We start from the raw sequence: 62334 nt of genomic DNA, 5'->3' as shown, positions 1-62334 counted from the left end.
CTTTAGTACGGGTAGGTACATTTAAAGGGTAATAACTGAGACTTAGGTCTCTTGTCTCCAGATGAGTGGTGGTATTGACTTAGTAACATATATGGGTTCTAGTAATCACTTAATACCAAGTGGGCTGTGACCACGTGCTCCCGAAATAAATATTTCCTAACCGACGTTGCCAGAAGGAAAAGGTATTATTCGAGAATATGTATTTTTTTTATGTACGTTTACTGATTTCTTCGTCATTTGTGGATAGATTAAGAAAATCTTTTGTTTTTTGCTTGAAAAAGTTACACTGCCAGGGTGGCTCTGTTAAGTTTAATTTAGATTTTCCACTCTTAAAGTTGTTTTTCAATGAAAATAATAATTAAGTTTTATGTAAAATGAATTTATTAATAATAGTTAAAATACAATTAACTATTGACCGGTGTCTAATTATAATGTAGAAACAATTACGTGCAATAACTTGGGAATCTAATAAAATTATTCGGCAAATTTCATATGATAATACTAAAGATAAGCATTTTAATTGTTCAAAGTGAATATAATTAAGCTATATTGCAGGAAATGAGAAAAACCCATTTAATGAAGATGCGCAACTTTTCATATTTATACACTCAAGCAAAAATGTTTTTTTTTTGTTTGTGTATTGCATTAGATCGTCGGAGGGTAATGTGAGGAGGGGGCGTCCTAAAAAGACTTGGATGGCTTGTGTGAAAGAGAATTTTGTTTTTTTTATTGCTTAGATGGGTGGACGAGTTGACAGCCCACCTAGTGTTAAGTGGTTATTGGAGCCCGTAGATATATACAACGTAAATGCGCCACCCACCTTGTGATATAAATCCTAAGGTCTCAGTATGGTCACAACGGCTGTTCCACCCTTCAAACCGAAACGCATTACTGCTTCACGGCAGAAATAGGCAGGGTGGTAGTACCTACCCGTGCGGACTCAAAAGAAGCCCTACCACGAGTAATTACGCAAATTTTAATTTAGCGGGTTTGATTTTTATTACACGATGTTATTCCTTCATCGTGGAAGTCAATCATGAACATTTGTTAAGTACGTATTTCATTAGAAAAATTGGTACCCGCCTGCGGTATTCGAGCACTGTTGCATCGCTAGATACGAATGCATCGGACGTCTTATCCTTTAGGCCACGATAACGTTTATTGCATTAGAGTGTTGGAGGGTAATGTGAAGAGGAGGCGTCCTAAAAAGACTCGGATGGATTGTGTGAAAGAGAATATGCGAGGGAAAGTTTGTTAGTACAGATTCTTTTTTTTTTCTCCTTCCCTTTTATTCGTTGACCGCCTAAGGGGCTATTCCAGCTACGCGCTGACAGGTCCGTGACAGATCTCACGGGCTCAATCTGAGAGAATTTGCTCATACTAGCAAGAGCAGTGCTTCGCAGAATCTACCATCAGATGGTACCTGATCTGATCAGATCAGAATCGCGACCCACTGAGAAGATCCGGCGAGAAACCCAGTGGACTATGTATATGAGTTAGTTCGGTCTTAGAACATCGAGTTCAACGAGGACGGTGACAGGTCCTTGAAGAGAGTGCAGAGATGACGTATGCTCTCACATAGTGGGATAGGGGCGAGAAGAAGAAGATTAGATAGTTGGAGGATCTTCCGACGCAACTGACGTCTAAACGAGTGTTAACTAGTTATTGAAGCTGCCACCTTCAAGACATGAGGTCTCAATTGTAGTAATAGAATATATATAATAGAAATATATACCGTATCCACCGGTGTGGGCTCAAAATAAGCTACCAGTAATTGTAAAAGTTTTTAGATTTTACGTGTTCGATAAAATACCTGCCTGCTAATTATTTTTTGAAAATGTAACCAGTGTGAATGTCGAAATTAATTTAAATGACACTATTAGGTATAAATGCATTAACATAACCGTTATATAGGAGATCTTTGAACCACTATTTTTCTTCTTATTAAGAAAACTACAAAAATAATTATGTGTTTTTTTTTTCATTATGATACGTTTTGGACAGCAGCGTGTAGAAGAAATAAATTTTTAATAAATTTAAACTAAAAATAGTGTAAAAAAAGTAATTTCATTGTAAAAAAGCGTAGGGTGCTTTTCAGGATATTATAAAAATAACCTTTCTACTCATATCTGTTCATAAAATATGTATAACTACTGATACCGTGCACCCCAAACTTTTTTTACAATAAAATATTTTTTTCTTACACTTTCTTTATTTTTATATCAAATTTATTAAAATTTATTTTCTATTTTTTAGTTGGATTTTCTATAAAAGCGTATTTTGTTAGTTCTTTTATTTATAATTATTTAGTTGAATTTCAATTTTTTATTTTCGTTTTTTTTTTTCTTTTTTTTTTCTTTTTTTTTTCTTTTTTTTTTTAATATTGAACTATCATCGGTCCTTAATAAGTATACCAAATTTCGAGTTAATCCGACGTTTTGAAGGGGTCAAAATCATATTCAAAGATTCCGTTACAAACATACATACGTCTGAAGCTAATAAAAGCGTATTAAAAAAACTCTTATCTTAAGATTATTTGAGCTTCTAACTATTCCTTTAAATTGCCCTCAAACTCAAAGTGATTGAGGCTATTAATTATAAGTACTACTACTACTTCTCTTCATCTCTCCGTAGAAATGGCATCCTCTTCCGGAATGAACAACCCTCCGCGGTATTTCCCGAATTCTATAACATGTCCTTCTTTAAAGAAAATTGGAAAAAAGTTCGCTCTGGAAATCAGCGCTGTGGCTATATCAGCGATATTGCTGATGCTTGTTTTAGCTGAAGTCTGAATTTCCTACAGTGATTACCCCAGTTCCAGTCTTAAATAAGGATAGCAGAAGAACATTGCAAGCTCGCATAGCTTGAACAACTATCGCGGCATTTCAACGGTTAATAATACGTTTGAAGCTAATAAAAGCGTATAAAAAGAAACAACTTTTAAGACATGGTTTTAATAATTAAAATCGGGGTTTTAATTATAAATACGTCATGATTGCAGTAATTACTAAATTAAAAAAAAGCCAAGACGCAAAAATTATATTAATTATATTTTGAATTAATTATATTAAAATTAAATGATACGGTCACTAAAAAAAAACTGCATCTAAATTAGCCACAAAGACTATTACCAAAGTTGGTTGGATAGGGTCTCAGTGTTATAGCAAGAGTCAGAGGCTGCGCTCGCCTGTCAGACATTTAAACAGAATTACGAAACAACTTGTTCCAAACTGGATTGTGACATATTGCAAAGTGAGTGACCTGCTTCAATACATTTACTTGCTTAAAGTAACTATGAAATAATACGCAGCTTAGTTATAGACAGATGATGATATACTGAGCTAGTTTATTACTTTAGTGCTTTTAGATAATTTATGTATAAACTTAAGTTTCGTTTTGATATAATTATGTTATATAACAGTTTTTTTGGTGGAATCAATTCAAATAATTTTCTAAGCTATTTAAATTTGTGGCCACATTTTTTATCAATCATATATGCATTGAATTTATTGTCTTTCCTGAGTTACATAGCAACAGTGAATCGTGTGTCTTAGACACCTAGTCTCTATATATAAAAATGAATTGCTGTTCGTTAGTCTCCCTAAAACTCGAGAATGGCTGGACTGATTTGGCTAATTTTGGTCTTGAATTATTTGTGAAAGTCCAGAGAAGGTTTAAAAGGTAGATAAATATGAAAATGCTCGGAATTAAATAAAAATAATTATTTTGCTTTTCCTTTGATGTATCCCCCGTCGGACGGATTTCTTTTGTTTGTTTTAAGTTTATTTTGTACAAAAGTTTAGGTCTTTTATTTATCGATTGAGGCACTACGAAGTCTGCCTGGTCAGCTAGTGTCTAATACAAAAAAAGATTTGCACCATATTACATTTAAAAACCAAAATTGTAATGGAAATCTCGCAAAGGCAATGTATTCTATTGATAAAATATTTAACCTGAACAACTTTATTGAAGCCATGTCTCGTGTTATTTCGACCTCACTGTTCCTAAAGTAATGTTTATCATCGATAGATTTGATCATCTTAAAAAGTCTTTGTCTGGGTTAAGGGTTTGATACAGACATCGGGCAATAACAAAAAATAAAAAAATTGTGTGGTTATTCTTGACACGGCTTGCAACATGCAGCTTCTCACATTGAAGCCATAACAACTAATGGCATTTATACAATGAATTTGTAAGATATTATTAGAAAAAAAAAGAAAAAAGTATTTATTATAAAACAAAATAAAACTAGCTTATGAAATTAAACTATAGAGTGAGACTGAGTGTTTAGCGATTATTCTAATATTTCAATCTTGCCAGGAATTAGGATCAGCAGAATAAATTAACTCAAAAATATTTAGCGAAATAAACCATGGATCTAAAGTATAAAGTGCGGATTGTTGGATCACTGACGAGTGTAGGAGTGTTTTTTTACGGCAAAATGTTTTAACAAAAAGAAAAAAAAACTTTCAAATGTCTTTTAAGAACTGTACAACTGCTGAAAACAATTAAGCATTGTGAAATTCGAACAATAGTAATTATATTATCAATTTACTGGTGCTAGTGCTTCTTGTGAGCCCGCACGGGTAGGTACCTCAACCCTGCTTAATTCTGCCACAAAGCAGTTATGCGTGCTGTTTCGAACGGTGTATAAACGCTGAATGACTTTTGTACTGTAAAAGTGAGACTTAGAACTTGTCTCTAGATGGGTGGCCATTTTTACGTTGGTGATGTCCATGGGCTCCGGTAGCAACTTAACGCCAGGTGATCGGTGACATCGAATACGCATCTAAGCAAAAAAAAAACAAAAACAACTTATTCGTCAATAAATTTTATCAATTTCAAATTAATAGTAGAATAGGTAAGCTGGTTAGAATTTTTTTTATGTATTCCGTAGAGAAATCTTTTTAAATTGATCCTGGGCTTATCTGACTGGTTACAATAACTAATAAAAAGGCCGCTTCCAATTGCTCGTGAGACAAACGGTGAGTCAGAGCTGCTGATTGTTACTAATAATATATTATATAATAGAAATAATAGAAGCGAGCGAGCTCAAAGTGATGAATCTATCCACTTAGATGCTTTAGAACAGAAATGCGACTTCAATACTTAAATTAATAGACTTGCACATTGTATGCTTTGTTAATAAAAGGTGGGATGTAGGCCGCCTACGCGAACTAAAGTTCAGTGTTTCATAAAAGTTATTATTTTTTTTTATTTCACAAAACACAATGTTATGTTCCGTGTTAATTTAAAATGGTTCTGCAGATTTTTTCTATGAATTGCCGCCGTGACGAAAGAACTTCAGTCGAACAGCAATCGTCTCCCTTACAATTTGAATAGAAATTACAATTTCAACTCTATATTAATATACTGATCGATCACATTGCCATAACGCGAATTTCTTGGTCCAGACTTTGTTACGCAATCGGTAAAAGTTTACCAACCGCTTAGATTTACATTGCAAATTGTCTCTAATTGCGTAATAAATAAATAAATAAAAAGTATGTTACGAGGTTAATTTCAATTTTGAATAATAGGAAATTCCGAAAATAATATCTAGTGCAATACTTTGATATTAAAGAATAGTTGAAATGATCAAATAAGCACTCGAATACAGCGGATTTGTGGCTGTCTAACGTATTTATTTAAAAGTGTCACAATACTGGTGGTAGGACCTCTTGTGAGTCCGCGCGGGTGGGTACCACCACCCTGCCTATTTCTGCCGTGAAGCAGTAATGCGTTTCGGTTTGAAGGGTGGGGCAGCCGTTGTAACTATACTTGAGACCTTAGAACTTGTATCTCAAGGTGGGTGGCGCATTTACGTTGTGGATGTTTATGGGCTCCAGTAACCACTTAACACCAGGTGGGCTGTGAGCTTGTCCACCCATCTAAGCAATAAAAAAAAATACAAATATGAACGGGTAATAATAAAACAAATTTTGGAAAATATCACTGTATAAATGGTACGGTTGAGACTGATATTTAGAAGAATTGTTTCATGGTGGGTAATGGCTTTAATGTTATTGATATCTAAGGGCTCCGGTAACTACTTAGCCCCAGGCGGACCGCTATTTTTCTCATTAACGTAAGAAAACTGATCTCGTCCGTGTTCGAACAAATCTGTTGATAGTATCATCGTATGCATCATGAAATCAAAGGACACGGGCCATTTTCGGCCCAGCTACTCGTGCTCTCAAGGACACGAATGAAATATCTATACAAAAAACCATTTCATTTTTACATACTTATTATAAAATTTAAGGGTATTTTAATGGTGGAATAATTAAAATAATAAATAAAAAGAAATTAGCATGACTAAGCTACATTAATAGTATTGAAGGAGTTGCCATAGGTAAAATATATTTATATTTTAAGCAATTCACATTAAATCTTCTTAAAAAAGACATTATATTGCAAAAAATTAGCAAAATATATTAACATATTTAATTAATGGATTTTAAAACTAATACAAAACATTATATCTAAACAAAAATCTATTTTGATACTTTTAAATCTGTAGAATAAATCATCATTATCAGTCGTTTTCGCACTCGGGCGCATTGTGGATATTATTAAGTGTTTCGTTGCGATATCCCTGCTTATTATATTTTGTTGTGCATAAAATTAAGTCTTGGCGTTCATTGAATTAGGTCTGTGTTATAAAGTATAGTAATATAAATAATATTTAAGCTGATGATTATGTTAAAGTGTAAGTGTATTGACAGCAAATCATATGATTATAGGTAACCTAAAAATCCTATCTTATTTTTTAAATATCTTTGTATCCCCATGAACAATATTGATTTTAATTTGTTTATAATAAGAGGGATATATAGTCTGTTATTTAAACTTAATTTCATTACTGTCCTTGAACTTCGTTTAGTGGGCCGTGCAATGTATATTGTATGGAGAGTGGCCCATGTCCTTTGACTACTTTTACCGCAACGTTGTTATTATACTTTCATCTGATATATTAACAGTCTCAAGTCGATAATCTACTAAATTGTAAGTAGGAAGTTTCAAGGGAAGTCAATAATAGTGGATGGAAAAATGAGGGTATGTAAACAAACATGACGTCACTACATCGCGATAGATTGTCCGACGTGTTTTTTTTTTATTTATTGCTTAGATGGGTGGACAAGCTCACAGCCCACCTGGTGTTAAGTGGTTAGCCCATAGACATCTACAACGTAAGTGCGCCACCCACCTTGAGATATATGTTCTAAGGTCTCAAGTATAGTTACAACGGCTGCCCCATCCTTCAAACCGAAACGCATAACTGCTTCACGGCAGAAATAGGCAGGGTGGTGGTACCTACCCGCGCGGACTCACAAGAGGTCCTACCACCAGTAAAAAATTATGCTGCATGCTTGTAATTATGAAAACAAATCTAAATTTAATTGCCGAAATTTTAGAAGAATAAATCCAAATATGACTATAGCGACATATCATCTCTACCCAGCAACAGTCAGATGAAAAAAAAAAAGACACGTTGTTATTATATGATAATTTCAAATACTCAGTTGATTGAAATAAATAGCAAAATATTGATTAAATTGCAGCACTTCCGAACAAATTACAAGTGTATTAGTTTTTTTATATATTACAGTTTTTACTTCCTCAAAAACTTAATTTGTTTTAAATTTTAAGTCTTTTTAATTTAACAACATATTTCAGAGTGAGATGGCATCAACGGCGACCCTGATTCAGCCTTCCGGGGAACTGTGGAAGAAAATCCGCGAGGAATTGAATGAGGATGTCAACACCAGGGCGCAGGACTTAGCTGCCATCAAGGAGTGGCTGAGAAAGCAACCCCATCTACCAGATGAGTGGGGTGAGCTGATCGCTACAATAATAATAATAATAATACAATCATTTATTGCCTTTCACATTAAATAAAATAAAAAACAATTAAAAGAAAGGAAAAATTAAAAGAAAAAGGCAAAGGCTCAGCTTATGCTGTTCTGAGTCGATAAATTTAACAGCGCTGATTTTAAGTCACCCCCATTTCCCTTTGGTTCATCGCGGGAATGAAGGCTAGTGTACAAACTTACAACATGGTATAAACTAGTATAAAAATAAGAAAAAAACAAAAAAAAATCAAATTAAATGGTGAACCCCAATACAAAACATACATAACAAGCACACACAGTAATAACAACATGTGGGCAGCCTACAACGATACAACAAAAAAATAAAATCAAATAAAGCACGATAATACTATTACTATTACTGGCAAGCAGCCCAACATTTACACTTGTACATTATTAAAAACAATTTTATTAAAAGAGAATCTTGACAAGCAAGGATTAAACTAGTTACTATAAATACTATAAATTAAATTATTGACTAATTTACAAATTGTAATGACGTCACTAATGACGACACACGAAAAATGTTTTTTGTTTTTTTTTATGATCCAAATAAGCGCCCACTGAGTTTCTCGCCGAATTTTCTCAGTGGGTCGTTTTTGCGATCCGGTGGTTTTAGTTTTTTTATTATTTTAAACTATTACATATTTATTTTCATTTTTTAGTTTAAGTAGCATTATGTATTATAAATTATTCATTAATGTACATACATTCAGACAAATACAAGTTTCCAATTTGGTAAGTGAAAAAAAGAAGGAAGAAGAAAAACAGGCGAAATGAGTTTGTTGTTTTGACTGCCGAAAGTAAATAACGGGTTTAACTGTTAAAATTATTGACTTGTCATCGGTCCTTGATAAGTATGCCAAATTTCGAGTTAATCCGACGTTTTGAAGGGAGTCAAAATCGTGTTCAAAATTCCGTCGCATACTAACATAGACTAGAGGTCCCGCAGTAGTCGAAATTCGACTTTAATTAATTGTAATTGTAAGTTTGTACAATATTATGATTTTATTTTATACTTCTAAAGTCGCGAATTTCACCAAGGCTACACTATAAAAATATATTAATAAAGACAAACAATATTTAATCTATTCTCAATTTGACCACAAACGTCAAGAACAAAAGTTTGACAATAAATATGTAGTACTACTCGTATGCATGCGTGTGTTCGTCAAATACATGGTATGTAGTGTGTGTAATGTTTTCTTTATTGATTTAATGTATCTTTTACGCATTATTTTAAAAAAATATTAACATTGCGCACTTCTTCTCTATATTCTCTATAAGTGTGGAAAATTTCATACTCCTCCGTCCGCGCAATTTACGTAAAAAGGGATACAAAGTTTACTTTTTTTTTACTGGTGGTAGGATCTCTTGTGAATCCGCGCGGGTAGGTACCACCACCCTGCCTATTTCTGCCGTGAAGCAGTAATGCGTTTCGGTTTGAAGGGTGGGGCAGCCGTTGTAACTATACTGAGATCTTAGAACTTATATCTCAAGGTGGGTGGCGCATTTACGTTGTAGATGTCCATGGGCTCCAGTAACAACTTTACACCAGGTGGGCTGTGAGCTCGTCCACCCATCCAAGCAATAAATAAAAAAAAGTTTTTGCTTCACGTATTAATATATAGATACTAACATACATATGAAGCTAACAAAAGCATATTAATAAAAATCATTGGCCATGAAATAACAAGCACGAGTTTTCTATTAAATTTATGCAATTAAGAAACAAAACAAGGAAATGCATTTGATGCACAAAATCACAAGCTTGTGACGTCAACGTCTAATTGGAATCGTAGTTGTGATTTCGCTTTAAAAACATTAGCTATTTAACAGTTTATTGATCAAATGATGTTACTTAAAAATGTACCCTACTCTGAAGCAAATAAAACTTAAATAAGAAAACCCTTTTATTGTCACCCGTGAAATGCCTAAGAATGTTTACGTATTAAATTGTATACTTTTTTAAAACGTATTCATATGAAAATTCAAAGTTTTAAGTAATAGTGACTTCATTAAATACAACGAGACGACGGTATATGTGGGAAACATTCTTCATATTAACATAGAATGAAAAAAAAAAAAATTTTTTTTTTCTTGAGTTTTCAACTATATTCTAACTTCAACTATATATTTTCAATATTGTCGCGCTCATTACGCCAGGTGGGGGAGGAAAGTCCTCGAATGGAGGCCACGGATGGATACAAAGAGCGTGGGGCGTCCTCCAACCAGGTGGACTGACGACTTACGGGAAGTCGTTGGATGCGGAAGGCGGAGGACCGCATTATGTGGAAGGCATTGGGGAAGGCCTATGTCCAGCAGTGGGCAGATAAAGGCTGATGATGATGATGATGATGTATTCATATGAGAATTCAAAATTTTAAGTAATATTGAATTCATTAAATACAAACGACGGTATACGGGAAAACATTCTTTATACTAACATTAAAAGAAAATAAATGAATACATTTTTATTGTCTGAGTTTTCAACTAAAAAAATTGTCACATATTGATGGTTTGTTAAATCTACGAATTACAGAAGACGCGTGCCTGATGACTTTTCTCCGAGGCTGTAGCTTCTCCCTTGAGAAATGTAAAAAGAAACTTGATATGTACTTCACGATGAGGGCTGCTTGCCCAGAGTTCTTCGCGAACAGAGACGTAACCAGACCAGAGCTAATGGACCTGCTGAATAGAGCGTAAGATTATTATTTTTTCACACTTTTTTTATTTTACCTATGGTAGGACCTCTTGTGAGTCCGCACGAGTAGGTACCACCGCCCCACCTATTTCTGCCTTGAAGCAGTAATACGCTTCGGTTTGAAGGGTGGGGCAGCCGTTGTAACTATGCTCAGACCTTAAAACTTATATCTCAAGGTGGGTGGCGCATTTACGTTGTAGATGTTTATGAGCTCCAGTAACTACTTAATACCAGGTGGGTTATGAGCTCGTCCACCCATCTAAGCAATAAAAATAAATAAAATATACTCTCAAATCTTTGTGTATCATTCATTTAAAAAAAGAAAGTCGGTCATATAGAAGAACAGTATTCAATGATAGCTCTTTTTTTGTAAGCAGTAAACAATACAATTAAATAATAATAAAAAAATCGGAAAAAAATTGCTGGTAATCAAATTAGTTACGGAGGTCCCTAATCTCTAGACGAAAGGGGAATTAATAAAGTAAATTATTTGTCTAATTTCAGCCAAGGACCTACACTCCCTGGCTTGACGCCTCAAGGTCGACGAGTAACCATCGCCAGAGGTCAGTAGCCTAGATATTAACATTGTCAGCCACTATGAAATATGAGTTCTGAGTCTCAGTTCTATATCAAAACGACTGCCTCACCCTTCAAACTAGAAAGTGTTACTGGTTCGCAGCAAAAATAGGCTATGACGCTACCTACTCGAGCGGTCTTACAAAATACACTATCACCACTGAATCTTATATAACTCCTCAATCTAAACTACACAACGACATTACTTTATTTTCATAATTTTCTTCTATTGTTTCCATATTACTACCTATATACTAGCTGTACTGGTCATTCGTGCTAACTGAAAATTAATTTTAATCACTCACGAACTCGATACAATGTAGCTGTAATTTACTATATAGTTTCTAGTCTTTTACGTACATTGAGATGCTATTAATCGAATGAGGATTAATCGATTATTAATCACACATCATGTTTTAAAATGGCCATCACTTAATTGTGGTGGTGCCTGTGGATTCTGTTAACTGCTCAACAAACAAGAATAGTACATTGTGCACCAAGGGATATTTCCTCCCGCGTGTAAAATGGAATACCGAGCTGGGGTCCAGGGTGAAGCCCTGGCCGGGGGTAGAGGGGGGCGGAGGCCCCCTTACTCATAAAAAAACAATTTAACTATTTCTTAATTTTTAAATAAACTCATCTTTGTTTAATACTTCACTATTAAATTTTATTGTCTTTTGTTTATTCTACTTTTACACTAAACACAATATTGCAAATTACCCGAGCACAGTAATGGCGGAGAATTTTAGGTGCGTGAGAGCAGACGTAGACACTAACGCGCATGCGCACTTGTCAGTACCCAAAGAGGAAAAGTTACACTTTCTTTCCTGTACAGCGAGAGGAAAAGTTACACTTTCTTCCCTGTACAGCGAGAGGAAAAGTTAGACTTTCTTCCCTGTACAGCGAGAGGAAAAGTTAGACTTTCTTCCCTGTACAGCGGGAGATAAACCGAACTTTCGACGTAGGTAGGAGAAAAGTAACTATGGCTTACCCTTATGACCCAAATAAATATGTGCCTTTAGTTATTGAAGTTTGATTACGTTTTATTTCAGCACTGGACAAGAACCTGGACACGAACCAGCTTAATGATGTCTTCAAACTTGCAATGATGATCGGAGATGTAAGACTGCGTGAAGAAGTCGAGGGAATAGCTGGAGACGTTTACGTACTGGACGCTTCTATTCTAATGCCAAGTCACCTCGCCAAGATTTCACCAGCAGTGCTGAAGAAATTCTTCATTTGTATACAGGTATGTTTCTTGATTAATATCAAGTAGATTGCGTTGAGCGTGTTTGATCATATGGAGGAGCTCGACGTGAAACTTAGTTAATAGAATCAGCCCGCTCAGTTTTTTGTCGGGTCGTTTCAATGAGTCGTAATTCCGATCTAGTGGTAGAGACACTCGTGAAGCAGATGCTCTTGAGCTGTTAGGCTACATCTGGAGACGCCAGGGTAGCTGTTAGCAAGCTTGCCCCGCCCGGCTGAGCCCAGAGTGCACCTCCCTGTTCTGGTGAAGCTGGAAAGGCTTCCGAGTCACAAGCTATCCATCCATTCATCGCAAAAAGATTTTTCTTTTTCTTTATTAGAGCCATACACCTATTAGGTTAAGTCGGCTACAAAAAAGAATCAACATTTTCAAAATGACTTAGAGAGTACTTTGAAAGAGATTAACTACAATTTTAGTAATACGATTTAAAAAGCAATAACATTACGCTTACCGTAATCTTTATTGAAGCGATGCACATGTTTGGATTTTTTTTAAGTCAACATACTATATAAAAGTTTGAGTAATTAATTAGCCTGTTTAAGTGTAAATATGTAATAAATGTATGTATGTAATTTGTGAATTAAGAATATACTTCTTTGGTTTTCCTTGCACATAATCTAAATTACTTTTACGAACGATCAGTTGTTCATGATTACAAAAGTTGGGAAGTATTCGAAAATATCGAATGTGACAAAATAAAATTATAAAGGATAATAATGTAATTTTTTTTTATTTTTGATTGAAAACTAGCAAATAATATTATATCATTTTTATTTTCAGGAAGCTTATCCAGTGAAACTGAAGGAAATACACGTTATCAACGCATCTCCCCTCGTGGATGTCGTATTCAACATTGTAAAACCATTCCTTAAAGAAAAAATGAAGAAAAGAGTAAGTTTCTTTGAAATCAATCAAATTTTGTTTTTTAAATTTCAAATATAGTTATATGAGGTTAATATTGTATTTTTACTGGTGGTAGGACCTCTTGTGAGTCCGCGCGGGTAGGTACCACCGTCCCGCCTATTTCTGCCGTGAAGCAGTAATGCGTTTCGGTTTGAAGGGTGGGGCAGCCGTTGTAACTATACTGAGATCTTAGAACTTATATCTCAAGGTGTGTGGCGCATTTACGTTGTAGATGTCTATGGGCTTCAGTAACCACTTAACATCAGGTGGGCTGTGAGCTCGTCCACACATCTAGGCAATAAAAAAAATGTATTTGTATATACAGTCAAACCTGGATAAGCGAGAGTTCAAGGGAGCACCATCTCATTCTCGCTTATAGAGGTTTCTCACTAACCCGAGTTTCTTGCTAATGCTCCCTCTGAATTTCATTTCGCGATTTTCCGGATTCAAACGCATTCACTATTCACTTAATGACAGTACTTTAATTTTCCGTTTTGACATGATGCAGAACAGAACTTTCCTTCGTAATTGATTAACGATAAACTGAGTAAGTCCGACAAACAGGACGATACAGAGGCACACGTGTCCATTCGGAAAGAATGCGATAAAATAACAACGTTATTTAGTTCCACGAAATAGAATAGGTTCAATATTGACGAGAAAACAATTCAAAAACAATAGAAGGAAGTTCCACAAAAGTTAAGAATGAGTCATAAAATAGCAGATGCTAAATTTGTAATTTGTTTTTTTCCTTTGTTCCTCCTAAATAATATAAATAAATAAAGGTCGACTGTCGCTTATAGAGGTATAGATAAGTAGCAGTCTCACTTACGGAGGTCTATGAGGGAAAAACGACTCTCTCTTACAGAGGTTTCTGTTTCTCTCTAATAGAGGTTTTGGGAGCTTAAAATGACGGGTCCTGGCTATTATTCTCACTTATAGAGTTTTCTCACTTATCCAGTTCTCGCTTACCCAGGTTTGACTGTATAAGTATACTTATATATAGGAATATATGAGTCGACTATTATCAAAGCCGGCAATGTGACTTTTGGACAATTACTGGTAAATCAGAAAAACGAATTATTGACTTTGTATTCCATTGGCAGTCACAAAACTCTTCTGAACGACATCTTAGATAAATAACAGGTTAAGTATTAACCTTTATTTAATGTAGGTTTTGAACCGTATTCTTTGAAGGAGACGATTATATTCAAATCAATCTGTATTGACATATCAATAACATTTTTTTGTCCAAATGCACAGATTGCCTTTGCACCTTTGATAATAAACGACTCATATGTAGGTAATAAAACTAAACATTTTATTAGAAAAAAAAAACAGAATTTTTAAATGGTCAATTTACCTATTAATTTTACTTATATACTATAGCATAGCTTTGGCTGTGTGGTATCGGCCTATACTAAGCACAATCACATATCTCTCAGGACAATAATTGGCAGCGGCCTTATTTGATTATACTAGCGTGCTCCAACATCCATTTGGCATTTACTGGTGGTGGGGCGTACGAGTAGTCTCACCATCCACCCCATTTCTGCCGTGAAAGCAGACATGCATCAGTGGGACAGATGTTCTAAAATGCCATTATATCTTCGAGCTCATGTCTTGAGATGATAGGTTATAATGTCTATGGGCTCCAATATCACTTTACGCTATAAAAATAAAATAAAAAGTTAAGATCAGTTCAAGGAAACTCTTACATTTCTTTCATACGTGATTTACCAGCAGAAAGTGGCATCCCATTAGACGGTAAAGCATATTATTATGGTTACATATTGTTCAATACTTTCAGGTGTTCTTCCACGTCGATGTGCAATGTCTTCAGGATTATATCCCTAAAGAAATTCTACCCGTTGAATTCGGAGGCAACGGATGTTCTCTTGAAGACGTGAACAGTAAGTGAATTTAAAAAAAGAATGAAACGTTCACGTGTATTTACATATATATAAGTATATATACATGCGGCCCGCTCCAGCTCCGCTCGGGTCTTTAACAAAAATTTCAACGATATTTGACGTTGTTATATTTTTTTAAATAAAAGAACACTTATTGCGACATAACTATAATAGTTAACCATATGCTGTCGCGACACTTTTTGTAAATAAAAATGTGTTCTACAGCTATCGTAGTGCCTCAATCGATAAATAAAAGACACATCAAGGGGACACATCAAAGGAAAAACAAAATTGTTTGTTTTTATATAATTCCGAGCTTTTTTATATTTTCTCACCTTTTAGACCTTCCCTGGACTTCCACGAATAATTCAAGACTAAAATTAGCCAAATCGGTTCAGCCGTTCTCGAGTTTTAGCGAGACTAACGAACAGCAATTCATTTTTATATATAGAGATGACCACAAAATTCCTTCATCAAGAGCTACAAAATTACTTCTTTCAATATGACTTCATACACGACTTAAGTAAAATAAAGGCCTTACGAATGTTTATTTTATTCTTCACAGAAGCTTGGATGAAGAAGCTAGAGGAGTACAGTCCTTGGTTTAAGCAACAAGAAGCTTTAAAAGCTAACGAAGCTATGAGACCAGGAAAGCCAACTAATTACGACGAACTCTTTGGTATTGATGGCTCATTTAGACAGCTGTCAATAGATTAAACTTAGGTTATATAATTAAACATCGCTTTAGTAGCACACATACGGTAGGAATGGTTTTTACAATTTAGATTTTATATTCGAGTCGGTGACTCAAATTTTTTTTTTTAATTAAATCTACCTAAACTTATTTTATTGTAATTTAGTTTTCGTGAAACTTTTATGGTTTATTTTGCGTTAATTGTCAAATTCCTGGGTACATATAGTGAAGATGCAACTATAAGAAAAACATTGTCAGTTATTTCTGTGTTTAAAGAAATGTATACTAGGTAGGTACTACTATCTATATCTTTTTATTATTATATACGGTTGACAGATTAACTAGCTGTGCCAACGTTAATTGTGTTAGTAAATATATATTTAGCTATTAGTGCATGTCTATTACTACAATTCTTTTGGATGATCAGGGAATTATTAAATACATTTTAGTTCAGATACATTAAATTTCTGTTCAATTTTGTAATGACTAAAACTGTGATAAGTTTTTTTTTTATCAAGGAATAAAATGAATATTTTTAACTGTAAATCGTTTTATTCATATTATGGAGAGTACTTAACGGTAGGCAGCCCCTGGCATGGCCATGGGCGACGGTAATCACTCACCACTAGGTGGCTGTATACTCGTCTGTCTACAAGGGCAATAAAAAAACACTATTTGAGAGCTCCGTCTGTTCATAATAACAGTCATTGGGCTAAAGAGAGACGATTTAAAAGTTATTAACTGTAGGACCTGAATGATGTTATGAGATATGTTCCTTCTTTGACCTACACCTGTCGCTAGTGTTTTTTTACGCGACAAAAATAACTATCACTTATACGTAGAAAGGTTACATTATCATAACTATGATTTGAACTGGTTTATAGGCAATTAAAATATGCAATTTTAAAAAAAAAACAGCAATAGCAGATGCTATAAGTTTCCGAAATTCTTAAGTATGTCTTTTTTAAGCTGAAGAGGTCAGAGCGGCGTGTTGTGAGAATTTCTGTCAGGCTAGTTTGAAAGAGCACGGCTGTGCTTTTCGGTGGGCTAATATCGATATGTCATTCAGAAAGAATCGATTTTCGATTAGGGACTTGTTTCTAGTAAATATTTGTGTGCTCTACAACGAGGGCTAGCTAGATTGGCAACAATTGGGGAATGTCGTTTATCAATAGACTAAAGTGGAGCGCGAAAAGGGCGGAGCCTTGAAGAAATCCGGCCGAGATTAGGTGGGGGAGAAATGAGTATCCGTAGACTCGAGAGAGGGCCACTCTAGTATAGAGCGTGTATTAAACTTTCATGGGGAAAAACATAGGATGGGCAAATTAAATAAAATTGCCAACCATGTTTCAAAATGAAGTCTATGACCGAAAAGAGACAAAAACCGTGAGCTAGCCGTCGATGTAAAATAATCAAAAAAAATCTAATTTCAAATTATTCGTTTCTCAGAGCTGACAATAAAAAAAAGAACCAAGCAAATTACAACTTTTTTGCCAGTATCCAATTGAAGAAAACAAAAGGTTTAATGTCATATTAAAAACTATATAGTTCCATTAGAGCTTGTTTAAAGACAATCAACACATAAAAAACCGAATAAAAAAAAAACCATAATGACACAAAATTGTAACCTTGAGCCGATCGCATAATACGCACAACAAAAGATTTATCTTGTTACATGGATAATACGTTTTACGACATCGCGAGTGTGCTGCGATGTACACTTTTGGAATACATAATAAAACTGTTGATTCTGTTGTTTGTATTGTAACAGCGAGTCGACGTATAAAATACAATGCGTAGGTCGCCGGTTTTGTACTTCGGGTAAGGAAGACGAACGCGCCATCCCTAATATAAAAACGGGTCACTGACCTTACAGCTTTTTTTTTTCCTAACTATACTGATAGTCTTGAGAGGCTATTTCAGCTTCACCCTAACGTTTGTAGGTGAGCTCACGGGGCTCAAACCGGAGAGTTGCTAACACTGACCCTAGCAAGAGCAGTGCTTCGCAGAATCTACCACCGGATCGGAAACGCGACCCACTGAGAAGATCCGGCGAGAAACTCAGTGGGCTCCTTACAGCTACAAGCTGACATGACTAAATAAATTTCAACAATCCCCTTGAAATTTAAGACTGAAGTTTCTTGGTACAACAGCTTCCTTCACATCGACCAGTGTGCTTAGTGCGAGTTCCTTAACGTTCTCGCTAGCGTAAAAGTTAACCAAAGTTTTGTATGCAGTTGGAACAGTGCCCCTAGCGGCAAACGTACGCAAACGGTCCCATTCCATACAAATATGAGCTAACTTCTACGCTGTCGAGAACGTTAAAAAACTCGCACTAAACACACTCTATAAATGTTTCGCGGCAGAAAAGAATGCGGTACGTAATTTGTCCTGCCATCTTCGTGCTTTTGTTTTATATATTACATCTCACTTTGAGATATGCGGTTGAAGAGAAGACTAATTGCAATGGAACAATGGCTACAGAAAGTAAATAGCAAGCTCTCTGAGTGCCCATTTAAAGCTATCAGTCTAGTGTATATAAAATGTGTTTTCAATTACTAATAATAGATTTTATATTAACGGACATGTTTAAACCCAACGGCAATCAACGGCATAAATAAGACGTGATACCATTTTTTTTTTATTGCATGGATGGTTGGACGAGCTCACAGCCTACCTGGTGTTAAGTGGTTACTGCAGCCCATAGACATCTACAACGCAAATGCGCCACACACCTTGAGATATAAGTTCTAAGGTCTCAGTATAGTTACAACAAATAAACAATTAGTTTGGATCGCTCCGAAGTGCAATGGCGGACATAACTACCGTCCTTAATTCTGAAGAGGAAGAGATTCTTTAATAGTAGAAAATAGTCTGACTGTGCTTCTGACGTTACTGATGACCATGAGGGATAGTGACTACTTAATATCAAATGGACCGTATGCTCGTTCATTTACAACGACAATAAATTGATTCCATTGTGAGAACTGAAAGTGAATTACTTGAAGATAAGTTTTGCGAATATATAAACGCATCACACATTTTTAGTATAAAATAATATAAACTCCAATAAAATGATTAGTTGTTCAGCGCGAAAACTTACTCTAAAAACAAAACAAAATGCTTAAGGAGCAAGCCGATTAAAACAATAAACAATACATTGCGATTCAATTCAGGATATTAGAGCAAAGTAAAATAAATAACAGTTTAAAAAAACTAACAAAATACGCTTTTATAGAAAATCCAAATAAAAAATAGAAAACAAATTTTAATAAATTTGAATTAAAAAAGTGTAAGTAAAAATGATTTTATTGTAAAAAAAGCGTGGGGTGCTTTTCAGGATATTATCAAAATAACCCTTCTACTCATATCTGTTCATAAAATATTTATAACTACTGATACCATGCACCCCACGTTTTTTTACAATAAAATAATTTTTTCTTACATAATTTTTAATTCAAATTTATAAAAATTTATTTTCTATTTTTTCCCATCTTCAGCATCTTAGATATACTATAGAGTTAAAATTACTTAGCTATACCTTTCAGTATTTTAGGCCATAGCTTGAAATTTCTTAAGTCTCAAAAGAGGACGGTGATTTTCGAGACGTGCTCGGAACAGCCTCGAAATTAAAAAAAGTTCGTGGATGGTGAAAACATGACAAAATTTAACATGCTGTAATCCAAATCACGAAATACGGAACTATGCAAAAATATGCCCTTGACAAAAATAAATATTACGAGTAAAACAAGTTAAATCGATATATTTACAATTTTTTTTATTGCTTAGATGGGTGGACGAGCTCACAGCCCACCTGGTGTTAAGTGGTTACTGGAGCCCATAGACATCTACAACGTAAATGCGCCACCCATCTTGAGACATACATTCTAAGGTCTCAGTATAGTTACTCATTAAACAGGTATATGTAATAAGCAACTTAAATATACATAAATTCGCTTAAAAGAACTTTGATCCATCCTTGTGAACGGGTGGTACCCAATATCTCTTAAATGGTCATGAAATTGTGTACTTACAACTGCTTACGTATATTAAAATGATAATTTGGTTCATATTCAACAACGTGTGAAGATGTTTTCGCTCCAGTAAGCCGTGGTTTACGTTTATTCACAAGAACTTTCAATCCCAGAGGGGACTAGGAATATTGTAAACATACAACGTGACAAAACACCTAGCAAAGATAATTAATATTACGTCTTCTGCTAATGTGCTTTAGGTTTTGTTTCGAATGAACTATAATTTACGAGCCACTAGAAATAACGTAAACAAAGAAATATAGTTTAAAAACAGAAAAAAAACACATTTAAAGGGCAAGCCGAAATGAAATTCTCAATCGAACAAACTTAAAACCAACAAAAGGAATACGTCCGACGGGAGACACATCAAAAGAAAAATTGTTATTGTTATTGAATTTCGAGCATTTTCATATTTGTCTACCTTTTAAACCTTCTCTGGACTTCCACAAATAATGCAAGACCAAAATTAGCCAAATCGGTCCAGCCGTTCTCGAGTTTTAGCGAGACTAACGAACAGCAATTCATTTTTATATATTATATAGATGATAGATGATATATAGATTCTGTTAAGGTTTTTTAACCAAAGTAATGAAATTACTGTAAGAAATGGAATAAAGCAAGGTATGTTATAATCCCATACGTTTGCTATTCTGTCTATTTATAAAGCACAGCATATAAGAGTTTCGATTTAAAGAGGGCGTGACCAACGATTTATTGATGCACATCCCACACCCATAAACTTTTTCCAAAACGAGAGGGTTCTCAATAGAGGCTATTCGCTTGTAAATAATTGATTCCGCCAATCCTAAGACAAACCGACACAGCGAATAACCATTTATTTTTAAACAGATAATTACTATTCTCTTCCATCCATGACGTTATCTTTAATACACAATTAGAGAAGATCATGTTTTACTTATTATTAATATAATAACGACGTGTAATTTTTATTCCATTATTCAGCAATTGTTGTGGCAATTATTAAATACGTCAACACGTCTGCAAATTTTATTTTTTATGCCATACGTTTGACAATAACATCCGGATAAGACAGTCACGTTTTGTGATTGAGAGCTAAATAACAATCCAATTAAGGATATGACGTGAGTGAACTAGAGGCGATAGTAGACACCGAATTTAATTGACATAACTTTAAGCCGTGCATTGTATTTTTGTCTTTGTAGATGAGTATAGAGAACTTATCTACCTATGAAGCTCCTGTATAACCCGGACACAGCCCACTGAGTTTCTCGCCAAATCTTCTCAGTGGGTCGCGTCTCCGATCCGGGGGGGTAGTTTCTGCGAAGCACTGCTCTTGTTAGGGGTAGCGTTAGCAAAATCACCAACTTAGAGCCCCGTGAACTGACTTACTCGTTCGTGAATCTACTATAACCCCTCTAAGTCACAAGAATAGGTAGAAAAAAAAAGGTAAATTTATCCATATAGTGCTCAGAGAAGAACTCGAAGTAATAGATTGAGAACTAAGAATAATACAGAACAAAATGAAACGAAAAAAAAATTCTCGCTGGGGTTTACAAAGGTTTTGTGTTATCAAACATAAATTTATTTGGCTCATTATATTCAGCTACTGATAGTTCAGGATTCTACTGTGTGATCTAGTAGCTTCTACACTATTCTCTTGCTCAACCACAATAGAAATTGGGTGATAATAACACACAAGGTGCTTCTTGTGGTAGTGTAAATTGTGATTGACGAGATAGTAAACTCGCACGGTTGGATATTACTATACCGATTTTGCATTCCGGTTAAGGTTGGGACAGCCGTTACGTTATAAAATTAAAACTTCGTCCTCATAGCGCTGTCTTCGTTTTCGCGAAGCGTAAACATAATGAAGACTATTCTTAGTAGTTTCAATAAACGCGAAATTAAACTATAAAAATAGCTTAAGTTTCCTCAAACAAGTGTCCTGTGGAATCCGTGTTAGTAGTTTTACGGGTTTCCGTAACCATTTACCATCAAGAAGGCCATGTGGACGGAAGCCCGTCTCAAGAAAGGAGATAAAAAAACAGCATAATATCAGCAAAAATATTACTGTCAGTCATTATTAGTGGTCGGAGTAGGTAGATTGATTTTATATACTTGCGTCAAGATATTATAATCTGGATATGCCATTTTATCCCTAATGTGCGGGAAGTACCGGAAAAAGTTTCGGGATTTCAAATATGGAATAAAATAAAACAAAAAACACAGACAGCCTAACAAAGTCGTTTATTATTAATGCAATTAACAATTATTTTTAATCCTCATCGGATACAATTTCTACATTTAAAAATGCTTTAAAAAAAGGCCTAAAAACTACTTACATAAGAAATTATTAACATCATTAAAGCTTACCTGAACCAAAATAACTTGAAGTATAGATCCAATCTAAAAGCAAATCGATGTCCGTAGATACTAGCCAAATTCGTCGTTTTAAGAAGGTACTAGAAATCAGTAAACAAGCCAGGTTGAGATTAGTATTTACTCAATACAGGAATTTCACAAATTAGGAGCGCACTCTTCGAACCGAGGTAAGCGAGTGAGATACCTGGAACGCAGCGCGTGCGAATCGTTTTTTCTAACAAACACCCAATGAGTCATACAGGACATGAGTCATACAGTCATACTGGCTTCTGATTAGTCGTTGCGTTGTGAACATAGATGAACATGAAATAAAATAACAAAAAGCCTTGTCTAAGTTTTGTCTCATACTGACAAGCGTCATTTCTAATTCAACAGAAAGGGACAAAATACGGTGTAACTATTCCAAGGTATTTTTGTATAAAATAAAATACTGATTTCTTTCACCATTAGCTAGCACTGGCAACGTAGATTGATATTATTAATAAATTTTTCACCTTAAACACAAATTCATGCTAATTTCAAAATTCCGGAACAAATATCACAATAAATATGAAGTTCCGGTATTTTGGAGGCATATCCATATTATCCTCTACGTTTGACGTCAACGACCTTAAATCAATCAACCTACTCCGACCTCTGGTCATTATTATATAAACTAGAGGTCCCGCAGTAGCCGAAATTCGTCTATAATTAATTGGAATTGTAAGTTTGTACACTATTTGATTGTATTTATACTTCTATAATCACAAATTTCGCCAAGACTACACTATAAAAAATATTAACAAAGACAAACAATATTCTATTCTCAATTTGACAACCGACGTCAAGAACAAAAGTTTGACAATAAATAGTATGCATGCGTGTGTGCGTCAAATACATGGTATGTAGTGTGTGTAATGTTTTCTTTATTGATTTAATGTATCTTTTATGCATTATTTAAAAAAAATATTAGCCTTATGCACTTCTTCTCTATATTCTCTATAAGTGTGAAAAATTTCATACTCCTCTGTCCGCGCAATTTTCGTAAAAAGGGATACAAACTTTTTGCTTCACGTATTAATATATAGATTCTAATCGCTTAACAAGAATCATATAAGATTTGTCTTCGTCTACATACAATGGTACGAATTTGCTCAGCTCGGGCGGAATCCCTCCCGTATGCAATCGTTTTTTTGTGTTAAGTGCTGCATTTCTCAACAGCACGCCGAGAGAGGTGAGGTCGACGATCAGTGAACATTGAGAGCTTGCGCTTGGCTGACGCGAAAACGCAAAAATAGTTGTAAACAGTACGTGACATAGATACGAGTAATATTCGAAGACATTAAATGTAAGTACCGCTTATTTTGATACCGTACGTAGCGAATTTAAGTTTTTTTTTTTTTTATATATATTTTATTTATTTCCATTGTAACAGTAGAATTTCTCGTTTCTTTAATATATTTTACAATAATTCCCTATGTACTGAATACTTTAGTATTCGTGGTCATGGTTGACGGTAGTAAACAGCAAAACAATTGCAATTCGGAGCGGTTTATAAGTTCATGGGCTTGTTATCAAATATACTCGTATAGAGCATAATTATTATAATAAAATATAAATATTAAACCAGTATATATTATTCTCAAAGTTATTTAAAAAAAATGTTATATACGTAACAGGATATTGAAGTGTAATACAATCATAGCTGTTATTGATTAAATATAAACCACCCGCTTTTTAGAAAGTTGTTCGCATACTCTTGACTTTCTATATGATAAACGTCTCGTTAAATTCTGCGTCAACGTAAAATACATGTGTTTTTGTGTCAATAAAATATTGGCCCTTAGCAGGGGCGTCTTCAGCTAGGATGGGGCCCTTGGGCACACAAGAATTCGAGGCCCTTTTGGAAAGTAAAAAAAGCGAATTATAATAAATAAAAAAATACTGAGTATGACCATTTATTATAGGTAATCAAATACAGTATGATATAATATGTCATTAATGATATTAGAATGCTGCTGGTTTTTTGGTTACGATTTCGATAACGGTTTCTTTCGGGATGTCTGTTGAGCAAAATCTTCTATTATAGGCCTAGTATATGCCTTGTAAATACCTTCTGATTACTGATTTGTGACAAAAGTGTAATGTGCCCGACAAAAATGTTTTGAGAATAAGCTTGTGAGACAAATTTTCGGTCTTTCGGGGCCCCCTGAGGATGGGGGCCCTGGGCACGGGCCCCGTGTACCCTTATGGTAAAGACGGTATTGGCCCTTAGAATCGATTATCATAGCTCGTAACTGATTTCGACAGCTAGTTCTGTTTAATTAGTTTCAAACCATTGTTGGTTCGTGTGACTACTTTTAGCTGTTTGTCTATTTTAGTCTTAAATAACATAAACATAGTTCACACATCGGTTTGCGATTAACGAAATTTAATTCTAAATTCGATGGCCGTCTGTTTTGAAGTTCGTCACGATTGAGGTCGAGGTCTGGCCGTTTGTCATCTTCAAATAAATAAAAATTCGGTTGCACCAATAGTTCACACTCAGGTGGATCCTTAATGAGTTACCAATAGCGAACAAATATGTGCCAATTATCGCAATAAACTTTACATACACACAGGCTTGACCAAATTTATATCGTTGTGCCCTAATTAAGACGCCTGGTATACTCATATCAAGCGAAGCGAAAATGCCAGTGTTCGAAGCTCGCATAAGGTACCGTTTTTTTGAAAGCAATGCGCATTTAATACATTTTGAGTCGTCGTGACCTAAATTAAGCCCGCAAAATTATAATTTGCGTAATTACTGGTGGTAAGACGTCTTGAGTCCGCACGGGTAGTTGCCACCGCCCTGGCTATTTCTGCCGTTAAACAGTAATGCGTTTCGGTTTAAAGGGCGGGGCAGTCGTTGTAACAACTATTCTGAGGCCTTAGAGCTCATATCTCATATCACCCCTGACGAATTGGAGATTTCATTAAACAATTCGAAGATTTTCAATTATAAATGTCAATTTTATTTTACGCGCTAAAGTGCTGACTAGAATATTTAGGATGGATGGACTCTCGGCGGGCCGGATTAAATACTTCCGCGGGTCGGAGTTGGCACGCGGGCCGTACTTTGTCGATCACTGATCTTAGCTCTCACGGACCACCGTGCTCCGACGAGAGAGATTGTATAACATACGTAAAAGTCATGATCGTACTTGTGCAGGTTTAGTCCAGTGTCATCTTGTTACAAACGAACCTATTGTTTCACTTGCAGAACATAGGGTAGCACCTGCCTAGGATTATCGCAGCGCTGACTTTGGCCAAAAAGTCACAAGTTGTCCTGGATTAAATAAAAGTCCAATGAACATAACTTTGATGATTCGCTTTCATTGGGGGTATTAAACTACGGAGGTGTTGAATAATACAGTCTCATGTCTTTTTAGTAAAAAGTTTCCCGAACAAATTGTTACAACAAAAACAAATTTTTGAACCCTGGCACTGATCATAGTACCAACTCCTATTGGAGACAGAAATCTCGCAAATTTTGAAGTGAAACTTCTTTATCGGCGTTGGAAAAAAATTTACCGTCACATTTTTCGGTTACGCGTCACATTTTTCCGTTACGCGCCATCTTTTTTGTATTCATGTCTATGATAATAAAATCCTTTTGTTTAAACTTTATCTAATTTAACTTTTTTGTATTCATGTCTATGATAATAAAATCCTTTTGTTTAAACTTTATCTAATTTAACTTTATTTAACCAATTTCTAGAAAGTTGCATGTAGATCATTTTTCGAAAAATAAGGCCATAAAGAAGTTTCACTTCTTACGTGTGTACACTAGTACACGCACACATTTTTTTATTTTTGCGATTTTTTACCAAACATCAGTGTTTTTTTTTAATGCTTAGATAGGTGGACGAGCTCAGAGCCCACCTGGTCTTAAGTGGTTAATGGAGCTCATAAACATATATAACTTAAATGCGCCACCCACCATGAGATATAAGTTCTAAGGTCTCAGTATAGTTACAACGGCTGCCCCACCCTTCAAACCGAAACGCATTACTGCTTCACGGCAGAAATAGGCGGGGCGGTGGTACCTACCCGTGCGGTCTCTCAAGAGGTCCTACCGACAGTAATTACACAAATTATAATTTTGCGGGTTTGATTTTTATTACACGATGTTATTCTTTCACCGTGGAAGTCAATCGTGAAAATTTGTTAAGAAGTTATTTCACTAGAAAAATTGGTACCCGCCTGCGGGATTCGAACACCGTTGCCTCGATAGATACGAATGCACCGGACGTCTTATCCTTTAAGCCACGACGACTTCGACAAGTTAAAATTACTCTCAAAAATACAATACAAAAATGCTTCTTAGAAACCTGTTGTTACCTTAAACCTGTTCTCAGTAACAGATTGAGTAACATTTATGCAAGGGCGGATCCAGCTTTGGCGCCAGGAGGGGGTCACATAGTCAAATTTTCGATGCGCTCGTTCCCAAACGCTTGCCATCATACAAAGTTATTATATTATATTAAATTAATTAAATATTGAAGGTATGTAGTTACATAAAATCTGTATAGTGACAAAATATATAAATAAAATCATTATGTTCAATTAGTGGTTCACCTAAGTCCCGGAACCAGCTCAGGGGGGGGTCATGACCCCATGACCCCCCCCCTGGACCCGCCATTGCATTTATGTATATTTAGATTTTTAAAAAAGTTACTACAAAATATCAGTTAGACAGTAAGCTCTCTACCTGTCAATATCAAAAAAACAAAAAGAGAATTCCTCATTCAGTAATTATAGACACCTTCATTATTCACTTAGGAAATTAACAACTACTTCCCTTGCATCAACCCACGTCAGACTGAAATTATTATACCGAACGCCCTACGCTATCTACAATAATATTTATTATCAGTCTACGAAAAACAAACAAAGATAAAAACACATGCTCTATAACAGCATGTGTACAAATTAACTAGTTCTTCATAACGCATTCCCAGGCCACTGACCTAACGTAGGGCTCGACAAATGTCAAGGTTTTCATATATCGACTATTTTGTCCAGTTAAAACGCATACACGGAAAGTTGAAAGCTTACTTATAAAAGATAAGAAAAAAATATCTCACAAGAAAATGGTAGGTCTTTTTTGCTGATTTAAAATCACACACAGGATTGGATAGGATACGAGATTTTACTGATGATACGGTATCCTGCCAGTTTTTGTTGTCTGAATAAATCTTGTCTATTTATGTCGTATTTATTTTGGTTTCAAGCAAACTAGAAACTCGTTTGGCCATCATCGATAATAATGGAAAAAATAAGTGACTCATAAAGTGGAAATCTACCGATAGTTTCATAAAGATTTTCTATTTGCAAGTTTTCTTATTTTCAAATCTTTTCATCTGCCATACTTATTGTTTTATTTATTTATTCTATCGGTATGTTATTGTCGTTCAAGCTGCATCAATAATTTTCGCTTTAGTTTCCGCAATAATTTTAAATCTAAACAACATTTACGCATTGGCCACAGTAACAAAAATAACATCAATATGTAAAACAAAATTCTTAAATTAATTTCGTAGAGTGAACAATAAGCTTTTGTTAAAACAGTGACCAATTTAAGATCCGGGAGCGATAGGACAAGTTTTATTGAGACAATTAAACATTTCATTGACTTACGTAACTTTTGAAATTATATTTTTTTATTGAGAGCATGCGAAAGTGATACTAAGCATCATATAACATATACGATTTCAGATTACGGGTATAATCCGGTACTTTAGTTCGTTTATTAAAATTATTCAACGCTAATGCGTTAAATATGTAATTCAGAAATAATGAAGCAGGTTACATTCTCCGGGGTCAAGCCGTTACTTGTCATCGTCTGGTCCATAAGCTAACGGTTTTTTTCTTTTTACTACCTATTCCGGAGTTATGCCAGCGGTACCGGGCGAGTTACTAGGTGAGCTCACGAGGCTCTATCCTGAGGACGTTGGCAACACTAGCCTTAGCAAGAGCAGTGCTTCGCAGAATTTACCACCGGATCGGAAACGCGACCCACTGAGAAAATCCGGCGAGAAACCGAGAAACTCAGTGGGCTGTGTCTATGGGCTAATTCGCTCGTCGAGCCCTTCGTCGCAAGCGACGGGTTCGACGAGGACGGTGACCGGGATGGTTCAGAACCGAGAGCACCGGGGAATATTACATCTCTGGTTTCTCTGTGGTTCTCTCAAGCCGCAACAGAGTATCATAAAACTTAGACGCTTAGAACGTTTTATTACGACATCAACGATCATTAAAAGTGAGTACCCACATCAAAAGAAATAGGATGTGATTACAACATTAAAATGTAATAACGAAATCACAGCTTACAAAGACAAAAACCACGAGACGTGCATCTGAAGTGATTACACTAAAATTTTGATTTTTTTCTTTCCGTTGACCTTGACGGTAACCATATACCACTCGAGAAATCAAAAACAAGGCTCTTGAAGCTCTTGAGACAAGGTTTCGGTTGCTTCATTGTTTTAATGGCGTTTCGTCAAGTTTATTAATGTGTTTTTTTTTATTTGCAATGTCGCTATTTCTTGAACATAAATATAGACTGTTCAATTTTATTGACGATAAATAAAATTATAATAGCAAAATTATTGTTTGTGTCGAATATGTTGTATGATCGTTGTTATGGTTGGAAAAAACCACTGTCGTGTAATAAAAATCAAACCCGCAAAATTATAATTTGCGTAATTACTGGTGGTAGCAACTCTTGTGAGTCCACGCGGGTAGGTACCACCACCCTGCATATTTCTGCCGTGAAGCAAAAATGCGTTTCGGTTTGAAAGGTGGGGCAGCCGTTGCAACTATAATTGAGACCTTATTATATCTACTTAACTTATATCTCAAGGTGGGTGGCGCATTTACGTTGTAGAAGTCTATGGGCTCCAGTAACCACTAAACACCAGGTGGGCTGTGAGCTCGCCCACCCACCTAAGCAATAAAAAAAAAAAAAAAATCGCCTAAATAAAAATAGTCTTTCACCCCTCGATATATAATTAAGTCTGAGATCTCATTTCTCCCCACAGACACAGCTCATTGAGTTTCACGCCGAATCTTCTCAGTGGGTCGCGGTTCCGATCCGGGGGTAGATACGGCAAAGTACTGCCCTTGCTAGGGCTAGTGTTAGCAAAGTCGGCTGACACCGGTGAGCTCACCTACATGTCCGGTGAAGCTAACCCTTCGAGATTACTAATGTAGGTAGGAGAGGGGAAACTAATTTCTCACTCGATATTCTTTTTTTTTTAATGCTTAGCTGGGTGGACGAGCTCACAGCTCACCTGGTGTTAACTGGTTACTGGAGCCCATAGGCATCTACAATGTAAATGCGCCACCCACCTTGAGATATAAGTTCTAAGGTCTCAGTATAGTTACAACGGCTGCCCCGCCCTTCAAACCGAAACGCATTACTGCTTCACGGCAGAAAATAGGCGGGGTGGTGGTACATACCCGTGCGGACTCGCAAGAGGTCCTACCACTAGTGATTACACAAATTTTAATTTGGCGGGTTTGATTTTTATTACACGATGTTATTCTTTCACCGTGGAAGTCAATCGTGAACATTTGTTGAGTACGTATTTCATTAGAAAAATTGGTACCCGCCTGCGGAATTCGAACACCGGTGCATCGCTACATACGAATGCACTGGGCGTGTTATCCTTTAGGCCACGACGACTTTTTATTCGAACACAGATTTCATGTTAAAAACCCAGAACTTCGCACCGCTAAAGTCTTGACCTTGAGATGAGAAGTCAACGCCTTCAATGTCGTGCCGCCCTATCCTTTAATCTGAAACGCAACAATGCTTCGAAGAAGAAATGTAAGCTTGTCATAACTCGCTTGTAACGTGTGTTGACAGGACAGGATTATATTTATTGTATTCAATTGCAATGAACGAGTCATGTTTTTTTTTTTTTTTTTTAAAGATTTTAGTTGTTTTTGGTTAAGTGTAAAAATATGTAAGTAATTATTTACTGAACATTTAAATTAAAAGTTAATGACTATACCTATTTTTTTTTTGTTTGTTTTTTACTGCTAATATGGATAGACGAGCTCACGGCCTATCTAGTGCTAAGAAGTGGTCACTCGAGTCCATAGACATCAACAACATAAATTCCGCCACCCACCTTAATACATAAGTACTAAGATTCAGTTTTTACAGTACAACGGCTATCCCTCAAACCAACACGCATTACTGCTTCACGCAGGAATAAGCAGGGCGTTGGTATCTACCCGAGCGAGCTCACAAGGCATGCACCTCAATTTTTTTTTTTCATTCCTTATTTATAGTTCATTGATTCTTGATAATTGATACTTTGGTTCGATTTTATTTACGAGTAAAAAAACGGTAGCCTGCTTTGAAGTTTATTTTAACCCCAAATGACGTCACCTATAATGAAATAGCATTCAGCCAACAATATTTGTGAAATTTACGCCGTAGTCTGGTTTCTGATTCCAGTATTGAATTGCTATGAACCGCTTGTAACTTCTCAATGACATTTGTCAATAGTAAATTCTTTATTAAAAGTTCAAGATCAATAAATTAGTATCGCTTTTTTTTTGGAATACTGCAAGATTTTCCGTGTTTTGATATTTCAGATATATAATTCATATATACGAGAATGAAATATATATACATATATATTTAAACATATGTTTATTTATTTAGTGAAGGTCGTGGACGTTCTCTTTATACGATAAAATATAAGTTTGACGAATAAAAACTTTACCTTATTGAAAATAGAAATTCAAATGGCATACATACGATACAAAAATAAATGGATCCAGTTAAGTAACAAAAATCCTGACTGCGAGCGAGAATTGAACCCGGATCCATTAGCACCTACTGTTATCAAGCTCATTCACTAGACCAAAGGGGCCCAATTATTGGTGTTGAATTTATTGAGACATGCTATTTATTCCCGAGCACTATGACATGTCCTTGTTCAAACGAGGCTTGTGGAGAGAACCTAACGGTACGCAGCGGTTTAGCTATGCCCTAGCATTGCTGAAGTCCATGGGCGACGGTAACTACTCACCATCAGGTAGACCGTATGCTCGTCTGCCTATGAGGGCATTAAAAAAATTGGATTAGGTAATTAATTTGATACCGAACACACCGGACGTCTTATCCTTTAAGCCATGATGACTCGAACAAGGATTAATATAATAAATAATAAGCAATTTATTAAATACTGACCATGAAATAAAAAGAAGACTTAATGAAGTCGCCGCGATAAACAAGAAAAAAATTGTTTTTATATTAACTTCTTGTTACGATGTTAAAATTAAAGAAATGCTGATTAAATTTGAAGTTGCGTAAATGAGTGGAATAACCAGCAGACCGTGCAATTACTTTAAGTAATCACTAAAAATAAATACCTTAAAATAACGTTTTTGTATAATATTATTATTTTTTTGTTTCTTAAATGAATTATTCATAAATTCAATAATTTGTAAAAAATTATAGCTTTATAAACTTTTATTATGTACCTACCCTAAAAAAATTTACCTTAATTAAACTGAATATCAACTTATATCCTTAAGTACATGCAATTTTATTTTAATAACACAAGACGAGCAAAAACAAATGATCATATTCATTTAATACAGATTAGTGGCATCCAAGTGTGTTTTTTTTACTTTCTGTTACATTAAATTCTTCTGTTACATTTTTGCTTTTAAATTCCACTATTACCAATTTCAATTTCATATGTAAATCAAGACTAATTAATATATTATATACTAGCTGACCCGGCATACTTCGTAATGCCTCAATCGATAAATAAAAGATCTAAACTTTTGTATAAAATAAATATAAAACAAACAAAAGGAATCCGTCCGACGGGGGACACATCAGAGGGAAAACAAAATTGTTATTTTTATTTTATTCCGAGCATTTTCATATTTATCTACCTTTTAAACCTTCTCTGGACTTCCACAAATAATTCAAGACAAAAATTAGCCAAATCGGTCCAGCCGTTCTCGAGTTTTAGCGAGACTAACGAACAGCAATTCATTTTTATATATATATATAGATTATCTTATAATAATATATTAATTAGTAACTTGCATTTTCTTATTAATTTTCAGTTTGAAATGAAGATCAAACAAGAACTTTTAGAGCAGCCCACGGGTGAACTCTGGCAGGCTATACGAGTGGAGCTGAAGGAGGATGCTAAAACCAAGGATCAGGACTTGGCTGCTATTAGAGAATGGTTGAAGAAACAGCCACATCTACCTGATGATTGGGGTTAGTACAAGATAAAAAATATATTGTGGGACTGAACATTTCGAAGAAATTTGAAGTCGTCGTGGCCTAAAGGATAACACGTCCAATGCATTCGTGTTGAGCGATGCACCGGTCTTCAAATCCCAGGCGGGTACCAATTTTTCTAATGAAATACGTACTCAACAAGTGTTCACGATTGACTTCCACGGTGAAGGAATAACATCGTGTAATCAAAATCAAACCCGCAAAATTATAATTTGCGTAATTACTGGTGGTAGGCTTTCTTGCGAGTCCGCGCGGGTAGGTACCACCATCCTGCCTTTTTCTGCCGTGATATAGTAACGCATTTCGGTTTGAAGGATGGGGTAGCCGTTGTAACTATACTTCTGTTACAGGACGGAACAATGTCTATGGGCTCCAGTAAGCACTTAACACCAGGTGGGCTCTGAGCTTGTCCATCCATCTAAACTTAATCAGAAGAGCTCTGAACCACGAGCGCGAATAAAACCATCTAATTAATTGAAATAGGTGAATGTAGACCAAAATCTCCATAAAAAACGAAATGTATAACATATATATGAACAATCCAGAACCTTTTTTTTATTGCTTAGATTGGTGGACGAGCTCACAGCTCAAAGGAGTAGGACCTACCTTGACCTATCTCAAATGAATCTTAGCAACATCACCACGCAGTTAAAGCTGAACCTAGTGGCTTATTAAATTTTAATACACCTATGACTTTAACCGCAGACATTTTAACTAATCTAATCTAGACTAATTTTATGTCTTTGATCGCATGACTAAACCATTTATCAATTTGCTTTTCGTGTCACCAATATTCTTTCAAATACAACTTAATGACATAAAAACAACATTAACGATTGTAGGTAGTAGTAGATATAGATAGATATCCGTGATTGTTCAATCAATTAGCTAGTATTACTTCGTGTTCCTTGTATTCTAATTCATTTATAAAATATAGGCTTTTTACTTCAAATTCAATTTTATTAACTTCAAATTTAATTTTGTAAAGATCAAATAAAATTTGTAAACATCCAAATTAAATTTCTTTTCCAAGTAAATTTTTTTATTATTATCCTTTCAAAATTATTAAAACAAAACTAAAAAAACAAATTTGGAAAACGCAATAAATACATTTCAATTAAATGTCTTCCTCCTCCTTGCGTCGTATTCCTCATTGCTGAGGGTCGTGACCACCCTTTTGTATTACCTTCGCACGCATGATCTTTCTCCATCCGTTCTTGTCTCTGGCGGTGTGGGGGGCATTGTGAAACGTGGAATCAAGAGCGGTGCGGATCTGGTCGGACCAACGTATTGGGCTGCGCCCCCGAGGTTTTTTCCCATCTACCTTACCACTCAAGATAAGCCTCTCGAGATTGCTATAATCCTTCCGTGTCTTCAAGTGTGTAAATGTCTTCAAGTCATCCAAAAAACCCTTGTTTCCATACGTTCCATTGTGTTTCCAGAAACGGGGCCGCTGATGACATTCCTACGCGGCAGCAGCTTTTCCTTGGAGAAGTGTAAACGGAAGCTGGACATGTATTTCACTATGAGGGCAGCGTGCCCAGAATTTTTCACCAAACGTGACGCAACCAGGCCGGAATTGACGGAGATCTTAACCAATAAAATGTTAGTTTTGTTTTCGTTTTCTTCTAATGCACTGGATGGTGTAAGGCGGTCCACCGTTTTTTTATTATTTCTTAGATGGGTGGACGGAGCTCACAGCCCACCTGGCGTTAAGGGGTTACTGGAGCCCACAGACATCTACAACGTAAATGCGCCACCCGCCTTAAGATATAAGTTCAAAGGTCTCAAGTAACTATACTTGAGACTGTACAACGTAACTTGTAACTACGACTTGTAACTATACAACGGCTGCCCCACCTTTCAAACCGAAACGCATTACTACCGGCTACCGGAACGGATAGAGATCACAACATGATTGCCGCCCCCTTGCGACATGAGGTCAAAGTCTCAATTGAATAACGTGCCTTCATGACAAAACGAAAGACCCCTTGGTATTAAAGTTAAATAGGGTGATAAGTGACATTTGCAATAAGATGTAGATTAGTTCTAGTAAACCACTCAACACTGGGTGAGCCAAAACACGACTTAGGTAATAAAATAAAAACTACTTTATAAGCCGCGTCAATAAAGAAACGAATCGAAAATGGCGTCTATGTACCTGCACTGACAGATGGTAGGGTCAACAAATAAAAAGAAAGATAGAAAGAAAAAAATGTTTATTGTAAAAAAATATAAAAAAACGAATGAGAATGTACTTTACTTTATGCCCTGGCCGAGGGAGAGGTGTCTCATCTGGGAGGTAACTTGCGTAGACACTTTTGCTGCCAGTCATATAAGTCGCACAGTTCGAAAGTGAAAAAAACTCGAACTCAACAACAAAGTCAGAACTGATTTTTTTTTTGCATGCAGTACCTACGCGCCGTTTGCGACTAAAGACAGCAATAGTTTAGAGTGAGAGCGCATGATCGCCGCCGCCATTTTAGATTCGTTTCTTTATTGGCGCGGCTTATACCTAGATACACGAATACAGCGATTTTCTAATGCATACATTTTATAAAATATAGAACTTTACTCTTTACTCTTCTCATTTACAGAGAAGGACCACCGCTACCTGGAATCACGCCTAATGGCAGAAGGGTCACAGTGTGCAGAGGTAATGTTCAACAAGTTTCAATATTTGTATGTATATCTATACTAACATTATAAAGCTGAAGAGTTTGTTTGTTTGAACGCGCTAATCTCAGAAACTACTGGTTAAATAGCCCATTTATTGAGGAAGGCTATAACATCACGGTAAGACCAATACAAGTGGAGCATCAATAAAGAATGTTTCAAAGTTTTAAATAACTCCTTAACATTCTACAATTCAAAAATATTTTCACTTTCTACGTAAATAAAGTGGGGAATAAAATTTAGCATTATGCCAAAGTAACTATTCCACGCGAACGGAGTCGCGGGCAAAAGCTAGTATATTATATTTCAATGAAGTCGTGCATACTCCCAGCCTGTCTCGAGCCATTTCTACATCACCTGGGTTTCGCTGTTTATTAAGCTTTTAAGATTTTATAATCGGGTCAACTGCAACATTTCCCGCCTACCACCAGTGCGTAGGCAGAAGTCTGGCGATTTCCCCTTGATCCAAGAAAATGTTATACAGACTTACTAGTTTTTCTAGTATATACAATGATCTTAAAACATATAACGTGAGTAAAGAACGTAAATTCCAGGGGCACTAAAAAAATTCTCATGAGATAATTAGATTACAATGAAATAATTAATTACATATTATGTAAAACTGAATGACTCGTAGTAAGCTTAGTCGTGTATCTCTTAAAATAACAATTTAATGAAGTTGAAAAGTTAATCATCAAAAATGAGTCTGGTATAGCATAATTAACTGTTTTTTTTTTTCTTATAAGTTTTTTGGATACTCTGTGGAAAACAAAATTACTAATTTTCTGGTAATAAGATTGCTTTCCTTTAAGAACTTCTACTACTTATTTTAAGTAATTTTTTCTTTGGAAATTATAAGGTAACAAATAAAACAACATTTTTTCACATTTAATAATTTCCCTGAACTTCTGACTTTTGTTATTGGATGTGTTTTCGTACTCGACGCTCGTGCTCGACGAGTCAATTAACCCACAGACACAGCACACTGAGTTTCTCGCCGGATCTTCTCAGTGGGTGGCGTTTCCGATCCGGTGGTAGATTCTACGAAGCACGGCTCTTGCTACGGTTCGTGTTAGCAACATCGTCAAGTTTGAGTCCCGTGAGCTCACCTACTAGTTAAGCTTAGGTAGGACTAAAAAAAAAAAAAACTGTTCGGACCGTCTACCGAGCAATATCACCCGTTCGGAGGAAGATCTTCCCTTTGTCGTATACCCCTAAACTGGTGCTAAACTCCACGTCTCCAGGTGGGTGACGGTATTCACGATATATATCTATGAGCTTGTGCAATCATTTAACATCAGGTGGACCTTCAGCTCATTCGCTCGATTATATAATAAAAAATGACTTCTAATTAGAGTGTCAAAGCAAGAATTTATTCGTAATGTCAAAGTCTTATACAATAGTGTCGTGGTGTTGGAAAATGGAACTCGGAAAATGTTTAAGGCCTCTGAATTTCTTTTACAGGTATCGACCAAAACTTGGATGCCCAACAAATCATCGATACACTCAAACTAGCTCTTATGATTGGTGATGTAAGGCTGACGGAGGAAAAGGAAGGAGTCGCAGGAGACATCTATGTGCTGGACGCAGCTGTTCTCGGGCCCAGCATACTGGCAAAACTCTCTGCTGCTACCATCAAGAAATTTATGATCTGTGTTCAGGTCTGCTATTTTTTGCGTAATAGGTTGGGGAAAAAGTTTCTTCGCTTTTTTTAAGAAAATTCACAACGTTTTTTTAATATATAGTTTATTTACATTTAAATAAAGTATGCTAACTAAAGTATCTATATCTTGCTCCACTTTTTCAAAAATGGCATCAATTTTATCCGTAATAGGGCGACCAGAGCGACGTGCATCTTTGAAATCGAAATTTCCGCATTGAAAACGCTTAAACCAAATTTGTGCTACTCTCACAGACACTGCACTAGGTCCATAAACATCACAAATTTTTTTCGCGGCTTGCGTTGCATTTTTACCTTTTTTCCAGTAACTAAAATTTTAAAATGTATCGAATTTCTTTATTAGTTTCACTCATCTTGACAGTACAAAAACTACATAAAAATCACAAATTTTCCTAATTTGAATTTGGAATTATCTTCTTTAAAATTTAAACTTTTAATGATATCAAAATGATATCAAAAACATACAAATAGTATAGCCAAAGAGATTTTATTACAAGTTCATACATACTATGATGCGAAAAGACTTTTTCCCCAACAAATATTATATTATTAGACTTCAGTGACCACGAAAACTGTAAGCACAGTCGAATACTTTAGAGTTAGAGGGAAAGTATTAGTGAAATTCAGTTTTTCTTATTTCAAAGTTTCATGGTTTCCTAATGTCATTTTTTTTTCTTTTGCTTATATTGGTGGACGAGCTTACGGCTCACCTGTTGTTAAGTGGTTACCGGATCCCATAGACATCTACAACCTAAATGCCGCCATCCGGCTTGATCAGGACGCAATGCACCTCAAACATAAAAATAATTTTATACGTATTTCGCTTGTTCGTGATCTATGCACTCTCTTTTGTCAGATTGATTTCAAACTTTGTAGTTTTATTGTTACTAGCACTGTTTAAAGTTTATTTTATCACAGCACTATCAACGTACCATGATCTTAGTCTCTTTTGGTTCTAAGTACCTAACAGATCTTCTTAACAGATCTCAGTTTAACTGCTTATTCTGATAGTATTCCGAAACATTCGACTTCAAATGAAGTTTATAGTGCGGTACAAAGAAATAAATAAAAAATACTTATTTGTAACAAACTAAAAATTATCTTAAACACATACTTTCAATTTTCTCGACTAAGCGCAGTTTTCATCGCAAAACACTTTACATAAAATCACAATAATACATAGAATCGAATGACCTGACGCGTTATTTGCCGAGCTAGTGTCTGATATAGAGAATTAATACCAATGATATTTTATATGTAAAAAGAAGCAGATATGTTTCAAGTTTCAAGCGCACGTCAAGTGAAGACTCGAAAACAGGCCAATTGGGACGTTTCGTCTTTAGTCGCGTCTAAACAAATGCAATCTAATATATAAAATTCTCGTGTCACAATGTTCGTTCCCATACTCCTCCGAAACCGCTTGACCGATTCTCATGAAATTTTTTATGCATATTCAGTAAGCCTGAGAATCGGCTACTATCTATTTTTCATACCCCTAAGTGATTAGGGTTGTCCACCCCTAACATTTTTTTTTTATTTGGACATTTTTTTTTGTTATAATGAGGTATTATGTGGTTGAATGAGGTTTTGTTATTTTTATTATATATTCCCTCATCGTTCACAGCACTACATACCTCTTTCACTCATTTACCACATCCTTACACACTTACAATAAGTTAGTTTTTTTTTTCTACACTAGAAATTCTCTAGAAATCTTATTTAAGGCAAAACAATGTTTGCCGGGTCAGCTAGTAATAATATAACAAGTGCAATCGTTCCAATTATAACTATCTTTTTTACTCACGCGCTTATCCCATCTTTTGTACTTTTCATTAATGCTACTTGTCAACATGTGTGTGCACTATATCGGTAGATATGTAGATTTAAATGGCGCGATCAGATTTGAAGAGTCAGTTACTATGAAGATAACATATCTGTTGTATAAAAATTTTTTGATTAATACTATATACACAGTCAGATCGACATTCAGTCGTAGAACTCATATCGCAAGTAGATAATCGGTATCCAATAAGACATCGGTATTCTATTTTTATTCTATTCTAATTCGGCCCAGTTAAGTCGACAATCAATTGTAGAACTCATATCGCAAGTAGATAATCGTTACATAACTAAAAATACGTCGGTATTATCAAGTTCAAGACCAATAAAAAGGCTAATAAGAGGAAATTTTAATGATACTTTAAAATATATGTAGCCAGTGATACTGATTATTTTATTTTGTTTTTAGGAAGCCTACCCGATCAAATTGAAAGAGGTCCACATCATAAACACATCACCGCTGGTAGAGCGTTTCGTCAATTTCGTTAAGCCATTCCTTAAGGAAAAAATAAGGAAAAGGGTGAGTGTATTTCTGTTTATTTTGATCATTACATTTTGTCTCATGATTTTTTTAGTTAATATTGGACATCGATCTTTCGAAAGATACAGTCGACTAATTTCAACATCTTCAAGTTATACCTATCTCACTCTACTTAACAGTTGTTGCTAAAAAGCGCTAGTGTGAATTCCTAATGAATATTCTAACTAAAACCTTGTTCGGACTATACGAGTATTTTAGTCGAGTACCGAATAATTTAGTGGCTAAACTAGTCACTACTGCACAGAAATCGCTCGTATTACGGTCCAGTAGAATACACAAGTGGTTGGTGTTTTGCAAGATGAACAGGCTGCTACGCAATAGAGTGAATAAGCTGATTAAGCTAATCGTAATGGCTATTTTAGAAGAGGTGGATGAGGAAATTTCTGTAATTAAGAAAAATAAGTTATGGGTACGAAAATGGAATCAATAGAAGAGATAAACTAGGAGCTACTAATTATCTTCCTGAAAGAATTAGCATTTGAAGAGATTACAAAGAATACTTCGATAGTTTGAAAATGTCCGAAAGTTGTATGAATTTTCTGTTACCGAAAATACACTCTCAAATTCAGCGCAAAGATACCCATTTGAGAAGCGCCACTAATGAACTCGACTAATCGACAGGATCGGACCTGTTTAGTCAGTGAGCCAGTGAGCAAGGACGCGTTGTGGGGGGCGCTATTTGCCTGATAAAAATAGAACAAAATGGATTGACTTCACTAAATTACTTACTATCCTACTCGACAAAATTTTTGGTTTTCAAACACATTTAGCTACTAAATTACTCGGTACTCGACTAAAATACTCGCCTAGTCCGAACCAGGCTTAAGTGCTTCGTGCGTCAGAGATAACGCTATACGAAACCGAAATTAGCCGATTTTCTCTTTCCAAAGATTGATGGAAAATATTTGACACTTGGTGTTAAGGATCTCTAAATCCCCCTCCAAACAAGTTTTTATTCTTGCCCACCACCGAGCTTCACTTCATCGAGCGATCGCGAACGCATATACATCTTTAACGATTACATACATTATCTACTACAATATTCAACCTCATTATTATTTGTTCTTCAGTTTTTTATCTTTTAATAAACCTGTAAATACGAGCCAAATCGTTTCATTGAAGAGAACAACAAGACATCCAGCAAGGAACACTTGGTATTGTTTTGTTCATAATATGACCAGTGAAAGCTGACATATAGCAATTCTTAACTAAAATCCCCGTGGCTTATTTGCAGATTTTCATACACAAAGAAATCAAAGATTTATACAAGTACGTACCCCAGGAGATGTTACCTGAAGAGTACGGCGGCCAGTGCAGTACGATGACCCTATTGCAAGGTCTGTTCATTCAGGTTTTCTACTAAAACTAACTTAAATTTCTGCTTAATCTAAATCTGCCCACTTCGACAAAGCGGCACGACACGAGAACCCTCTCATCGTGGCCGCCGGTAACTACATTCCCGATCCTGCGGACAGAATGGAAAGCAGTCGACGTCGCCCCAAACACGACATTTCGGATCCTTCCGATCCACTAACGGTGCTTTTAGGTACCTCAAGCACCGGTCATCGTTCTCGTCGAACCCGCATGCGGCGAAGGGCTCGACGAGTAAATTAACCCTCAGACACAGCCCACTGAGTTTCTCGCCAGATTTTCTCAGTGGGTCGCGTTTCCGATCCGGTGGTAGATTCTGCGAAGCACTGCTCTTGATAGGGTTCGTGTTAGTAACGTCGTCAGGTTTGAGCCCCGTGAGCTCACCTACTAACTAAAGTTACGCTGAAATAGCCTCTCTAGGCTATCAGCTTAGGTAGAGAAAAAAAACAAAATTAAATCTGCTAAGTCTGTTAATTCCTTTAATTATCCACATAGTCATTTTCCCGAATAAAAAGAAATTGCCGAATATATTTCATAAGGTATCGAAAATATTTTAAGAATTTTTTTTTTGAATCTATCAATTTTCCGCAGAGCAATGGAAGTTGAAACTGCAAGAATATCGAGAGTGGTTTAAGCAACAGGACTCCATAATTGCCAACGAGTCCTTGCGACCTGGACGCCCTACTAACTACGACGAACTCTTCGGAATCGACGGCTCATTCAGACAATTAGCCATCGACTGATATTAGGTTATAATACATACGTTTTTAACATCAATTCTTATATTACCACTACCATTGTGCAGCTTTAAAGCTGTTGTAACAAACTTTTCTATAATAACACTTGTTTGATCAAACGAATTCAAATTTATAGTCATTTTGAACAAAAACATTACTATGCTCTCTGGTTACAACAAATATGTAAAAAAAATTTAGACTCATTGGCAATGTCCAGGAATTAAAAACATTTAGTCGAAATACCGTCTTGAAAAGATTTTGTTTTTTATATACTTTATTTATAATATCGTAAAATGCTCTCATGAAATGATTTTAGGTTAAATAAATATTAATTTATATAGTATTCTTTTATGTTATATCTTAAGCAATTGCTCAATTTAAGATGGCTCGTGTATAAAACATATTTCAAAACCATTTTAAATAATTATGAATTAAAGCTTACATAAATAATAATTCGTCTAAATTTATTTACGTGAATAAATACATAAATAAAGTTTAAACTTAGGTTTCAAATAAAGAACTGGCAATTGTAATTGAGTATTTTATTGACATAGATGAATAATTGAGTTCAACGGCCACAGCTGCTACGTGGATCTTGAACTAGAAAATATATATGACCACAGCGCATTCTGAACGCCACCACTGATCTTTTAATCAAAAAATCTTAGAACGAAATAAAAAGAGTAGTAAATTAATATTTCTTATTTATTTTAATTTTATACATATTAACCTATATCTAAACGGGCAAGGAACACACCATGATTTAGACATTTAATTAGGATAGTTTGGGTAATCCTTCCAATCACTGATGTCAATGACCCTATGATTCTTGTTAAATTGGTTAATGGCCGCTACCTCTTCAAACGTCAATTGGAAATCGAATAGATCGATGTTCTGAGCGATCCTTTGCTTGTTTGTGGATTTCGGAATCGGGATTAGACCTCTGTCGATCTGAAACATCCGAAAAGTAAATTCAATAATTGATTATACAATTAAATGTTAATCGTAAAACAGTTGTATAATTGATTTGGAATTAATTAATAGACTATTCATTTAATGAGCAGCTTCCCGGCAGACTTCTCTATATTTTTTTGTAATTAATACTATTTTCACGGTATTTTTACGGTTTCATCTAGCGTTCTTTATTGGCATTTCCGACGATTCAAACACACAACTAATTAACGATACAATGACAATAAAAACGCGAGATTCACACGTAAAAATAGTGGTAATTTTAGCTATGACGATAAACCGAAGAAAATACTATATATAAAAAAATAGTAATTAGATGTTATTTAATCACATCCTTATAGTCCATTTGTGATCACATCCTTCGCTTGGTTAGCAATTTCGTCATGTAGATCTAGGCAACCTATAATACTACCTACAATATATATATATATACAATACAATACAATATATACAATAATTGGTTCCAATTATATAAAATATTACACTTTTTTAAATATATTTTTGGCGTTTACCGAAAAAATAATATTGAATTAAGCCACTTCAATTCTAAAGGTGCGATATATAGTTTTTTCTATTTCGTTAATAACCTTTTAATGGTGGTAGGACCTCTTGTGAGTCCGTACGGGTAAATACCACCACCCTGCTTAATTTCTGCCGTGAAGTAGTAATGCGTTTCGGTTTGAAGGGTGGGGTAGCCGTTGTAGCTATACTGAGACCTTAGAACTTATATCTCAAGGTGGGTGGCGCCTTTACGTTGTACATATCTATGGGCTCCAGTAACCACTTAACACCAGGTGGGCTGTGAGCTCGTCCACCCATTTAAGCAAAAAAAAAAGGTTAGGAAATCATACCAAATATCTGAGTAGAATCTGTCCAACACTCTTCCTGTATTTATTAGCGAGTGCTGTTAGAGTGGGATCATCGGAGCGCGGGGGCGGAGCGCCGGTCTGACCACGCGACACCACGAACCCGAACGGACTGTACGCCATCACGGCGATACCGAGACTCTGGCAGTGTGCCACTAGCGGCTCTTGTGTGTTTGTAGGATTCACCTGCAAATAATACCGAATGTTAGGCATTCTAAAAACTAAGAAAGATTTACTAGGGATTGATTGCAATGCAAAGCGGGGTTAATGACATGAGAGCGATTGCTAGCTACCTTCATTTTTGATTTTGAAAACTGAGACAGATTTCGAAAAATATTTTGAAAGCTGAGGGGGCAGTCGTTATACTTATAATTGAGACATAATTTATGCATGAAGGATCGTAAAATTCGCACATTAGTAACGTTTATGGGCTCCGGTAACCTCTTAAGACCAGGCCCACCATGAGCTCGTTGACTCGTTAACGCAATAAAAGAAATCACAAATTGACATAATAAAATTTATGTGCATATGCTGATTTTCTTTTAGACTTACCCTTGTAATCTCATCTCAAGTAACCACGAATCACAACAAATTGAGACTAATCTGACAAACTTTAATTTAGAGATTATCCCTTTTTAGACGATGGCGAATCTTTGTCTTATCGGCTTGTGATGTTTTTTCACAAGTGCCACGAACAGATCGAAAGGTTAATATAATTTGTAGGGTGAAATCATGTTTACTTCTGGTACTGCGTTATTTACTTATGTCAATAGAACATGTGGGGATTAGAACGAAGGGAAAATCTTCTACCGAGTGGATGAAATTGCTCGGTATACCGAAGGTGCAAATGTTGTTGTCTTGCGAATATAGTAAGCGAGATTCAGGCATCTGTCAAATATCTTGTGTTGTATGATAGCTACCCTCCAGAAACATTTATAAAAGCATGCTATCATACCTCAATCTGGTTAATAACAGGCCTGATGTAACTGTTGCTGACCAATCTCGTGATCTGCGTAGCGTTGAAGTTGGATACTCCAATGGACCTGGCCAGACCCAGCTGCCGCGCGTCCTGCATGCCTTGCCAGGTTTCCAGATAGTCGATGTTATCAGGAGAATCGTCAGGCTGAAATTTGCATACAAAAATTCATATCCTGATCCGTTTGTTAGCATCACACGTTATGACGTAAACACGTGGGACTTAAAAACAATTGTATTTATGTGGTACCATCGAAATGTAAATATTTAGGGATATTTTAACTGTATCTGTTTCTGTCAATTCTCTTCTTTTTCTCCACCTTATCCCACTAAGTGGGGTCGGCACAGCTAATTTTTCTCTTCTATCAGCCGTCATCTCAACACTCACTCCTCTCTCTCTCATATCGTCATTCACACACTCCATCCATGTCTTCTTCGGTCGACCTCTTCCCCCTCTACCTTGCACTACCATTTCCATACATCTCCTGTTACTGTCAATTAAAACGTAAATAAAAAAAAATTAATAGCGAATTACACACTGAAAATAATACAAACGCACGGAGTTTCTCGCAGGGTCTTATCAGTGGGTTGCGATTCTGATCCGGTGCTAGATTTTCTGAATCACTCCTCTTTCTAGGGTCAGCATTAGTAACTCTCTCAGATGGAGCCCACGAGCTCACCTACTAGTTAGTGTGTGGCTGGAATAGCCTTTAGGAAACCAGCGAAGAGGTCGAAAAAAAATATAGATTAAAATTGCCTCACCTTTGTAGCTATGGGGAAATGAATGAGATATAGATCAATGTAGTCCAATCCAAGTTTCTTGAGTGACTCTTGGAGAGCAGGTACAACCTGGTCGCGAGCGTGTTTGTCGTTCCACAACTGAAAGAAAGATAAATCTTTAAAATATTTTCATTCACAGAATAGGTATTTTAAATTAGCTATATAGCTAATTTAAAATAAATAGTTTGGAATTGGAAAACAACTTTTATTTTTATTTTAATCAATAAAAATTAACGCTTGAATCACAATTACTTGCCGCTGTTTAGGGGCTGAGTTCGGTTTGATAGTTTCTAGCAACGACAACAATCCTGATCCATTAACGGTGCTTTTAAGTATCTCAAGCGCCGGTCACCGTCCTCACCGAACCCGTCGCTTGCAACGAAGGGCTCGACGAGTAAATTAACCCAAAGACACAGCCCACTGAGTTTCTCACCGGATCTTCTCAGTGAGTCGCGTTTCCGATCCGGTGGTAGATTCTGCGAAGCACTGCTCTTGCTAGGGCCACTGTTAGCAACACCTCCGGTTTGAAGCCCTGAGTGCTCACCTATACGCTAGGGTAACGCTGATATAGCTTTTCAAAGCTATCAGCATAGGTAGGAAAAAACAAAACAACAATTTAACTCAATTTTACGACTGCGACAAATCCTATGGAATGTTATTCAATCTGTATAGCTGTAGCCTCGTTGATTTCGGATCATCGGCATCTATTTTTCACATGTGTATATCTTATTCCTGCTAATAGAAGATGGTCTAATAAAGAAGCCAGCCGAAGAAGGATTGATTCGTTTCAAACAAAGTTAAAATAGATATTTATTTACTAATAACCTTATAATACTACTGCTACTGCTACTACTACTGAGCTGGCGCTATGACCCCGAAGTGGGTCTTGGCCTCCGACAATAAACTTCGCCATTCGTCCCGGCGTTGCACAACACCTTGCCAATCCGACACTTGGAGCTCACGTAAATTTCCTTCCACAGCGTCAGACTAGCGGTACTTAGGCCTCCCTACAAGGTGGTGTCCCTCCGGTACACCTGCGTACACCCGTTTCACAGCCCGATCCTGCACCATACGCACTACATGCCCGAGCCATCCGGGCCTCCGTGCCTTCATCTCCTCCAGAATATTTGGCTCACCAAAAAGCCTTATAATAAACAGTTTAAAAAAAAACTTACTTTAGTAGTAACAAACAGCTCTTCTCTAGTGACCAGTCCATTGGCAATGGCTTCAGCTATACCCTGACCGACTTGCTCCTCGTCCTGGTATACGGCAGCCGTGTCGATATGTCTGTATCCAGCTTCGATTGCCCAATATACTGCTTGGCGGACCTCGTCTATTGAGTCAGACTAAACAAAAAAGACATACCTTTAAAGACAACCAACTTAGCATCCGTTGCTCCGCGATTTTCGAATAAATTTTGATTGAATGATAAGGCATGGAGTTTGAGTTTTTCAAAGCGACCATGATGCAAATGGTTATGTTGGCAATGACTAATTCGTTTTGCAGATGCTTCCTTATGATTCTACTGTTATAGTTATCTATAAGCGTATCTTAGCGTAAATTAATTTTATTTTTTCTGAAGGTACGTAAAGGAGGAATCAAATGCTTATTTTGGCTTTTCGTTTTTTAAGATTTTATTTTTAACACAACTGTTAAAATAACTGCGTACAAACTGACATATCTGATCTTTATGAGCATCAGTGGTAAATGAGTTGAGCCAAACGCTTGTCTGTATATTAAAGCAGAAGAAGATGAGGTGATAGAATTATAAAAATAAAATCTAGTGCATAACGTTTCTGAATACCTTTGGATGTATACTAATAAAAATTGTTTGTCTCATTTTATAGTATCTATACTAATATGTAAATCTACAGTGGTTTTACGGATGTTCCGTTATAACCACTGAACCGTGCATCCGATTGACTTGAAACTTGGTATCCATGTAGAAAATACATGTACTTAATGGATAGGCTAATATTTATATGAGTGCTGGACACTCACATCAGTTACACTACATCAGTTACAGGGGCGTTAATGATGAGAATCTTTGTGGGGGTGAATAATAATATTAATTATAAATGTCCAGCGAAGCGGACGGGTACAGTTAGTTTCTTATAATTATCTGTAGTGCACGTTTCTATTCAGCTCTCCGACGATCTAGCCTTGACATATTTTAAAAATCACGAAAACCTTTGTTCGTTCGAGATTATTGTTTTGTTTTGTGCATCAATAGGTATGTGAAGAACTCGTACGTGCTCATTAAAGAATAGTGTTGATAAGTTGTCAAGCTACTCGGATATCTTACAAAATTTGTTGTAACACAAAAAATTCGTGAAGGCAAAACAAACTGGTATTCGATTTCATTGAACTTCAAGTTTCGTAACATATTTTGGAAGTCGATTCAAACAGTACCTACATAAAAAAATTTATTTGATCTAACACGCGATCATTAATTGTCGTATGAAACGAACTTGATCAATAAATGTATTTAACCTATAATTAAATATAATACAACTATCAGAATAATACATCAGTCATTTAATAAACACGTCACATAGTCACATCAACACAGTCAATAAGCTATATGATCAGGTCAGTGATTCTCAACCACTGTTCCGCGGCACTTTTGTGTGCCGCCAAATTTCAAAAGTGTGCCGCCAAAATTTGTGAATATATAATAATGTTAATATTATTAAATTATATCATTTTAAAAGAAAAATATTTTAAACATGAATATATAGTAAATCCACAAAAAAAATTAGTATATTTTAGTTTATTTCGTGTATTAAAATTTTTTGATAAACTATTTATGCAGTGTGTTGGAGTAAGTAAATAATTTTTATCTTTTTTTTTGTTCGAAACGTTAAATATGTGCCGCAACAAAAAAAAGGTTGAGAATCACTGATCTAGGTATAATAAGATTCAAATCGTATGGAAGGTACAAAAATTTCTAAGTAAAAAACACACGCAGTTCACGTTTGCCACGATAAAGTAATTACATCGTAAATAAAATCAAACCAATCATTAATTTTTGTGATTACCTGTTAGTGACCTAACAAGGATTTGCATTACCAATCTGCATATTTTTGCCGCATTCGGGTTTCAAGGTTAGGATCATTATTACAATACAATTATGAGTTCGACCTCATGTCTCAAGGTGAGCAGCGGCGTTCAAATTATAGTCTAAGTTTGACACTAAGAGGACCGTAACCTTGTCTTTCGATCTACAGCAAAAAAATACCCTTGAACATCGAAAATAAGATTAATCTAAATTTATCACGACTAATATTATAATTTATTCATTTTCCTAAAGTTCACGAGCGTTATGAGCTCTAATAAACATTTATTTTTATTAATTTGTCTATATACGAAAACGAATAAAAATTCATAGCTAATTATGTTAAAGAACGGGTTGCCTTACGAAATAAATGAATATTAATATTACATTAACCCAATTTTAAAAACAAACTCTTTAACTATCTTTTCAATGATCGATGGTGGTCACCACCTGGTGTTAAGTGGTTACTTACTGGAGCCCATAGACATCTACAACGTAAATGTGCCACACACCTTGAGATATAAGTTCTAAGGTCTCAAGTATAGTTACAACGGCTGCCCCGCCCTTCAAACCGAAACGTATTACTGCTCCACGGCAGAAATAGGCAGGGTGGTGGTACCTACCCGCGCGGACTCACAAGAGGTCCTACCATCAGTAATTACGCAAATTATAATTTTGCGGGTTTGATTTTTATTACACGATGTTATTCCTTCACCGTGGAAGTAAATCGTGAACATTTGTTGAGTACGTATTTCATTAGAAAAATTAGTTACCTTTAAACCACGACGACTTCAAATACTAACGCTGATCGCGTGTTAGTATTATCGTCGGAAATAATACAATAAAAACATTTAACTTGAGATTAAAACGATAGAAGTAGTTTCCGTTGTGTCCAAAGGCTCGCAAAAAAAAAAAACTTATCTATGGAACATTTAATAAGACGTACCTCCTTAGCTGTTCCTCGTCCAGTTCCCAAAGCTACTATGGGTATAGTATTACCATCGTTCAGTTGTATGCAAGGCGCTTGCACCGCCATTGCTGCCTAGAAAGGAAATAATGAAAACATTCAGTACAATTCCTAAACTGACCTCCGCATTGTGATCAAGGACAGATTGCTTAAATAAAGGAAAGTTTGTGTCAATTTTAGGTTTTAAAATAGCACTTAATTTGTTTGTTTAAATAAAATTATAGATGGCTGCTGTTTTGTGCGCATCACGGGTAAACTGCTGAGTAAATTTTCGATTTGTTTTTCAAAACTTTTTAGCTTTTGCGCTGACGGCCTCAATTATTAAAACACAGAAAATAAAAAAAATCATAAATCATACAAGTCTTTATTTGTTATAGACGAATTGATTTAATTTGATCAAATTTGTGGATTCCGAAAATTTTCGAAATCCTTCATTTATAAGAAAATATAGGTACATATACAGGAGCAATGAGAAATGAATCAAAGCGAAGCCATCTAGTGGCTGACGCCCGTAAACATTTTTGTTGAGTACTTGAGTTGCTTATCTATAACTAATATAAGAGTACTAGCGTCCCGCCCTCGTTTCGCTTCGGAAACTGTAATTTATTATTGATTTCTCCACTATTTAATGGATGTTATTATACATAAAAACCTTCCTCTTCAATCACTCTATATATTAAAAAAAAACAGCATCAAAATCCGTTGCGTAGTTTTAAAGATTCAAGCATACATAGGGACAGAAAAAGCGACTTTGTTTTAAACTATGTAGTGATTATCTATGGCTCCCAATAATGCTACAACCGGTCAAAAAGCGTACATAGTCACTGTTAAATCGTCGCTCGACTATATCCATACTAATATTATGTGAAAGCAGGTTTCGCTTTCGCGTCTGCACCGATCGTGGTGACAATGATTGCTGCACATTGTAAGGAGTACGGATATTGATATAGAGATACATTTAGAACAAAGTACTAATCAGATCGTCATCATCACTCGTAATGAGGACTCCATTGAGCGGATGGTGGTGCAAGGGAAAGTCGAGGGCAAAAGATCTTGCGGACGATCTCCAACGCGATGGACCGACCTCATAAAATCTGTTACTCACTCCAGCATAAATGATTGCTCTCACTCTGCGAAACACAGTGCCACATGGCGTCGCATCGCGAGAGCGTCCGTATCGCAGGATCCGCCTGATGTATGACCACGACCACTCTGTCAAGAGGGTACGAATAGGAAGAAGAACTAATCAGACACCACCACCCGCCTATTTCTGCCACAAAGAGGTAATGAGTTTGCCTAGGTCGGGCAGTCGTTAAACTGTAAGAACGGGGACCTTAGAACTCATGTCGCAAGGTGGCTGGCGGCATTAACGTTGTGGATGTCTACATTAAGTAGGCCGTGAGCTGGACTACACATCTACCATAAATAATAATAAAAAAATAATAAATCCTATTTCGGAAAACAAAAACCACGTTAAGTGAAGCCGCAAGTAAAAATTAATGGGAAAATAATTAAGGTCAACGACACCAAGCTATGAACGCCTCGTGTGCTATTGGTGACAAACATATTTACAAAAGAACAAGTATCTGGAAGAGTAACAAAGAAATTAAGTTTAAAAATCGAATCATTTTAAATTAATCCAATACGTCCATAATACGATATACTTCCTATGTCTATGTTCGTCATGGAAAAATATTAAGTTTATGGTAATTAACAAGGATGATATTGAAGACATGAGGAAAATGAAATTCGTTCAGATTTGAATAATGAGAGGCGGTTTCTAGAAAAAAAAATGACCTCAGAACGTGTTTTTTTTTTACTTAAACCACAAATCAGAATGCTTTATATAAAAAAAAAAACATATAGAAATATAATTTTGTGGAATAAGGAAACTAATTTATATTCTCGGCGTTGTGGCGACCGAAGAAAAACCCATTTTTTATAGAATACACATTGTATGCCTAATATACCACATTCTACATTTACATTTTACATTATGTATGTACGTATGAGTTCACAAATTATTAGTTAGGTAATCAAAACCTACGTTGTCCTAGACCAGTGTAGAAATTGCCAGCCACAAAAAATATTGTAACACAAAGATAAATAATAATAAAAAAACTTTAAAAAAAGTTAAATTCCAAAGTAATCCTAATTTTCAGTGTCAAAATAATTATGTTCAATAACATAATATGTATGTATGTATGTATAAACTAGTTTTTTTTTTTACTTTCAAAATTTGTTTACTTTAATTCGTATATTTGGCTTTACTCAGTAAAACGATACACGCGGGAATGTTTTAGTTTCAGTAATAAGTACACAACCTATTTTGTTCTGTGATTTTCAATTTTCAATTAAGGTGTATTTTCGGGTGAAAATTTCATTACAAAAAACAAAGAGACAATATCGGGAACGCACAAATCACAACATCAATGTCACCCTTGTGAAATGAAATTGATACTCCAATTGGGATCCTATTTTGAGAGCCATTTCTATCGTAGAAATGATTAAAAACTCTTTTACGTTTCACCTTCATATATATCGGGAATTTCAAGATTGTCAATTCCAAAAAGCATTAAATTCTCTTTGCATCAGCGAAGACTACGTATCGATCTATTACCGATCGATTTCGTTAAATTTATCAAATACCAGATAGATCGCATAGATGTGAATACTTAACAAATTTATTAATAGAAAACTGTTTTAATACCAACCAATATGTACTTCTAAAATCTTGCTGTATCTGCAGTAACAATGTTTTTTTTTCCTACCTAAGCCTTGAGAGGCTATTTCAGCGTAACCTTAACTAGTAAGTGAGCTTACGGGGCTCAAACCGGGAGTGTTGCTAACACTGGCCCTAACAACAGCAGTGCATCGCAGAATCTACCACCGGATCGAAAACGCGACCCACTAAGAAGATCGTTTTCATGTCCCAAGATTACTCAAAACTTTCATAAAGTATTTTTTTTTTCTTCATAAATTATACATAACGAGGGGTGAAAGGCTATTTGGTTTAAGCACGGTTTAGGTACATTTTTGCAACTTTACAGGTAAGCCATTTAAAGCATAAAATTTGGAAAAAATATCTAGACCAAAAAAGCTTCTTCCACTATTTGAATGGGATAAACATAACTGAAGTTCAATTAAAAATGTCGAATGGTTGATACTAATACCAAATAAAACGGACCTTTGATATGTATATCGAGGGGTAAAAATTTGTTTTAAGCGACATTTGACTTAATACGCGACATTTATCGATGTAAGAGGTGCGTTTGATTTGGTATTTGCATTAATAGTTCGATATTTGTAATTGAACTTCAATTAAGTTTATTCCATTCATATAGCTGAACAAAATCTTTTTCTTTATTGTGTGTTTTTTCAAATATTAAACTTTCAAAGGCTCTTCTGTAAAGTTGCAAAGATGTCATTTAAATCATATAGCCCCCTCGGTATATAAATAGTCTTTCCCCCCTCGGTAAATTCCCTTGTTAACCGACCTCACAAAAAAACTCAGTTTGTAAGTAAATCCTTCAGAGGCATCGCAGAAGTTTTTGTCAATTAAATTGATTTTGATGAGTTCTTTTTTTTTCATTTGAAATCTGTGACATTTCATTTGGTCCCACGTTACTTTATTACAGGATCCGACCAGCAGTTTTTGAGTTATCCTTAATAATACATTTTATTAGACATGGATTATATTGATGATATTCTTATTTAATTTTGTTGATGGGGGTTTTCTTTTTTGTAAAGAAAATGTAATTTTTTTTATTGAACTTTTCTCCACACATTCGGTCAAATTTTCCGTAATAATGTTGCGGGCATAATGAATTCGAAGAAAATAATAAGATACGACCTTGTTTATCACATTATAAGATTTGCATTTTTGTTAAACAAAAATATAGACATCTTGATCATCTTTCAAATCATTCAAATATCATTTTATTTGAAATAAATTAAGTTATGATAAACGCTAACCTTTGACCACGTAATAAATGCGAGTTTAAATTATTATTAAATATATTTAGTTATTTTTAAACGAATTTGAAAGAATGAAATATGACATGTTTTAAATTATTCTATTTTTATTTTATTTTCAAACAATATTTTACAATATCAATAAATATGTACCAAAATTCTGTGTAACTTTAATAATAGTTTTGTTATGTGTATGGTAAATAATATTTTAGCAGTGCACGGGTTTATAATTTTGTTTGTTTCAAAATAAATAAAAATATTGTGAGATTCCACAATAGAGGAAGCCTTTTTTTTCTAAGTTACAGTTCCATGAACACGAAATCCACATCAATTTGATTTGTTAGTTCAGCGAAAACATAATATTAAATCAACTCACGTTCAACAAACATGTTAAGGTGATTATTCTCAGCAAACTGTCCATCTTGCCGTGCCTGTGGACGATGCAACACTGAACAGACACAACAAAACCCAATATAATATATTAGATAATGTAGCGTAGAATAAAAGACCTGTTTTTGAGCTTCGTAGTATAGAAAACGTGCAGCAATACCACTGGACTAAAAATTTTATTTCAGTTTCGTAAACTATGAAGCTACGGACTTAACACAGTGACTGGTATGGTAGCGGTTACTCAGTTAATATTATTTCATTCTTTAATTTTAATTTTTTTTATTGCTTTGATTGGTGGACCAGCTCACAGCCCACTTGGTGTTAAGTGGTTACCGGAGCCCATAGACATCTATAACGTAAATGCGCCACCCACCCTGAGACATAAGTTCTAAGGTCTCAGTATAGTTACAACGGCTGCCCCACCCTTCAAGCCGAAACGCATTACTGCTTCACGGCAGAAATAGGTGAGGTGGTGGTACCTACCCGTGCGGACCCACAAGAGGTCCTACCACCAGTAATTATATTAGTAGTTAACAATTTTAATTTTAATAATTCTGATTCGGTTTCATTTGGTTTGATTTCATTTTTGTTTATTGTCATTTTGAATAATTCTGATAAATTGTAATTTTAATTTTATTGTATTTTGATTTAAATATTATGTAATTGTACGTGAAATTCTATGGACTTCAGTTGCCTGAAATAAACGCATTTCATTTATACATTCATTCATAAATAAGTTCGTTTCATATTTTTAACAGTATTAATCGTTAATAGATTACTTACGGTCTTATTCTGAATGTGGTATCGTAGCTTTATAAGCTTGTTTATAGGCCATATGTATAACTCACTGCTACTACTAGCATAACTTCTTTTTTGTTTTTTGACCCTTTCGAAAGTTCGATCAGATTCTGCATTGACAATCGTTTGCTACGACCTCATTAACTAAATTGTAATTTTAGCACTGTTGTTATTTGGTAGAAAAAAAATCTTTTTTTTTTTTTATTGCTTAGATGGGTGGACGAGCTCACAGCCCACCTGATGTTTAGTGTTTACTGGAGCCCACAGACATCTACAACGTAAATGCGCCACCCACCCTGAGACATAAGTTCTAAGCTCTCAAGTATAGTTACAACGGCTGCCCCACCCTTCAAACCGAAACGCATTACTGCTTCACGGCAGAAATAGGCATGGTGGCGATACCTACCCGTGCGGACTCACAAGATGACCTACCACCAGTAATTACACAAATCATAATTTTGCGGATTTGATTTGATCTAATTCAGTTATGGAAATTGCACCCGATGTTATATTGTCCTGCGTCTCGAAGTTTTCTCGATTTTGTCTTTAATTTTATAATGCACTAAGTATAATTCGTAAGCTTGCTAACACTAAAGCATAGTGCTTACATAGCTGCTTTGCCACACCCTGCAGGTACTTACCTTACACACTGCATTCGTTATCACCATTCGCGTGGCACACAACAAAAACATAACCAATTATAAAAAATTATAGCCCACTGAGTATCTCGCCGGATCCTCTCAGTGGGTCGCGTTTCCGATCCGGCGGTAAATTCTGCGAAGAACAGCTCTTGCTAGGGCCAGTGTTAGCAACACGTTCAGTTTGAGCCCCGAGAGCTCACCTACACGCTAGGGTAAAGTTGAAATAGCCTCTCAAGGCTAACAGAATATATAGAAAAAAAATATTACAATCAGATGGTAATCGGATTTAACTAATAACCATGATTATTTCGAACTATCAAACGATCCCGGCTAGTCTAAATTTGTCGGGCTATTAATATAAGTTTTACTATGCAAGATTTATCGAATGATTCTGAATAACATTCTTTGACATTGATTTAGTTAAACTTCGATAATTTCATTCAATAAAATTCATCGCTAATAAGGCCAACTTAAGAATTATATCAAACATTTCATAGCTTAAAATTAAATGATGTTTCAACTAATATCGTTTAAATATCTTCGATAAGTCTTTTAATTATGAATTAGCTAGTTAGTAACCATGTAATCACATTATTGCGGCTGACATTAAAATTCTTAGATAATATGTGCCAACATAAAGTACTTATAAAATTACAGGGCGTACATTGCAAAACTTGTCGCTTTTTATGTCAGTGAATGTATGAAATAATTCAGCGGATATGTAGGTATAGTTGCGACAAATGTGAACAGGATCAGAAAAAAAGCAAGTACACAGTCCATATATCTTGGAAAAACTTTACTGAAAGAAAAGGAGAGTTGAGACTTGAGGTTTAAACGTTGCTTAGAACATAAACGTTGCTTAGAAGGCTGCATGTCTAAATATAGCATTAACTTCGATTCTAGCGAGTCAAAATCAAAACTACTATTATGGTTTAATATCAGGCTTTTTTTTAAATATCGTTATATTAGGTAATTCCTTCGATCAACAATAGTAACGGTAATTCAGACGGTTCCAGCACTACTGTTTCTAAAATTGTCGACAGCTGAATATTTTGCTAATTACCGTCTAAAAGTACCTCTAGACTTTTACGTTTCACTGCATACAGAATGACCTAGAGTTCTTTTGAGGTCTTGCAGTTTTTTTACTTGTTTTTTCATCTTCAAAATACATGGATCTGAGGTATATATTATACATATAAGCACAATTGCATATAGTGTCAAATTGATTGTCTTCAATTTTTGTTTCCAAGCCATGGAACTTACGTAATGTTGAGTGTATCAATAATGCTAGTGCTTGACAACCTGTTCTTTTTATTTATTTTCTAGATGTGTGGACGAGCTCACACGGCCAACCTGGTTATGCGATTACCAGAACCCATAGACATCTAAAACGTAAATGCTGCTACTAACCTTAAGACATGAGCTCAAAGGTCTCAGTTTTTACACTACAACGGCCACTCCGTCCTTCAAACCAAAACGCATTACTGCTTCACGAACAGAAATCACCCAAGTGGTGGTACCTAGCAGTGCAGAGTGACAAGTCGTCCTACCATCAATAATTACGCAAATTATAATTTGGCGAGTTTGATTTTTATTACACGATGTTATTCCTCCAACGTGAAAGTCAATTCTGAACATTTATTAAGTACGCATTTTATTAGAAAAATTGGCACTTCCTTTGGGGTTCGAATTTCGTTGCATCGCATGATACGAATCCAGCGGATGACTAATCGTTTAGGCCACGAAAACTTCATTTACAACACAAACGATGTTCGCAAAAGTTCAATAGAACTGATAAAAACTATGTTGCATCAAAATATCCGTAGCAACACAGACTCCACAGTTCTATCATGATAGGCATCAAGCTACGTGCTTATATCACCATCTTACATATTTTATATCTACATCCGTGCACTCATACGTTCTAACATGAAAAGTACAGTAAATATATTGTAGCAGATTAATAGCTCCGTCAAACAAACAAAAAATCAGAGCCGAATTGAGAACCGTCCTCCCGTTTATATAACAAACTAAAAATAATAACATTCATTTTATTTTAGCTCACAAGCTTCAGCATTCCATTTAACTGTCGTTTCTGTAAATTATTTGCGCTGTGTCCCTTTAAGCCTGCGGTACCATTGTACGCTATGTCGACAGGGCAAAATCGAATCGCATATTGCAAAACACATCTTGCTAGAATAAATAATGAGTACATGCGTTCAATGGGCTTACACTGGTTTTTTTTTTCACAATTGTAATTGGTAACACGTTTTATGTAATGTACCATGTTTATAGTTTCGTTTCACGCATGAAAGGAACATATTCTTAAACCTTTTTCCAGATCTGTGTGCTTAGTGCGAGTTTTTTAACGTTCTCGATAGCGTAAAAGTTAGCCCAATTTTGTATGCAGTTGGAACAGCGCCCCTAGCGGCAAACGTAGGCAAACGATCCCATTCCATACAAATTTGAGTTAACTTTTACGCTATCGAGAACGTTAAAAAACTCGCACTAAGCACACTGCACTACGTATTTATGAAAACATTGCATACGCCTTTAAATTCGGCAAGCGGACGCAAATTGTAAGCCACTGTGGGCTTGGCAGTGAGAATCGTTGGGTTACGTTGGATACAGGTGACATTGGACCGGCTGCCCTGGATATCAGTTGGAGAGGCCTCTGTTCAGCAGTGGACAGTGGACATGATGGCTGAGATGATGATGATGATGATGGGCTTTGGCATAAATGGTTTAATTAAATCATATCATACCAAGCATCATATGCATTAACTGCCCTTCGACTGACCCCCTTGCTTGCCTAGAAACATCTTCGGGCCAACAATTTCTACTTAAAAAAAATTACTGGTGGTAGAACCTCTTGTGAATCCGCACGGGTAGGTACCACCACCCTGCCTATTTCTGCCGTGAAGCAGCAATGCGTTTCGGCTTGAAGGGCGGGGCAGACGTTGTAACTATACTGAAAGCTTAGAACTCATATCTCAAGGTGGGTGGCGGCATTTACGCTATAGATGTCTATGGGCTCCAGTAACCACTTAACACCAGGTGGGCTGTGAGCTCGTCCACCCATCTAAGCAATAAAAAAAGTGTATCCACTGATTCACAGAACCAGTAATATTGCTTGCAGTCGGTAGGTGCGGTTGTGGAGTGCTGCTGCTCAGATCTGCTGACTGTCTTCCAGCTTGGAACCCTCAGACACAGCCCACTGAGTTTCTTGTCGGATCTTCTCAGTGGATCGCGTTTCCGATCCGGTGGTAGATTCTGCGAAACACGACTCTTACTAGGGTTCGTGTTAGCAACGTCGTCAGGTTTGAGCCCCGTGAGCTCACTTACTAGTTAAGGTTACGCTGAAATAGCCTCTCAAGGCTCTCTGCTTAGTTAGGGAAAAAAAAAACAGCTCGGAAGCATACCTTAATAATTGAAGTAATGAACTTTAGCGCGCATAATATCAAACGTATTTTTAACATGTCGTTGTGTTACTTTTTTAACAAAATGAAGTAAACGAGATAATCGACCACAAAAAAAATCGTGACTAAAAGTACTGTTACATTTATTTCTTATGCGTGAATTACAAATAAGCGATTATTTTTTTTGCGAATGCTCTATTTGTTGATTGAGTTTTTTTTTTATAATCTCAGCGATTATTGCACGTTTGCGCACGAAATGATTCCATTATAAAAGATCCTAATTTACATTCCCACGTACATAGCTTGCGATTGAAGAATTTGAACAAAAAATACCTTTCCAAATTAATATCTTTGTTAATTTTTGAGTCCGCACGGGTAGGTACCACCGCCCCGCCTATTTCTGCCGTGAAGCAGTAATGCGTTTCGGTTTGAAGGGTGGGGCAGCCGTTGTGATTATACTGAGACCTCAGAACTATATCTCAAGGTGTGTGGCGAATTTTACGTTGTAATGTCTATGGGCTCCAGTAACCACTTAATACCAGGTGGGCTGTGAGCTCGTCCACACATCTAAGCAATAAAAAAAAAATACCAACCAAAAAAAATTTACTTAAAACAGCAACTGAACATTACGAAGGCTAAATTGTTTATATTTATTTAGTTTCCATATTAAAAGGTCTATTATTATTAATATGTCAAATAAAAATTTATCATACCAAGTTCAAATTTATTGTTTTATTAAATACATATTAACCTAATAAATGAATAAAAACAATAATTATTTAGGTAAACCTACTTATAAATAAAAAATCTGCGTTAGCTCACCGTCGGTTGGCAGAGTTCCCAGAAGGCTGGCAGCATTTCCACGCTGGATAGCAATGCTAATTCTTTGTGCAAAATACGTACCGGCCTTCTGGTCTCCCGAGGCCTCAAAAAGTTTTTTTAAGGTCCTTAAAAAAGCTTTTAGCAGATGGGCCCCAGGGGCCCAAAGTTATTAAATTATATATTATTTTAATTTTTTGTGTTTATAATGTGTGATCAAAATAGTCGTTTAAAAAATAAACGAATACAGTAAAGCCTAAAACCTTGATGCGTCAATTAGTAATCAACAAAGCAATAATGACCGTGGCTTTTAATATTTAGAATCCGCTTTTAAAGTATAATTATTGATCTGACATCTAAGTAATTATTAATCAGTAACATTTTACGGGGTTCAGATAGATGTTGACTCTTCATAAAACTAAGGCCGGGTGAAGCTTGTTTTTTTTTTTTGTAATTCGTAATATAATAGTTTGTAAATTAATTATTGATCCTAAGGCCTAATTTATTGATCAGGATAAACAGGATTTAAAAAAAGTTTTTCATTTTTATTTCGATTCGGTGTTGCGTGCTATTTTAGATTTTAAATAACATTTATTCATTTATTATTGAGGATCTTATTTCTTATCTTTGTATTCGTGATATCGTTAGAAATATCGTTTATGTAAAAAAAAAAACTAATGTTGAAAGCACTTTTTTAAAATAACTCAAATCGTAGGCAGTAAGTATACAGTAACTAAACAACAACCAAACTAAGCTGCTTTGTTCCTTTTTTTTGTTTATTCCTTAGATGGGTGGACGGGCTCACAGCCCACCTAGTCGTAAGTGGTTACCGGATCCCATATACATCTACAACGTAAATGCCGCCACCCACCTTGAGACACCAGTTCTAAGGCCTCAGTATAGTTACAACGGCTGCCCCACCCTTTAAACCGAAACGCATTACTGCTTCACGGCAGAAATAGGCAGGGTGGCGGTACCGACCCGTGCGGACTCACAGGAGGTCCTACCACCAGTAGCATTGTACAACACAATGAAATCCTACCTGTTGGAGCAGTAGTCGTCTTAAATCAATCTCAAGCACAGATACTGGCTATATCTGTCCCCTACCAAGATAGCGGTTAGAAATGAAATAACAATACCCTCATATTATCGCAAAGTCAAATCCAATGTTGTTAAACAATCTCACAAGTGGTTTGAAAGTTTCCTTAGTAACGGCACTATGCAGTACAGTCGTTTAGGGTCGATGACTTCTGACATCAAATGTCAGCGAAGGCACAGTAAAACAATTAGTAAATTAATTAATTTTGTTTAATTTTATTATTGGTAAATAATGTGAAAGTGTGCATTTATTCAGTAAATAGACGTGCGGACTAGAATTTTTCATATTCGTGCTTATAAGTACATTGCAATCTATTTAAATCATATTAAATTTTGATCCAAAACCGGCCTATCCCTAGTTTCAACTATAGATAACAGATAACTTTGTAAATATTATTTTCGCGCTTCAAGTGATGGAGCTGTGGAGCACATTATCTTCGATTGTCAAAATTGTTTGATCGACAGACTAGTGTTGGCCAGTGAACTTAGTGATGTTGAAAATAAGTGTGATTTATTGTCCCGCCCGCAACCATTAAAACAATTGTTACCAGACGGACTTACTTACAAGCACATCTACAAATACATAAAAAATACAGTTAAAACAATTTAATGGAATGTGCTCATAGGCATAATATGACTTCTATGATTGTGCTATGAAAAATAAGAGTTGACCTAAAGGTTGTAAACAAAAGGTCATAAAATCCAAAAAAAATAATAATCGCGCGTATTCTTTTGCCTACGAAGCAGTCTAAAAGTAATTTCAAACCTCATTATCTCCATACCAACTATGATAAGCTTAAGTCACTTTTGCGCTAACAACCTCAAATGTCGCCGCCCTTTGATTTCGATAAAAAAATAAGGGGAACAAATACTGGTACTTTTTACTGGTGGTAGGACCTCTTGCGAGTCCGCACGGGTAGTTACCACCACCCCGCTTATTTCTGCCGTGAAGCAGTAATGCGTTTCGGTTTGAAGGGTTGGGCAGCCGTTGTAACTATACTGAGACCTTAGAACTTATATCTCTAGGTGGGTGGCGCATTTACATTGTAGATGTCTCTGGGCTCCGGAAACCACATAACACCAGGTGGGCTGTGAGCTTGTCCACCCATCTAAGCAATAATATATATATATATATGCATTGAACTTTCAACTTTAAACGAACGAGTATAAATCATCATACGAAAATACAATAGTTCAAGGAGGAACAAAGTTTTAGTATTTGGTGATCGTTGTTAATGCAAAAAAATATTCTTGTGATATTATTTTAAACTAACCGTACTCGCCCGCTTCGCTGGGCTTTTAAAATTAACATTATTATTGATTGTCATTATTATTAGGGAGTCCAACACTCATCTAAATATTAGCCTATCCATTAAGTACATGTATTTTCTACATGAGTACCAAATTTCAAGTCAATCGGATGCATGGTTCAGTAGTTATAACGGAACATCTCTAAAAACCACTGTAGATTTATATATTAGTATAGATATAGATGATGTCTTTATACTATTTTACTAACTATGTATAGTTGTACTACGACTGACTGACTACGAATAGTTTAAGTGTATTGAACAAACAATGTAGAAAAAAAAATCAAGTCTTAATCTTGCCCCTATATTCATTTTTCCTAATCATTTAATAAATATATCCTATTATATTATTACGTTCGCATCTGCGAAAAGTTCACTCTAATCGAAAACAATTATCAGAACGAATGCGTCTGTTTACACGCATTAAAACAAATATGCATATTGTAAACTTCCAACTTTCACAGTTGATGGAAATCCGCTAGTTAACGGTATAGGTTGATGTTACATCAATATTTAAACTTTCAGTACGTTTGCGACCTAAAGAAGGGTCGGTCAAACGGCTCCACGTATTCATGTGAGCCAGCACGGGTAGGTACCACCACCCTGCCTATTTCTGCCGTGAAGCAGTAGTGCGTTTCGGTTTGAAGGGTGGGGCAGCCGTTGTAACTATACTGAGACCTTAGAACTTATATCTCGAGGTGGGTGGCGCATTGTAGATGTCTATGGACTCCAGTAACCACTTAACGCCAGGTGGGCTGTAAGCTCGTCCACCCATCTAGG

The 62334-nt window shown here is 35.7% G+C and overlaps 3 protein-coding genes across 9 annotated transcripts; 2 read left to right on the top strand and 1 right to left on the bottom strand.

Annotated features, from left to right (window-relative positions):
• Positions 1-3108: 3108 nt before the first annotated feature.
• Positions 3109-16470, top strand: LOC101743183 (alpha-tocopherol transfer protein). Of its 4 annotated transcripts, none has more exons than XM_004928874.4 (8): positions 3109-3252; positions 7681-7837; positions 10417-10576; positions 11083-11141; positions 12207-12403; positions 13202-13312; positions 15135-15237; positions 15803-16470. In XM_004928874.4, the coding sequence occupies exons 2-8, from the start codon at positions 7687-7689 to the stop codon at positions 15952-15954; spliced, it is 933 nt and encodes a 310-aa protein (XP_004928931.2). In that variant the 5' UTR covers positions 3109-3252; positions 7681-7686; the 3' UTR covers positions 15955-16470. The 4 variants fall into 4 exon arrangements, with proteins under 4 accessions (XP_004928931.2, XP_062528958.1, XP_062528959.1 ...); XM_062672974.1 differs by lacking the exon at positions 3109-3252 and adding an exon at positions 6506-6653; XM_062672975.1 differs by lacking the exon at positions 3109-3252 and adding an exon at positions 6554-6712.
• LOC732889 (cellular retinaldehyde-binding protein) lies at positions 16079-42019 on the top strand. 2 transcript variants are annotated; one of them, XM_062672853.1, is made up of 9 exons: positions 16079-16220; positions 23530-23656; positions 32458-32617; positions 34084-34246; positions 35239-35297; positions 36782-36978; positions 39247-39357; positions 40613-40715; positions 41341-42019. In XM_062672853.1, the coding sequence occupies exons 3-9, from the start codon at positions 32464-32466 to the stop codon at positions 41490-41492; spliced, it is 939 nt and encodes a 312-aa protein (XP_062528837.1). In that variant the 5' UTR covers positions 16079-16220; positions 23530-23656; positions 32458-32463; the 3' UTR covers positions 41493-42019.
• A 154-nt stretch (positions 42020-42173) lies between these two features.
• LOC101743035 (aldo-keto reductase AKR2E4) lies at positions 42174-53569 on the bottom strand. Of its 3 annotated transcripts, none has more exons than XR_009975110.1 (7): positions 53456-53551; positions 49084-49179; positions 46255-46425; positions 45062-45178; positions 44280-44447; positions 42971-43510; positions 42174-42870 (listed from the first exon to the last, which is right to left on the bottom strand). XR_009975110.1 is itself a non-coding variant. In XM_004928873.5 (7 exons), exons 1-7 carry the CDS (start codon positions 53498-53500, stop codon positions 42258-42260), a joined length of 978 nt encoding a protein of 325 aa, XP_004928930.1. In that variant the 5' UTR covers positions 53501-53569; the 3' UTR covers positions 42174-42257. The 3 variants fall into 3 exon arrangements, 2 of the variants coding, with proteins under 2 accessions (XP_004928930.1, NP_001296537.1); XM_004928873.5 differs by having other exon boundaries at positions 42174-42437; positions 43310-43510; positions 53456-53569; NM_001309608.1 differs by lacking the exon at positions 53456-53551 and having other exon boundaries at positions 42258-42437; positions 43310-43510; positions 49084-49173.
• Between the last annotated feature and the right edge of the window lie 8765 nt (positions 53570-62334).

This window comes from Bombyx mori, chromosome 16 (genome assembly GCF_030269925.1).
Source record: "Bombyx mori chromosome 16, ASM3026992v2".
Taxonomy (NCBI): domain Eukaryota; kingdom Metazoa; phylum Arthropoda; class Insecta; order Lepidoptera; family Bombycidae; genus Bombyx; species Bombyx mori.
The sequence above is the reverse complement of the archived record's forward strand: the minus strand, read 5'-3'. Positions and strand labels throughout refer to the sequence as shown.

Excerpts from the sequence above, each read along its gene's own strand:
- LOC101743183 (XM_062672973.1), top strand. Across the intron at positions 7,838-10,416 it reads CCATCTACCAGATGAGTGGG|AAGACGCGTGCCTGATGACT; the intron begins GTGAGCTGATCG and ends TACGAATTACAG. Across the intron at positions 11,142-12,206 it reads ACGAGTAACCATCGCCAGAG|CACTGGACAAGAACCTGGAC; the intron begins GTCAGTAGCCTA and ends GTTTTATTTCAG.
- LOC732889 (XM_062672853.1), top strand. The coding sequence starts at position 32,464 with ATGAAGATCAAACAAGAACTTTTAGAGCAGCCCACGGGTGAACTCTGG. Across the intron at positions 35,298-36,781 it reads AAGGGTCACAGTGTGCAGAG|GTATCGACCAAAACTTGGAT; the intron begins GTAATGTTCAAC and ends TTTCTTTTACAG. Across the intron at positions 39,358-40,612 it reads AGGAAAAAATAAGGAAAAGG|ATTTTCATACACAAAGAAAT; the intron begins GTGAGTGTATTT and ends GCTTATTTGCAG.
- LOC101743035 (XM_004928873.5), bottom strand. The coding sequence starts at position 53,500 with ATGGACAGTTTGCTGAGAATAATCACCTTAACATGTTTGTTGAAC. Across the intron at positions 46,426-49,083 it reads GACGAGGAACAGCTAAGGAG|TCTGACTCAATAGACGAGGT; the intron begins GTACGTCTTATT and ends TTTTTTGTTTAG. Across the intron at positions 44,448-45,061 it reads ATTTCCCCATAGCTACAAAG|CCTGACGATTCTCCTGATAA; the intron begins GTGAGGCAATTT and ends TGCAAATTTCAG.